This window comes from Tetrao urogallus (genome assembly GCF_951394365.1).
Source record: "Tetrao urogallus genome assembly, chromosome: 18".
Classification (NCBI taxonomy): Eukaryota; Metazoa; Chordata; class Aves; order Galliformes; family Phasianidae; genus Tetrao; species Tetrao urogallus.
The window spans coordinates 7,932,790-8,004,490 of NC_136831.1; positions in this window are offsets into that span (position 1 = coordinate 7,932,790).

Sequence of the window (71,701 nt, forward strand, 5' to 3'; positions counted from 1 at the left end):
AGTTGGGACTTTGGTAGTTTGAGGGAGATGTTGATAAATTGGAGAGAACTGAGAGAGGGGTTTTAGGGATTATTAAGTTACGGGAAAGCACATCTTCCTCTGGAGGCGGGAGGTTTGGGCTGTCTGGTGAGGGAAGGTGGCGGTGAGAGCTGAACGCTGCTGGAGGGAGGCATGGAAACAAAGTGAAGGCAGACTTCAGCTCAGCAGATGAACGTAATAGGATCCAACAGAGGGGTGCTGAAGGTGGGGACATTCAGACTAGAAATAAAACACGTTTTCAGCGGTGGGAGCAGCAGGGCCACTTAACAGCGCACCGAGAAACGTGAAGCTTCCCCTTTGCTGGAAATTTTTACGTGTTTTTCTTTTCCTAAAAATATCCACTCTCCTTTTAGGAAGAATTGTTTCTGGGAAGTCTTAAGGTTTGGGTTATCCTGGAGATCAGAAGTGGAAATCACAGCGATCTCTTCTGGTTTTTGTAATGGATTCATCCAACAAGCCCTGACACCAGGAGCTCAAACCAACACCAGAGGCTGTCCCACAAAACCAGGCTGATCCAGAAGTGCCTTAGGAGCTGCAATCACTTCTTACCAGTTTTGGTGAAGGCTTCTGAAAGCAACAAGGAAGCAGGGACTGAGTTTTCTGCAGGCCTTGTTATTTATTAAAGCGTTCTAGATCCAGATTAATTCACTTAGCTTCGTATTGATTCCTTCACCTGCTTGGAAATGAGAAGTGCAAACACAGCTGCATGCTGGTGGCTGCCTCTCCTGGGAGCCCTACAGAAGAGATCCCTGATGGTTTGGGAAGCCGCTTAACTCAGTTTGGGGACTTACGGAGGTAAACTGACACAAATCCCACCAGTGTGGACGTTTCCAAATGGAGTTACATGTTTTAAATCACTTGAGGCTTTATCCTTTTGCAGCCCGGCTGGTTGCAGCGGGCTGCAATCTGCCTGCACAGCTAAGCTGGATTATTTATTTATTATATGGGGAGTTTATATGTTTATTACACGTGGAGATTTTTCATTTATTATATAACTGGATTTGTCCCCTGTCCGCTCACAGTGCTGTCTGGAGATGGGGATGCTCTCCACCAACTAAGGGGACACCTGAACCCAGGTGCACTGCTCAGAAGGTGAAGCCAGGAGGGATGCAGCCCTGCTCAGATGTGTGCTGTGTGCCACCTCTGTGTGGCTGTTAATTTAGGTCTTGATTTGGATCTGCAAGTCCCAGTGTATTTCTAGGATCCTGAATGTGTTGAAGGACTCATGTAGACACTTAGAAACAGTAGGGAGAAAACCAGGAGTGTGTGAGTGAATGGGATTAACAGGTCGTGGCTGTTCACAGATCCTTCTCTTAAATATAATGAGTTCATTACAAAATACCCATGGTACAGAAGTTCTATAAACAAGCATTAAAGCCTGTCTACTCAGACTCCTTAAAGTCCAGATCTTGGAGAGGAAAAAAGATTTGGGACAGAAAAAAATAGCAATTAGAGCTAAATGGCAAAACGGGGAGTTCATTTGTAGCGAGAAAAAACTCGTTTTAGTTTTTTTTTTCTATTAACTTTTGTAAGAAAACACTTTTCCATACTTGTCAGGCTTGACAGTTAAAGTTAATGGTGTTAAAAAACAGAGTACCGAAAAATGTTCCCTTCAGCGTAAAAGATTTATTCCATGAGAATTTGCCTGAAAAATTATTTTGTCCAACAGGGCTGGCTGTGCCCAGTGCTTGGAACAAAGATCTTTGCTGTGTTATGGTCATGAGGACGGCCCCAAATTCATGATTTTCCAATTAAGATGCCATGACCTATTTTCTTCTATTGATGACCTGCTGTTGACCCCCTTTTAAAAGCAATGCCACCCTTCCAATGATTTTTTTTGTCAGCTTCAGGAAAAGCACGCTGACCTCCCTTCTGCCGGGAGTGAAGCTTGGTGTGCGTGGGGATGCTCAGAGACAGCATTTGTGAGCTAACCTGCACAGAGTGGCACAAGGTGGAAGGATGGGGCTTTTCACAAACACAGGGTGGTGAGGCACTGGAACAGGTTGCCCAAGGAGGCTGTGGATGCCCCATCCCTGCAGGCATTCTAGGCCAGGCTGGATGTGGCTCTGGGCAGCCTGGGCTGCTGGTTGGCGACCTGCACACAGCAGGGGGTTGGAGCTGAATGAGCATCGTGGTCCTTTTCAACCCAGGCCGTTCTATGATTCATGGCTGCCCGCCTAACCAAGAGGCACGAAGCTTCCTGAGCTGACAGCCTCCTTATTCACCTCAGGACTTAAATACTGAAGTAGATATCACCTCACTGCATGGCTTCCTGAAGTTAGGCTGCAGGGCCGTGCCTGTGGGTTTTGTCCTGGCTGTGGCCCATATCCAAAAGCTGAGGCCTGTGAAATGTCAGCCTGTTACCCCTTTATTCACCCTGCTGATTTAGTGCTGCTTTTTATAATCTGGAGAGATTTAGTGTGCATTAAACACTTTGACCTCTCCAAATCTCTAAATTCTACCCATTGAAAGTAGATGTAAATACTTGTAAATACAAAGTTAGTATAGATTGGCAGTGCTCCACTGGCCTCCAATCTGGTTGGCACCGTTTGGGAACCCAGCCTGGTGCTTCGAATAAATCCATCAGGACTTACTCTAGAGAGGCAGAGATTTAAAGCCAGCAGTGTTAAAGAGCTGGTTTGGAGCTCACCCATGTCAGAAATCGTATATGTCTCAGCTGAAACCAAGACACTGCTACCATGGAGTAAGCTTTCACTGTGTGTCTTTTTCAGAAGAATGGCAAAGGCATCCTGAAGCCTTCGTGCTCCCTGGGAACACACAAGCACAGCTGCTCTCTGTCACCATCAGTTCTGGGATTGCTGCTCCCTCCCGTTTTTCCCGTGGTGGATTCTGGTCTGACCAGGAACTGGAGATCTTGTTCTGGTTATTGGTTGCTAAGTGTTCTGAGGAGGGCTCCTTGCTGCAGGATGGTCCTCGCTGCCCAGTGTGCATGTAGGGGGTGCTGCCAAACACGTGCTACTCTTTTGCCCAGGTCTATTTGCTCTTTTCCCAGCTGTGCTCTGGCTCCTGTTGCATCCTTCTGTTGCCAGGGCAATGGCACTGATGTGGCTGCAGATTGCCCTTAGGAAAGGGGTGCAAACAGAGCAGATCATGCTGTTCCTGCAGAACATCTGGGAATGCAATGTGTGCTTGGCTTGAAAGCTTCCCAGTGATGTTTGGTAATCCTTCAGTAAATCAAGTCCTAGGATACCCCTATACCACTAGTCCCCAGTGCTATTGAGGGGAAGCAATATCTGGCAGCTTTGGGAGCTGTAGAGTTTAGGAATGGGCGTTTGCCTCTAAGTGGAGCAGAGCTGGGGCCTTCATCCTTCCTATGCCTCTTTGGAGATGCTGTAATGGTGCTGCTGGGATGGATTCTGGGATCTGCACCAGAGCCACAGCAGATTAGACCAAGGGAAGAATGGTGATTATGTCTGCCTTCTTCACCTCTGTCCAAAAGAGGCTTTGCTAATGTTACAGCTGAGTCACATTTCCCTGACCTGGGAGATGAGTTTGTTTTTCCTGGAGAAAATTCAGCATTCCTCACATTGTGAGTTCTGAGGAGCCACACTTACCAATGTGAGAGCCTGGGGAGAGTGAGGAGCAGTGAGATCTGTGTGGATAAAGCCATTCCATCGTCCCATTGACACGTGCTTCCTGGAGGGAGGCGGAAGATTAGCAGATGGACGGAGGATTTGAGCAAAACTGCTCTCGGTGTGGTTCCACAACGGTTCCTAAATCCACCTTTAGATCCTGTATGAAGGAAGCCCGATTTCTCTTGGCACTGAAAACTACATCTTTGGATTGCAAGTGCTTCTGATGCAGAGTGCTTGAGTGCCCAGAGATGGAGTTAGAGCCCAACTTTGTGCTGCTATAACTCAAAACCAGCCACCAGATGATCGTTTGCTGCAAGCTACTTTGCGCGTGGATGTTTTTGCTGGGATGAAGCCGTTCTAGCAAGATTGATTTCATGCTCCCCTCCTACTTCTCATCTGCGCCAGTAGCCCTTAGGACAAATAAAACAAACCCCAAAATGAACTAAATTCCTTGCCTGCACAGAGCTTTCAATTCAGTTCAATTTACAATTATGGATTTTGACTGATGGTTATTGTGCCTGACTGGGTACGGAGCCATCTGCCCTGGGCTGGGTTCCCACGTGCTGCCTTCAGATGGCCGTGCTGGCAAGGGGAGACCCGGCTCTTGGTCGCACAGGAATACCAAATAATGTTTTAAATGAGAGGAAGCAACGCTATGATGCCATTTGTGAAAAGGAAGAAGATGCCCAGTGTGTTTGTCTTCTTTTTATGACCTATTGTCTCATGCTGAAAGTAGAGGTGGTCTCAAAGGAGTCCAAACTGCAGGGAATTCAGCTTTTTTTTCTTCCCTCTCCTAGAAATATCTTTGCTTTTAATGACATATTCATCTATAAAAGTTAAAAATAACACGCCTCATTAAGTTCAAAGCACTCTGGGACACCGTTTGCACTTTTTGGCTGAAAAGTTGAAATTTCCCTCCAGAGAGGATCGTGTTGGGCTTTGGGCTTGGTGTTCTGTCTGTCCCAGTTGTACACGGCTGTGAAAGAGGCAGGGGAGCTTAGCAGCACTGTTCCCAAGTGCTGGGTCTTATGGAAGCTGAATTCATGTTTTTAGCTGTAGAGAAGTTGTTTGTGTCTGCTGTGCTTGCTAGGAGGGGAGTGAGCAATGCATGGCTGATAGGAAGCAATCAGCTGGTCTGTACCTGGACTTTGCCAGCTGTTCATTTCATGAGAAGATGCTTCTACCTCATTCACAGAATCCTAAAATCATTAAGCTTGAAAAAGGCCGCTAAGATCATCTCATATGCTATATACCTGCTGCCAGTATTGGCCAGTAGTACATGTCCCTAAGTCGCACATCTCCACGGTTCTTGAATACCTCCCCCTCATCTCCCTGGGCAGCCTGTGCCAAATGCATCACCGCTCTTTAGAAGAAGTTCTTCCTAATCCAGACAGAACCTCCCTGGTACATCATGAGGCCATTTCCTCTCATCCTGTCGCTGTTACCTGGGAGAAGTGACTGACTCCTGCCACACCACCACCTTGTCCTCGTTGTATTGCAGACATGAAGAGAAAACCCCCTCCTCTTGTTTTGCTTTGGGAAGGGAGGGAATGGTTCCAAATATGGCTTTATAGAAATAATAGCTTTATCAAATGTCTGTGGCACTTCACAGCATAATGCTGCCATTTTGGTCCTCAGAACAGGCAGAAAGTGCCATTTCCTCTCTATGTGATCTCATCCAGATTGTTGTTAGAACTGTATCTGAGTAGGAAAAGGGATACAGTGCAGCCCAGCGTGTTACAGCTTGTAAATGGTGAGGCTGAACAAACGGCGTTGGATGTGCATGGTGCAGAAGTGGGGATGCCAGCAGCAACATGTGAGGTGGGATGCCTGGGTGTCAGGCAGGGGGAAGATGATTAATGGAGCCAGTGTGGTTCCTACTGAGAGCAGCAAAGGCTGAGCTGCTGTGCTGCGGAAAAGGCTCGGGTTGCAGAGTGTGAGGTTGGAGATGGAAGGAGGTGAGGTTTTGTTTTCACAGTGGATGGCGAGGTCAGCAGCGAAGGAGAGGCATTGACCTGCTGCCACCTCCTGTCCAGGAAAGGCTGAAAATGTAGAGCAAGCAATGACATCTGAGAATGGGAAAGTCTGAATGATGCTGGTAACAAATTGTGCTATGGCATCACATGTAATGTATCCAAGCAGGAGGTGGGACCCGTTGTGTTTAGTGTATGTTCAGCTAGCAAGAGACATTGGGCCTGAAAAGCACGCTTTGTTCAGATTGCAAACACTCCTGAATGCTCAGGATTTAGATCAGCATTTAGATCCATTGCAGCCATCTTTACTCTTGGGATCCAGGCTCTGATGTCCTGCTACACCACACAGATCTTCCAGGTAAGAGCTGCTGCTTTTGTTGAGTTAGCATGGGGAAGACAGCACCTGGTCTGTTGAAACTGTGGGACATGGAGTCAGGACAAGACCCAAAGGTTGTCTTCATCCAGCTCCAGGTTGCTTTGTGCACAGCGTGTTGCTCCCAATAGTTCTTAGTTCATTGGCAGTTTCTGGGGAATATATTTTAAGGAGCTGCAACAGCCAACAGATTTGGTGTGTGCATGCCTTCTTTTGAATGCTCTTGTGTGGTTCGTTCCCATGGACTTTGAAAATGGAGCATAGAAAAATGGGAATAAAAAGAGCCTCGCTGGTTGACTGCTCCAAACTGATGATACTAGGGAATCATACCCGCAGTACTGGGGCCTGAGGATATTCTGTGTGTATGTCTTATTGCAGTGTGAAGCTGCAGTAAGGGTAGGACTTGTTGGAAAATGTCACATTCACTTACAAAGAAGGACAGTGCTGAGCTAACCACATCAATTTAAATCCGTCCTGTAGTTGCTGTCAGGAATCTTTGCTGTGTACAGCTGGGCTCAAACTGGTCCAGGTGCTCTCACACTTACTGGGATACAATTGCATCCGTTGTCCAGTCTCCTGGTGATTGCTTTAAGAGAACCTCAGATGCAGTTCAGTGCAGGTTACTTCATGTGCTGGACTGCAGGAAGAGGAACTGTGCGCAGTGCTGTGCCAGCAGAGGTTCAGGCTGGGCACTGGGGAAAAGTTTTTTACCTTCTGGGCGGTCAGTCACTGAAACAGGCATCCTAGGGAGGTGATCCATTCCCTAACCCTGGCTGTGTTCTCCTCCTCACCATTGGCTGCCCATGAACAAGACACTGAAGTCTGCGGGGATCCTCTGGTGAGTTCACTCTATGGCTGAGGAGGAAAACACGTGGAGCCATACAAAGCCCTGGCTGTTCCCCGTGCCATGGGGTCCTCCCCAACCTCTCTGCGTGGCATCAGATGACTTCCACAGCCTTTTGCCAGATGGCAGGAGCTGAGGAAGGAAACCCCCCTTCCAGGCTGCTTCCTTCCAACCCGCATGTGCATTCTCACCCCAGCACAACTCTTTAAATCAAAATACTTGTTGCATGTTCGACCCGTGGTTCGCTTTACCTTCTTGCTCAGCCAAACTCCAACGTGCTGCTGGTGAGCCATGCACAAGGGCTTGCAATCCTCTTGGTCTTGATGGGGCTGTTTTGGATGGGGATATGAAAAAGCTGAGATTGGAGACCCTGTGAGAGTGGGGAGCAGCGTGATACCCATCAGCATAAGGGAGAGGAGAAACACCACATGGGTGTTGGGCACCCAGCTTCGTGCTGTCCAGGAAGGCAGGTTAGATGAGTCAGGCTCCTTTTATGTGCCATGTCCATGCCTTCAGTGGTTCCAGGGGATTTTTACCCCATTCAGAGCGAGTGTTGCTCAGTCTGAAGGTAAGTGGACAAGAGTGTGTTTGGTTCTGGGTGTGGGTTTGATTGCTGAGCTGGACCTCATTCTTCATTTATCTCTCAGTGTAGGTAGTTTGAGCTTTTTCCAGTTCAAACTGTCTTTGCTGCTGGTGAGATGGTGTGTGATCTAATTCCATCCTGTTCAGCCCTTACAGAATTCAAGGTTGTTGAAGCTTCCTGCTGAAATGCAAGCTGCCTTTTTCCCTTCCATCTCCTTTATCCCATGAATTTGCCTTTCTCTCCATCTTTCATTCAAATCCAGACAAAAACTTCAGCCGTATGAACGTCACTCCAGATTTTCATTTCCACTTGCCTTTGCTCTTCTCCAGTCCAGCTGGGAGCTGAGATTTCATAGAACCTGAGGAAAGACTTTTCTTGTGGTTTTTCTACGTGCCAGAGAGAAAGAAGCATGGAATATTTTTTAAGGACCTGGCTTCTGGGGGCATTTTCAGTCTTGTTCTCCAGCGTTGGCCAAATTATCCAAATGTAGGTTCTAAAATTAGCCAACTTCTGGAAGCTTCCTTTCACAAATAGCACATTTGGGCATCAAGCTTGGGGCTGCTTGTTTTCTTCTTTTGAAGCTTATTTTTCTGTTACAGGTGCTTGTAGAACCACAGGCTGTGAGCCTGGTATTAGCAAGCATGTGGAACCTTTGTGTCATCTCCAGGGGAGAGCTGAGTCCCATTGAAGGCTGATGACAGATGTCATTCAGAGGTGAGGAGAAGTCAGTCCTGGGCACATTCAGAGCTCCTAACCACAGCTGGGGTTGAAACTTTTCTTCCAAAATGTTATTTTCATTTAAAACAACAACAATAATAATAGTAGATTTAATGCGATACAAATTTCTCTGGAATGTATCTGCTGTTTTCTAAAACCATCCATGCTCTATCAGTAACTCAAAGCCAGAACATCATGGCTGAACGAAACTATTTACATGTGAGAGCTTTTCAGTTGAAAAGATGTATGTCTTGGAATTGAAAATCCTTTTTTACAGCTTTCATTTTTTATGGGAACACTGGAAAATTTCTGACTGGTAAGCTTTTTATTCTCAAAAACCAAGCACTTTTCTTCTGAAACAGACGTTTCCACGTTTTTTTTCTCATATATTTTTTCCTCCCTTTTGCTGCTCAGAGCATTTCCCTCCGCTTGCTGAACTCCTGCTTAAAAACCAAATGTGAGATATGAGCGTTGTGTTGGGCCTGCTGAGCAGTCAGCCAGGCTGACTGATTGCAGCCACAAAAATGGAAGCTATTTAGAATCGTGGAATGATTAAGGTTGGAGAAGACCTCTAAGGTCATCTAATCCAACCATTCACCTATATGTAAGTGTATATATATATATACCACCAATACTGCCCACTGACCGTGTCCCTTGGAGGGGTTTGCCGTGGGGTTGGTTGGTGATGCTTCCTGGCTCAGTGCTCTTGACCGTAGTGGTGTTGCACTCAGTCTGATGCAAGTGGGAAGGTGTGGCTTGAAATGTGTTATTTTGATGTCTTCGACACAACAGAATGTGCTTACCTTGCACAGCACAGCAATTTAGACTAATTCCAGTGAAGAAAAGGTGCAAGCTGGTGCAAGCTGGCTGCCTGCAAGTGGAAAACGGGCTCTGGAATCATAGAATCATACAGTCATTAAGGTTGGAAAGACCACTAAGGTCCAACCATCAGTCTCTCATCACCATGCAGCTAAACCATGTCACTCAATGCAACATTTACTCTTTTCTTGTACACCTCCAGGGACGGTGACTCCACACCTCCCCAGGCAGCCTGTGCCAGTGCATCACCACTCTTCTTGAGAAGAAATTGTTCCTCATATCCAACCTGACCATCACCTGGTGCAGCTCGAGGCCATCACCTCTCATCCTATCACTGTTACCTGGAAGCAGAGGCCGACCCCCACCTCACCACCACCTCCTGTCAGGGAGCTGTAGAGGGCAGTGAGCTCTTTCCTGAGCCTCCTTCTCTCCAAACTGATCCATCCCATCCCTCGGCTTCTCCCCATAAGACTTGTGCTCCAGACCCTGCACAGCTCCATTGCCCTTTTGTTGCCTTCTGGGTCACAAAAGGTGTCAAACACAGCTGGAAAGTAGTGTGTGATGATGAGGTGGCACGGCTGGTTCCTTACATCTCAATGCTCGATGTTTGAAGCTTAATAATAGTATTCTAATGTACATTTTATGTGGAAAAAGTATGTCATTTGTTTATCTACCTCACAGCTTAAAGCTTAGTATGGGAAATGTATTTCTTCTCTCTACGTCTGGGTATTTAATAATAATAGTTCAATAATAATAGTTAGCATTAAAAGTTCATAACATTTTATCTTTAATAGCAAGCGTTTTACCTTTTACCTTGAATTTGTTGGTAAAATTGCACATTTCATACCTGAGTACAATGCTGATGATGTTAGAAAATGCTAGCTTGTCTTGAAGCAAATTATACGCTTCCCTCCAAACCTTTAATTCGTTTCCTCTGCATCAGAGATGGCAAAAAGTAATATAAATGCAGGAGAAAGAGAAGAAAGAACAGGCAGAGATGTTGGAAGCAGCATGCAGTATGTACATTTGTGAGAAGTGTAGTTCAGTTAGAGCAGATGAATGCATGTCAATTCTGTTGCTACGTTATCCTGGTAACTTGTTAGCATTATTCAAATCAGTCCTGTTTTGCTTATGGAAACGTGGGTACAAGAAGGTGTCCCTGTGGGGAAGAGGAGCTCCGTGGGTAGGGGTGATCTCCCTTGCATGGAGTCCTCAGTAGGGCAGTGCTGAGCAGACAATGCAAAGAAAGCTTGACAGATGTCATTTGTTAGAGCAGAAGCAGCAGAAAATCGAGGCCATGGAAAATATAAGCTTCATGCCAATTCTTTATGCTTGGCAGGGATTCCCTGATGGGGTATTTCAGGAGCCCTGCCACTGAGCCCTGGGGCTTGCGGTGGGATGGAAGGCTGAGGATGGGTTCGTTTAAAAGGTAAAATGTTTTGTCTAAATAGTGAAAAGTGGTGAAGGACAGCATAGAATCTGTGCTGTCCCTATTGAGTGTCCATCCATCCTGAGTTGCCTCCTTCATGACAGTGCTTGCACAGACAGCTGTGTGCGATGCTCCAGGATCCTCCCCAGTGGTCATGGAAGGTACATTACCACCATCTCTGTGAGAACCAGCAGCCACTGTCTCTACATGGCAGGAGAGAAGTGTGTTTTAAAGAGCAATATTAATAATAGCAACATTAAAGCGTGAGGAAGGATTACAAAGGTAATTCCGAGATCTCGCTCACTAATGTAGGCTATTAACAAAAGATAATCACCTTTAAGTTAGTCACCTTTAGCCTCGGAGTAAAATAGAGGTACAGTTACTCAATTCAGTGCAAAAGGCATTTAAATAGAGATGGATGGACCTCCGGCTCTCTGTTCTTGCTTGGGAAACCAGCCAGGGCCAGGTTGTAAGGGGAGGAAAATGCGATGTAAAAAGGGCTGCAATAAGTGAATAACTCCCAGTGTCCTTCTCCCCCTTTTCTCACCCCAGCCAAATGCATTCATTTGGAGCTGAGGAGAAAGGGGAAAAACAGGAGAAATGCGCTGCAAAGCAGTTCTTCATGTTGCTTTTATGAGTAGCACATGGAGGCTGTGATGCTCCAGGCTGCCATAAGTTGAGGTCTGTGCCCTACGTCACAGCACGTGTTTGTGCTATTGGAAAGCACACAGCCAAATGGTGTCAGCGCTGCTGTCGTGTCCCCATCACCTGGTGTTGGTGGCGGAGGAGCAGCCTCTAAGGGATGGAGTGTGGAAATGGTGATGCATCAACAGAGGGAGGAGGGCTCAGGAGTGAAGGAAATTTTTATCAGACGTGGCCTCGGGGCTTATTTTTGTGCCAAGGGAACCTTTTGCTGCTGGAAACAGAAGCCTCTTTCTTTGCAGCAGCTGCTTCGTAATCCCCTCCCTTGTGTTTGCAGCCTGCATTCTTCCCTCAAAGTGGCCTGTGGTTGCTGGGGTGCAAGGGCTTATTTCTGTACTGTTTCTTCTGTGCGCTACCTTGCTGCTTAAAAGAGTCATTGGAGTTTTACACCGAGAAGAAGGAGAGGATAGGGACTCTGGAAACTTGTGTGAGATGCCAGAAATGACTTTGAAAGGTTCTTAGAGCAGCACAGACGAGCGGTTGTTGCCCTTAGTAGTGCCACGCTGATTTACCAGCTCAGTACAGCATGTCTCTAAAATGCCTGTTGCTTTTTGTTCCCATAGGCAGAAGCCCTGCAGCCAAGACACCCAAGCCCTGCTCATTGCCTGGGCCTTGCTGCAGCAGGTAGCCAGGCAGCCAGCTGTGTGAGCCTACGGCACGTGGCTCAGCACAACCTGTGCTCCAGAGGACGTCCAGGAGAGATTAGCAGGTATGAGAAATTACAAACAGTATCAAGTTTTTGGAAATGAAATGGAGAGCTGTTGTGACAGGCATTGTTAGAGGCTGCTAATCCATGAGCAGAGAGCGGAGAAGCCCCAGTCCAGCCCAGTATAGGGTGGAATAAATTCCCTGTCTCTGTTTTATGTCCTGTCTGTGCAAGCGAGGGGCCTTGTGTGCTCATTCCTGCGCTGTTCCCATGTGGCTGTGCTTGGATTGCTGCCTGCTCTGCCTTTATAAACAACATGGTAGGAGCTCAGTGTGTGATTATTCTCAGAGATACTATCACAGTGTTAGCTCTGGTTACTCATTTTCCACTGCACAGCTCACGTGCAGGTTCCTGCACTGTGGCCTGTCTGGATCTAGCCCGCATGTTAGGGCAGCCCCAAAATCTTAGTCTGTAGTGTAGTTTCTGGGTACAAACCACTGTGACCCAGAGCACAGGCTTGTGTGAGAGCAGGACGGATGGGGGAGGGCTTCAGAAGAGCTTGAAGGACATGAGAGAGTCTGCAAATGCCCACCAAGGGACACCTTGTGTGGCAATGGGAGCTGCCACTGACAGATCTCACCTTGCAGTGGTGAATGGAGAGCAGGAGGAGGCAAGGAACAGCAACCGGGTTTTGCAGCTGGACACCTTGAGGGCAGTGCTGCCAGTTTGGGTTTCCTCTGTGTGTTTGAAGGCAGTGCCTCTGTGTGAGACACAACATTGCTGGAAGCCAAGGAGGTGTGATGGAGGGCAGGGAAGGGCAGTGGACAGAGGGCTGGGCTGTCTCTGCCCGCTGCCCAGCTCAGTAGGTCAGGGAGGGCTGTGCTATCTTGGGACTCCAGCACCATCTGGAAATTCTCTGTTTGTCCATCAGCACCTGCACTGTCACAGACACTGAACCTCGGGCTCTGAGCAGAGAGGTAAACATTTAGGACCCAAACCCAGGATGACAATAACCAGAGCAGAAACATTTCCATCCCATTGTAGCCTGCTTTAGGCATTTGAAGCCAGAATTTCTCTCTGGGGTTAACAAGAGAGAGCTGCCTGTTCATGGCACTTCACTTTGCCCCATTAAACCCTGCTGACACACTCTGCCCCTCTCCACCCCCTCCTTCAACTCATGCTCAAGACCCCAGTGGTGAATATCTTGAAAAGGCAGACAAATCGGCTTTGTAAAAAGCAGATTAAATTGACAGTGCATTTATTGCAGCACTCTGATGTTAACCCTTGTGCTGGTCTTGGGCAACCTTCCTGCCCCAGCAACACGTAACAGTGGTGGTGGGATAGATGGCATTGAGTTTTTATTGGGTGCTGTGCTGGAGAGCCTTTCTTGCCCAGGAGGCTAAATCAATACTGGAGTGGTTTTTGCCTTCCCTGGTGTGTGAAAACGAGGGGCTGGAGCCAGAGGTCTGTGCAGGGCCTTGTGGATGCCTGGGGACTGTCTGTGGAACGCATCCCACTTGAGAGCAGAATGGGTTCAGGGTAAGAAGAAAAACGAAGCAGCTGAAAATCAAGAACTTCTCATGCTTTCTTCATCTGAAGTCCTGAGTGACGAGTGAGCTCTCTTTCAGTAGCTGTCCATGAAAGAAGGCATATTCCCATAGAAGTTACTCACAGGTTCTTGATCAGCTCAAACGAGCACACCGCCTTCCTGCTGGATGAACCTACTTCGGCTGTAGGCTTGTTGCTGAGATGTGAGGTTCTGCCCTGCTGTCACCAGAAGAGTGAGTTGTGAGAGCTGTGTGGGTGCTGGGCAGCCTTCCCTGGCTCACCACAAAGGCAGCTTTGCCCTTCACATTCCCCTTTGGTTTGTGATGGGTGAGCCAAAGGAGCTGCAGACCAAGCAGGGACCTGGGAATTGTTGGCTCTTTGTATTCAGCTGAGCCAAATGAAATAACTTTCCATTTTGTGTTACTCATGTCGTGGTGGAGGAAGAAGTGTTTTCCCCTTTCAGAAGTCCTGGAAGATCAGAGTGATGCCTTCTCTATGCAAGGTGCAAACACATTGGTGTTAACAAGTCCCAGCCCTGGAGGGACTCTTCTTCTCTGGGAGCCAGAACCGTTTGTAAAACTGCTAAGGAATGGCTTGCAGCATTCGTTATTTACTGTGACAGATTGAGCACCACCAACTGCTGGTCACCAAAATACCGTGGATCAAGGCTGCAGCTCGAGAGACAGCTTGGAAGGAGAAAAAGTTAAAAAAATATTAATGCTGAACTTTTTGTTCTGCTTTTGATAGCCTTTACAATTTGTGTTCTTAAGCTTTCCTCTGCAGCCACAGAATTTAGAAAAGCATTTGAAAAAAAAAAATATCAGAGCTGAGATATTCTTAAAATCACATGTTTCCAGATGCTGCGGACTTGAGAGTAAAGCTCCAGATATAATCCTGAGATTTGGCAGCTCTGTTTGTATCGTATTAAGTGATGGTCTACAGCACTCGTTAATTACTGCAGGCTGAAAAACAGTTCTGCCTCCCGACAGAGGTCTTCTGCTCATTCTCAGCATAGAAGTTTTTCCAGTTCTTCTGGGTCAGAGGGAAATATCACTTTCTAAAGAGCGTAGGAACAAAAATATGCAGTGAGGTAACCTCCGAGTTGAGCTTTAACTGTGTTTTTATACTTCAACAATGTACAACAGTATAATTTTTATTCAGAGAGAGAGATTTGAGCGTAAAGAACAAAAGCAATCTCTCCATAAAGCTACTTCTAATTAATCATACAGGTAATTCTGTCTTTATGTGTTTCTGTGTCCAATCCAGAATCTGTTGGGTGTGGGCAGGTGCTCAGGTTGGTGATCCAGACTCTGTTGGATGTATCCAGCACCAACCTGCTGACCGATTTACTGACCTGGGCTTTGTGCAGGCACCAGGAGAGGCCATGTTACCTGGCAGGTATGGCACCGGTCTGAAAACATCTCCTGATGTTCTTCAGAACTGGTTTTCAAACCCTTGGTCAGTCACTCACCTGCAGTGCGGATCCTTGCTTGTGCCCTCTGAGTTGTTTGCATAGGTACAGAAGCCTTAGGGGCAGCACCCTCAGTCCCAGGACTGGCCATGGGGCAACACTGCAAGCCAAGCTGAGCTCCCTCAGCCTCTGCTGGGACAGGTTTATGGCAGCTTGAGCCGTGTCACTTGGCCACAAGTGGAGATGTCTGGAGTTCTGCTAGAGCTGCTGACCTATGGCTTAGAAACACAGAGTCAATAAGGTTGGAAAAGAGCTTGAGGTCATTGAATCCAACTGCCCACCTACCACCAGTATTGCCCACTGCCCATCAGTACTGCATCTGCCCGTTCCTTAAGCACCTCCAGGGACGGCGACTCCACCACTTCCCTGCACAGCCTGTGCCAATGCCCAGCTGCTCCTTCTGAGAAGAACTTCTTCCTAACATCCAACCTTGCTGCAGAGCTGATCAGGAGGGCAAGGTGGGGGGTGCTGAGTTCCAGCAAGCTGCCACGCAAACACAAACATCAAAGAGCTGGCACGTGTGCTTTGTGAAGCAGCTTTCTAGGTTTTACTGGGCCATAAAATACAGCGACGAGGATATAAAAACAAAGCTGTGATGGACTTAGCAGAGAGCCAAAGCAAGCGGGGCGAGAAATGATGGAAATGAGAAAAATAGCTATGAGCAAGGAATGATGTATCAGTGCCGTGTCAGGAGGAACAGATTTCAGAATAACTGTGAAGAGCATAAAACTGGTTTAGTCGTTAAGAAAAAGAAATATATAGGAAAAGAAAGGTTAAAAAAAAACAAAAGAGAGAAAGGGAGAAAAAAGCCTGATAAAAATGAATGCAGGAGGGAACTTCAAAGCACAGATTTCCCGACTGCGTGACACTGATGTTATGAAGAGTTGTGTGAGATGGCAGCGGTGATTTTAATGAACTTTAAAGAGCAGCATAAATAGGAACAAACAATGAGAGGCGATCGCATTAGCACGCAGCCAGCAGTGAGCTAATTGCCTGAACGGGATTGAAATGGCAGGTTATTATTATTATATATTTTTTTCTGCTTCTAAACCTATTTTTCTATTTGGGCTTAAGAAAGCAGAATGAAATAAACTCGAGCATCTCAATTTGGATTTTCAAGGCATGCTTTATTTCCATGAAGTGCTTGAGCTACTGAGCCAAAGGGCAGTGAAATGGGTGTAGCAGAGAAAGGGGGAATCTTTTGTTGGCCTATAAGGGGGGTGGGTGGGTAGATGAATTTATTTTAGCTTGATATACAGTCTCTCTCTGATGTTTCAAATGGATTTCACAGTGCGGATGCATGGGGGCTCGGGGGATCAGAAGCATCAGAAATGGGAAAGAACAGGTCACCTTGTAGTGGCAGTGGGTCACCTTATTCTCATCCTGGGCTACAGCAGTTTTTCTTACGCTTTGGATTTTCAGATTAGAGCTTCTGTCTGTACTCAGTCTTGCTTTTTGCTTTCATGCATGCTGCAGCTCAGGGCTGGATGCCTCTGCAGCTGTTGGCAGCAGTGCCTGCAAGAGCCAGCTTTGGTCTGTTTATCAACACCTATACTGAGTCAAAAAGTTCTGGGACACGTTGGCAGAGTCAGATAGTGAGCTCCAGATAGCAATTTCTGGTTCTTGGCCAGCTTCTTTTCTGACCTCTCCCAAAACTACTGCAATTAAGGGGATGATCTGCAAACTCAGCAAAGTCGTAGATAATGCTCATAGGAACCCTGTTGCAATAATGTAGTTGCAGGAGACAAGAGAGACAAATAATGTCATTCATGCCTCCTTCCCTGGCTTGATAATTCACCTGAAAGGACATTTAGCTGTAATCACGGGCCAGATTAACTTTTGAGTTGGACATTTCCAGCCAAGCCACTCTCATCTGTTAGTGGACAGAACCCCATCTGTTGCTTCTGGGTCTGGGTGAAGGGAGCCAGTCCTGCAGGGCTGCAGTGTGGAAAGCCACCTGACCTGTGTAATAAGTGGGCTGTCTTGTTAGAGAAATGTGTGGTCCTTCCAGAACTGCTAAGGAAGTTAATTAAAAACTCTAATCTCTAATTGATTACATGACTGGAAAACCAATGTCCTGGTACAGGAGGTGTAGCGTAATACAAATTCGGATTGCAAGCACTGCTCTCTCATTCCCAACCTGATACCCTGGAGGACATCAGTGTTTTGACCACCTCAAGCACTGATGAGCCCACTGCCTGTAAGGCAAGATTCTTCAGCCTGAGGAAGTTTACCCCGTGGCACTGCTCGCAGTTGCCCTGCAGTGCAGCAGCTTGCCCCTTGCCATGCTGGCTCTCCCTGGGCAAGGTGCTTGCCATCAGCTCTTAACGATCCTCAGATTGCTTGCCAAAGCCCAGCAGCTGAAGGAGGAATCATCTGGTTGATATGTAAACCACAGCTCTGGTCATGGGCAAATCACGCCCATGATCTGGAGAGGATCTGGAGAGAACCCAGGCCAACCCCAGCAGCTCTTCCAGCTGCCGTCCCATCACCGTTTTCTTTATCCCATTGAATGACAGTGTGCATTCAGAGCTCCCAGCCAAAACCAGCCTTCAGTAGAAAGATGATTAATACTCATTTGACTCCATATTTGTTTTAAATTAAAATTCTGGAATTGTGGTAGCCTATTCTATTTATTCTGCCTCACCATGAGCAGAACTGGCCCGAGATGGACATTTCTGAGCTGCTCAGATGGCTGCATAGCAGAGCAATTACAATTATCAGCATTGAGATTAAGGGCTTTGGGCTGAGAAAAGAGGGAATGGGGGAAGAAAGAAGCAGGAGGAGGGCAGAGGAAGAGAGAAAAAAGCTTCAGTACGTTCCCTTGCCAGCTAGAGGCAGCTTGCCTTTTGCAGCCCGTTAGCTCCTGCTGCCTGCCTTGTTTTTAGAGCCCACGGGCTCAGATGAGAAGTTGTTCAGGGCATGGCTTGGTGCAGAAGGGAGGCCCCGTGATTTTGCCAACTTGCAGAAGCCAGCCTGAGCTGAATGCTTCCTTCAGGTTGCTGAAGGTTCAGCGAATGTAAAGCCTGTAGCAGCACTGCTTGGGGAAGGTTTCATGGGTCAGTCTGTTCTTCTGACAGCACTGAATGGTGGTTTCCTGAGCCAGGTGCTCAGGCTGTGAGTGCCAAACTCCTGCTGTGATCAATAGCTGTGCTTGGGGCTGTGCCCTGAGTCTTCCCCCTCATGCCAGCAATGAGGATTAAGTTTGGTGTGGATTTACTGGTAAGGACCAGCACCTTTCCTGCAGGTCTGAGCAGCGGTGCTGAGCCTTGGCTCTGCTCCTACCTATCTCAGTGCCATTTGCACTTGTAACACTTGTTCACAAAAAGCTCTGCAGCATTTCCCCACCTCGATGGGAGCGAAGCACAAAGGCCTTCCCATGGCGAGAGCTGAGCAGGAGGGATGGCACCAGGAGCTGGGTGCAGCCTCACCTCAGTGTGTGCCCCAGACAGATGGGTCTTTCTGCACACGGAGGTATTTCTGAGCTTGTGCAAACTTGACCTTACAAAAGCTTGTAAAATTGGCCCCGTTTTCTCAAGAATGACTGCAGGGACACCCCCAATAAAATGCCTGCTCCAAAGTGTAAAAGGCAGTGAGGAATTTTTAAGGGAAAAGTTGCTGGAGCTGTTGAACTTAGCTGGAGAGTGTTATTTCTGCTGTCCTCAGCCCAGAACGGGGCAGGTCATTGTAGATATAAATTAAAGAAAAAATGTTCCTGGAGGCCAATTTTTCACCTGTAAAATCTCATCTCAAATCATTAAAGTTAGGCAAAGCTGTGTAAGCAAGTGAGGGCAATAAGCATTCAGCGGCTTTAAAACTCGATAGCGTGCTGCAGGTATTCACAGGCACTTACATCAAAATAACAACTTTCTGAGATATTAAGAGGACTGATGATGGGGATAGGCCAGAACTGAAGTTATTGCCTGGTGTGCATTGGATTGCCTTTCATTTCATGGTCACCCGCTATTTTTTTGAGACATCCGATCAGTGCTGTCAAGCATTCCATGGGTGGAGGGGACAAACCAGGGTAAGGATGTGCTATCAGATTTTTGGGCTGCTCCTGAAGAACACTCCAGAGTTCGCTGGCATTAGCATCTGGGGACTCTTCACCAGCGATGGAATAAGCCAGATAGATGGCAAAATTCCAAAGGTATTTGGTTTGGACCTTTGAGATCCATTTGATTTGATCCATTTGGTTTGGACCTGGAGCTCTGCTATGGAGTGCCAAAGCAAAGCTGTCCCAGAATTGACCTGAAGCAACATCTTGTAAGTTCTGCTGTAGTTCTGCAAGCTCAGACCAGAGGAGTTTTCATTTGCTACACAGCCTGTGTTTGGTTTGGTTGGTTTTTTTTTTCCCTCCAAAAAGCAAACTGTGAAATTAATATTGAACCTCGTGAGTTCTGAAATTCTTTATTGTTTCCTATTTTGCAGTCATGAGGATCCTTTTTGCCCCGTGAAAACAGGGTCTGTTATCTGGTCCAAACAAAGCAGTCCTGAATTATTCTGTCGGCAAAAACACAATCATGAAGTGAGCTGAAATCAGATTTTCTTCAGCGGATTACTGAGAGGCAAATTTAAAATGATATTGCAAATAATACCTCATAATTACAGTGTGAGTGATGAGCTCCCTTAATCATGCCTCGCAGCTATGTTTGTTAATAAGAAAACAATGCCGAGTGGTGTTGTGACGTTTTTCTCATTATTTTTAACGTAGCCCTCAGTTTTCAGGCCACATTTTCAGCTGGAGCAAATAGCCTTCATCACCTCCAATACAAATAGGCTGCTTGACACCAGCCAAGTCTCTGACCTGGTTTCGCTTTAAAAAAAGGCTCTTTACCCCCAAAAGTGGGGAAGGAGAACAGACCTGTGGAATTCTGGTTCATTTCAATTAAAACGCTTTGCATTAATCATGTATTTGACGTGCTAAATGTTCCTAATTAACATCCAGCTTTAAACCACATGTGCTTCAGCCTGTGTTCAAATGGCAGAGCTGCACAGGTAATGTCAGGAAAACCATGAGCAGATGGCAGAGCACAGCTGTACTGAAATTTGGGTGAGGTGTTTGTCCCTGTTAAGCAAAGCTGAAGCCTGAGCAGCAGTAGTGATAAGGGACAGGGCTGTGTCCAACACAGTGGGGATGTGAGCATGTCCTACCATTCGGGTGCCAGCACTGGAGTCCTGGGCTGGAGGAAGGATCGTAGAATCATAGAATGGCCTGGGTTGCAAAGGAGCACAGTGCTCATCCAGTTCCAACCCCCTGCTGTGTGCAGGTCGCCAGCCATCAGACCAGACTGGCCTTGAATGCCTGCAGGGATGGGGCATCCACAGCCTCCTTGGGCAACCTGCTCCAGTGCCTCACCACCCTGTGTGAAAAACTTCCTTTTAATATCCAACCTAAACCTCCCCTGTCTCAGTTTAAGACCATTCTCCTTGTCCTGTCACCATCCACCCATGTAAACAGATGCTCATGGCCAGCATTGACTGTAATGGCTGCCAGTGCTGCGTGTTCTGAGTAGCCAGGATTGGGAGCAGTGACATCAGCAAGGGTGGATTGGTGATTATTTTATTGGGAGCTGCTGAATTTGCCCCCTCCCAGCTCACCATCATGCCGTTTGCCTCAATCAGGTGCGTGGCTTCATCGGGCATCCGGAGGCGAGGTCTGCCGTGCTTCCTTTTAGTGCTTTTAGTGCCATTCCTGGAACTGCGGCGTCTGGGGAAAAGCGTTCGAAATTGCTCATCATTAGCATGCTGAAGAGGAGGTAATGTATGTAAAGCATTTGACCTCCCTCTGGCTCCTGTGGCCAGGACAAATTCTGATCTCATTTGCAGCAGTGCAGATTCTGAATATCTACATTAAGCACGTTAAGTTCAGTGGAGTTACTCTGAATTTATACTGCCGCATCTGGTAAATGGGAGATGTCACTAACAGCCTTTTTGTGACCCAAGGGAAGGAAGTAATGAAGGCAACCTGCAAATGAAGGGATGAAAACTGTTCCCGACAACAGGACTTCTGCTAGGGTGTGAAATTTATTGGGAGCTGCTCCGTGCTCAGCGTTTTTTAAAGCCAGCTCACGCTTTGGGTGCTGAGGTATGGAATTAGGAGCCTTAGAGTAGGCATTGAGATTTGAAAACACGTCAAAGGTTACCTGGGACCCACCTGAAGAAAAGGAGAGTGGTTTGAGAGAAGTTACAGGATGGGGAAGGGAAAATCTTTCATTTCTTGTTTTCATTCCTTTTTCCAAGAAAGAAGAGAAGAAGGTGGGGAAGAGTTTAAAAACAAAACCAGAAGAAGAGGAGGGAGTGGAACCTAAAGCCTGTTTCACGCAAAATTAGTTGAAGGGATTAAATATCCCACAAAATAACGATTGCCACATTTTTTATTCTCTCCCTGGATGAGTAAAACACCCGTGAAACATCCACCATGCATTTCCGTTCAGCTAATCCCCGCCTGCACACTCCAAATTCAATATCGCCAGCTATTCTCGGTGCTAAAGAATCATTTTACTTTTTCCAAGTACACAGAAAATTCGAAACAGCTGGAGACGAAGGATTCCTTTGTGTGCAACCTCTCCATCCTGCATCTCAGCAAGGAGGAAAACCTGCACTGTGCTGGTGGTGCATGCGATGGAGATGCAGGAGCCCGACTTGGTGCTCGGTGCTCCTTGGAGCCACGTGTCCCTTCCTTGCTTTTTCTGAGGGAAATAGCCAGATTTTGACATGCCAGCTTCCTCAGAAGAAGAACAGCTGGTCTGTTGCCTGCACGTGTTGGATGTTAATGATTGGTCTTGAAAATATTTCAGGTTTCAGTGTGGGCTCTCATTCATCCATGCAAGAGGAGACCTGTGGCTCCAGGGTAAGATTGATCCATCTCTCTGGATCCCAGTGTCCCATGGGGTGGAAGGGGGAGGAACTGTTGTGCAGAGGAGGCAGCTCCTCTCCATGGGAGTCCATTGGGTTTGGGTCCCAATGGCTGGACATGCTCAGTCCCTGCACCGTGTCCCTGCCGTGTGCATCTGTGTTCCCTGCACACTGCTTGGGTCTCATTCCAGATGTACATAAATGACATTTAACATTATTAGTGACAGGATGAGGGGAAGTGGCTTGAAACTGGAAGAGAGTCAATTTAGACTAGATATTAGGAAGAAATTCTTTACTGTGAGGGTAGTGAGACACTGGAACAGGTTGCCCAGAGAAGTTTTGGATGCCACCATGCTGGAAGCATTCAAGGCCAGGCTGGATGGGGCTGTGAGCAACCTGGTCTAGAGGGAGGTGTCCCTGCCTACAGCAGGGTGTTGGAACTAGATGATCTTAAAGGTCCCTTCCAACCCAAACCATCCTATGATTCCATGATTATTAGATTAATTTGGACAAACCCCCCACATATTAGTGGGGGTCCTTACAGGATCCAGTTGTGTAATAGCTTTCACTCACAAACCGGCCACTCTGCATCAGATTCTTAGAAAATCCTTACAGGAAGTTGGGATTATGCACTGGGGTTTTTGTGTGTACTTTTGCTTTCCACAGAGGAGGAAATCTGTAGCTAATGGGAGTTTCCATGTATGAGAAGATTCTACAGCTCTTCCACCATTCCTTTGCACTGGTCCCAGGTAAGAGGGGTCTGGCTGAAACTGGTGCAGGTGTTTGGGGAGAAAAGAGGATTGATGAAAAGTAATTCCTGAGTGCAAATGTAGAAAAGGTTCTGGCTGAGCAGCATGATTCCCATATGTCCCATGGGTTGCCTTGCCTTGTGCTGGTGGAGCACAGCAATGGGAGACGCTCACCTGGTAATTGAGAGAAATAGGATTAATTTTCAATAATGAAGTGCATGAAAATCAGTTGATGCTTACCATATAAGCGTTGTTTGGTTGGATTTCCACTAAAAGTGGACTTGACAAGCCTAAAATATGGTATTAACAGAAGTGATTCTGTTTGCTCCCTGTGCAGCTTCTGGTGGCTGCTGCCAAAGACCTGCCAGGCTCGGGGCATGGCTGCGTTTCTTCCATGTGCTGATTTGTTGGGTCTCATACTGATGGACGTGTCATAAACCAGCAGCTGCCAATGGGGGAAGGGCTTTGGTGGCTCCTGGGGGCCATCAGTGAGCGTTTCACGTAGTGCTCTCAGAGGTGAGGTGGACCAGTCCTTTGGATCTTATTCCTAAGCTGATGTCATGCACCTCCCTCTCCCTAATTTATTGAAACAGTCGTGTTTCCTTACAAAGGAACAAAAAAACAAGAGTTATCAGTGTGGAGTAAATGACCACTTACCAACAGCTTTCCAGCATTGAGTTGTTGCGTCCCAGGGATCTGGAGCAGCCCTACAGCGCTGAGCCCATGGGCTCCTCCAAGAGGAGGAAGGTTCACATCAGAAAGCAGGGCTGCATGCTGCCTTGAAGGCATTATTACTTCCTTAGGCTGGAGATGCTAACAGTCCAGGCTCTATCACAGGCCCTGTATTTTTAGGAACTGAATTTATGACAAGATGTTTCAAAGCAATCTGTATAAGAGGAAGCAAGTCTGAGATCCTGCTGTGCCCATGCCAGGAGGTCCCAGGTTCCTTCTGAGCTTATGGCCAGGATTTGGTTTCAGCAGTAATCTGAGGGAACTGGTTGGCTCTTTCCTGCCTGTGCCTGGCCCACGTCCAGCAGCACAAAGGAGAATGAAGAGGTGAGTGGTTGTGACCACTTACATTCTTTCCTTTTTAGTCCTCCTTGTCAATTACCTTGGGTTAGATGAGGTGGCACGAGAGACTGAGTCTCTCCACGTGTGCCAAAGGCATTGTTAGAAGAGCTCTGATGCTGATGGAAGAGACCGAGCTTCTGCTGATCCCAATTAGCTGATTATCCCAAAGGGAATTGGAAATGAAGGTTATCTTTCAACTTGTGATGAGCTTCCAAATAAATATTCAACATGCATTTAAATAAGACAGTTTTATGCATTATTTAAGTATCAATTGATGGGTAGGAGACAAAACACTACTACAGTGATGCTGAGGTCTGAAAGGCAAGGGTGGAAATCTGGTGAATGAGTCATTAAAGGAGATTGGTATCACTCGTTTCACTGGATTATTGTTTATACAGTAATCACAAAAAGAATGTTAGCAAGAATTCATCTCTACATTTTGGATTGTTTTGGGTCATTTTGTTTCTTTTGTTGTTTTAAAGCATGAGGTGAGCATGGATACACAATGAGTGAGAGGGTTGGGGAAAAGAGGGCGTCCATGGCAGAAGAGGGTGGTCCAGCCTCCAGCCCAGGGAAAGGTGAGCTCTCTTTAGGGCACTGAAGTCTATAGTTCCTGTGTGACACTGTCCTTTGGTGGAGTTTAGTGCCTGCTTCAGAGAGAATAACCATTTTGTGTTATTCAAGGACAGAGAGCTAAATCTCTGCTACATGAGAGCTACATGAGTTTGATTTTCCTCTTGCTCTCGATTCTGGCCCGTTTCAGGATGGACTTTGCTGGAAAGAACCTGTCCAAGGTGTGGATCTGCTGCATGTGCTCATCTGGAATTTTTAGCGCCGTGAGGCTCGAGGGACATCTAGACTGTTCCTCATTCCAGCTCTTGCTGGATTACTTGTCCAAGGTACAGAGCAGTGATGTGCTCCATTCACTTTGAGGAACTGGGGCTTTGCTGTGTGCTGCCTCACGGTCTGGTCCTTGTGTTAGGAAGGATCAGCAGTGAGTTGGATGAAGTCCTCGGACATATTCACAACAGCTCTTCATTTTCTCATGGCCAGGAAAGATGTGATTAGAGTTGCACAGAGATTCCCTACGGGGCCCCTCCATGGTTCTGGTCCCCCAGGAATTGACTGCTGGGAGGCTGTTGTGCTGCTGCTGCTTGCCTGCTTGCAGCCTCCCCTAGGATGTGGGCTGGAAGCTGCTCTGCTCTCAGTGTACTTGTTCTTGTATGGGTGGAGGTGGAGGTACAAAAACCTCTGAAACAACCTGATCCCTGTACACCAACCTGTGCAATTACAAAACCCCCAGTACCCTGGGCAATTGAGAATCCAGCCCCAAATCTGACAGCAGTGCCCAGTTTTGAGCTTTTTTTTCTCCTCCCTTATATTTTCACTCCCCCAGGTTACGTGTAACTTCGGTGAGATGCTTTAGCACCATCACATCCCTTCCAGGAACACAGGGCTTGTACCAGCGGCTTAACTGCACGCTGTGTTAGATGAGAGCAGGACCCATCCTGGGAGATGCCACTTAGTTAATTAAATAAACCAGCAGCCTCTGAGCCAGGAGTGGAAATGAGAGCTAAAGGAGGAGGACGGGCTCTCTCCCTGCTCTGCTTCTGCTCCCTGTGCTTTGGTTCTGCAGCTGCCCAGCGGGGCTGAGCTCCTCCCAGCAGCTCAGTGTAAGTCTCTGTTTTCCCTAACACCCACTGGTATTCCAAATATTATGGTATGCCTTTCTTTTCTTTAAAGAAAAGGTGCTAAAATAAAAACAGGGCTGAAAGAAAAACAGAGGGCCTGTCCTGATTTGTGGTCCTTCCTTTCTCAGCTCTCTCCGTGAACAAATTTATTAAGCTTTTTGGGGTTGTTTGTCTTTCCTCTTATAAAACGTCTTGCCCTCAAAAGGAAAAACTGCCAATGTATTATTAAAGCAAGGTCAGATCCCAGTGCCCTTTTCCCTGTTGATTCAGTGTTTGCAAAGAAAACTTAACGGGTAGTTTCTTTAAAAGGACACTGTTGAGAAGTAAGAACTTGAGTTCAGTTTGCCTTTAGCCTTTAATTTTTCACTTTTCCATCCCTCTTTCATTCAGTGGAACACGACCTGTTTCTGTATATATGTGGTTTCCCAGCCTAATTTCTCTAGCACTGAGTATTTCCACTTGCATTACTTGTAAGAAAGATTGCATCTCCATTATAATTGACGAAACCACCTGCTTTATTAGAAGTACAAACAATTGTCAAATGTTGTCACTGATTTTTATGGAGATTGGTTTTAAACACAGCCTTTGCTTTCCACCTAGTGCTGATCCCTTTAATTTGGTGCACATGGTTGTGCTAAGTAATATCTTTTAATGATCTCAGGCATATTGGAAAGGTAGATTTTTCAAAAGAGCTCAGCACCAGAGCTCTGAATAATTGATTTTTTACTTTGGGTTGTTAAACTGAGAAAAAAAAAAAGAAGTTTCTTAATTTCTTTCTGATCCTGCTAAGAGGAGGATTATTTAGCAAAATAAATGGAATGCCTTAAATGTTTCGTTTGATTCATTTTTGCTTCAGCTGCAAGCTCCAGAACCATTTAAATCCCTCTTTAAAAATTAAATGCTGATAATTTTTTGGAACTGATGTACTTGGGAAAGGGAACAAAACATTTCAGGACATCTTCAGAGTGGGAATAGCATTATTTATTTTCCCCAATAAACCCATTATTTCTCCCTTAAAGAAGCCGTGGCCTCAGTCCTACCATGTAGCAGTGACCACGGGAAGGTTCTTTCCCTCCTTCCTAAAAAATCAGCAGAGGAAAAGGGATTCATCTAGCAGGTGATTCAATCCTTCTGCCTTTCTTTAACAGTGATGTGGGGAGCACTCCTAAATTGGTTCTGTCCTGTAAACACAGGAGGACAAGCTGTGGTTCTGTGGATGCACTGTGTTAGGCACTGCATGTATTGAGAAATGCTTAAGCGAGCTTCCTTGGCTCTTTAGGGAGTACAGATGACAGACTGTTGGAAAGCGATGTGGTTTGTAAACGAAAGGTGTTAACATCCTGAACAGTATGTAATTAGTCTGTATGAGCAACCGGGTTCATGCAGCTGAGCTCCATGAGGGTCCTACTGCTAAGGGTGCTCTGTGCTTGTAAGGCAGTGCAGGTGGATGTTAAACCAGTGCTTCATTGCAGTCTGAGCGGAGTTCTTCCATCCCCTTCACCTCAATCTGATCTGCTGTTTCTGCTGGGTACCCTAAAATAGCGTTCTGTTTGGTGCAGGCAGTTCAGCAGTGGGTGAGCAGATTCTTTTAGGGAATATTTAGGCATGAGGTACTCCGAGGCATGACAGAAAGTCTTGAAACACAAGGTGTCATATTTTTATCGTGGGATCTTTCTGTAAGTGTCTGTAAAATGAGAGCTGGCTGCTTATTTTGGAAGGAGGACTAACAGTGTTTTTATTATCTCCAAGCACGCTAAGCTGAGTCAGTGTAGTGTAATTAACGAGGCCATCTCCCATTAGGGGACAGCAGTAAGAGCTGTTGCTAATTACTTTGCAGGCGTCAGAGAGGTGTTGCTGCAGCAGGAGCTGGCGGTGCCCAGAAGATGGTGCAGGGAGATGTTGGCTCTTTGCAAGGCTACATCACCACCTTCTTGTGTTACCTCTGCAGAACTGCACTGCACGTTCCAGAGGGCTCTGGTGGCTCAGGTAGCAGGTCGGTGCTCACACCAGCAGAACCCCCTCCAGTGCTGATGTTTCCTTGCAGGGCCAGCTAGGCCTGGGAGAAGCAGTATTCTGCATGCACAGAACCTGGGTGTCAGATTTATCTCCAGAGCAAAGAAATGTTTGATGGACAGTTTTGTTCTTGGGGAGGAATGTGTGAGACTGGCAGGTCACTGCTGATAACCTTACCCAGAGAGCACTGAAACGTGATACATAGCATTAAATAGAGATCAGTCCTGGCCTCCTGCCATGCCAAACACAAGAGAAAATGCTACTGTTTTATAGACTTAACCCAACATTCCCATGATTGAACTTGGGAGTAGAGCAGCCCAGAGGAGCCTCTTTGTTATTCCCTCATCCATTTGTTCGGAGATGTGGGTGTAGAGCTGGAAACATCGAAGGCTTTATCTGCCTGACCTTCTGAGCATCAGGCTGTGAAATGTTGTCCATTAACCTCACAGCTGAGCCCACGAACTCACTTCTGGCTGAAACATCTTTGCCACTCTGTCTGGGCAGAGCAGGCAGCGGATAACCCACCGTTTCTCTTAATAGTTTCTCTTAATGGTTAGACTGTCTCTGTTTAAAGCAGTAATTAGCTCTGCTGCTCCTCTTGTGTCCCTGTTTCATGGTTCGCTGTTGTTTGGAAGTTGCACGCAGGAAGGTTGCTGCAGGTTGGGAGAGAGGTGACGTGGTGGGTTTGGATAGAGGGCACAATGTATGTAGAGGGAGAGGTGTAAGATTGGGCTCTCAGGAATAAGGCTGTGTTCTGGTATCTGTAGGTGCTGGGGTTTAGTGGGGGCTCAGTTTGGGTGTTGGCAGAACTGGGTGAAATCTTCGAGGAATTGCTGGAGGACCAGAGAGGATGGCAGCTCACTGCTTTGGCTCCAGGGCTGATCCAGCAGCTCCCTGCTCCTGCCTTGGTCAAACTGCTGGAAAACTCCAGCGTTCCCCCATGCCCTTCCTGGATACATTACTTTTGCACTTTTGTTGTCACAAGCCCTAAATTCACTCATGAAATCATTCAATTCTTGTTTTGTTTATATGCTTCTTTAGGGTCCATAATTGCAGCTGCTGCTGAGATAACAAAATCTGCTTTGAGACCACCAGCATAGCCCCTGGGAAGCACTGAGCTCCCTCCGTGTCAGGATGTGCTTTCTGCAGGGCAGCTGAGTCAAGGGCTAGATTTGCCTTGCTCTGAACTGAACAAATACAGCAAGGCACAGCCTGCTCCAAGCTTCTTTAGTACTGCTTTCACCATCAAGCAGCAGCTTGCTGGGTCCAGCAAGGTGAGCAGTATTTTACTGGAGAAAAACTGTGTGAGTGTTGTGACAGGCAGCCTGGCAGCTGGGGGTTGCCTCCTGAGCAGCTTTGGATCGACTGTCTCTGTTTGCAGAGCACATTTTTTCAGGGCTTGTCATACTTAAGGGCGTTGATTCTAATGTATTTTCTTTGGACAACAACTTGACAGTAGAGGAATGGGCTCCAAGAAGGAATGGCATTGACTGGGATGTCTTCACTCTGGATGTCAGTGGTATCCAGAGAAGGATTATGTTCACAAAACCTTTCCTTGGATCTCTCCCAAAGCAAGTGCCTAAAGAATTGTGGAGAATTGTTGGCTTCCCCAGGGATGGGTGCCGTTTTGAGTGAAACCATTTCCAATAGCTCATGCAACTCAGGGAAGTGGCACAACGGCACGGTAAAGAACGGAACTGTGGGCTGATGGACCCCTAGCATCAGTAAATGCCTGCTTTGAGGAGCTCTGGAGCCTGCCCTTCCCTTCTGACACATCACATTTGGGGCAGGAAGGTGGGGTTTGCAGCTGGAACGGTTTCAGTGAGTGATTCTGGTTGGCAAAACATGAAGTTTATGACTCTACACATGGGGTGGTGACTTTTGTTCTCATCTTGGATATATGTTGGAGGATACCTCAGCTGTAGTGGGATGAGCCAGGGTCTGGAGCTCACGAAGGCTTAAAGAGCTCAGTGCCTGCGTCTTATTGAAGAGAAAGTTCAGAAACAATGTGATTCCCTGCACCAGGAGAGGATTTCTGATGTGTAACGGATATAAGAAGATCCAGTGGATGGAAATTGAACTCAGGTTGGAAATGAGACAACTGTGGAGCGGCATGGTAATTACCCAGTGGAGCAGCTGCTCAACGAGGGGAGGGGGAAATTCATTCCTGCTTGGATGCCTCACCTTGAACCTGGATATCTTCCTAGAAGAGATGCTTTAGTTCAGCTATGTGTGAGCTGGATAGTATTATGCACTGATGGGAGAAACAAGCTCAAAAATGGTGTCCTGGATCTTTTCATATACTGGGCAGCTTTCCCTTGTGTTGTTGAGCTCACTACAAAAGTAGTTATTTCACCATTGAAAGGCAGTAGCTGCTCTGGGTTCTACAGCCTTTTAAAGTCACTCTAATTGCTATGGGGAGAACTTGATACTGACTGGTTACCTGTCACAGTTCAGAACACTTGAGTTTGATGCTGTAAGTAGATGCAATCAGCCTCCCTCCGACATGCTATGGGGTAGGTGTGGGAAATGCAGATATCTGCTGTATCACGAAGGGAAATGTGTTCACACTAAATGGAAAACTTGCTGCTTTTAGTTTGCTTGGTTTTTTTTTTGTTTTTTTTTTTTGTTTTTTGTCATGGAAAACCAAATAACAATGGGACAACCGAAATGTTTCACTTTACCCCCAGAATGTTGTGCTTCATTGCACAGTGCTTTCTGCCATGCATTCATCCTCTTTCCTTTACAATCTCAATTTTTAGACAAGCAAACAAAAATGTCACTTGGAGACAAAACAGCGGAAAGTCTGGTTCTGAATACTGGCAGGGTGCTCTGGCTGTCATCTCCTTGCCAGGGATCTCCTCTTTCCCCAGCTGTCCGTGCAGGGAAGGCTGCTTGTGGCTGTGGATGAAGACGTCAGCACAGCTGAGGCAGCGATGCTCACAAGGGCAATGGATGCTGTGTTTTGCACTGGGCACATCTCAAAGCGTAACGCAGGGAGCATGGGCTGCGTTGTGGCCGTGCAGGTGCCACCAGTGCATCCAACAGCTGCATGTGTGCCTTGTGGGTGTCAGCAAGCGCTGCTCTCGTGCAGCAGGACCGCCATTTGAGGAAGCAGAACGGCACAGCGAGGAACGAAGTGCCATTTCTGTGCAGCACGTGTAGCGTTCTGAGAGGCTTAGCTAAGATAAGGTGGAATGGGACATAAATCACGATCAAATAGCTGTGGCATGATGCTGTGTTTTCCCCGTTTCTCTTTGCTGTATTCCTCTCAGTTCATCAGTTTTACGGCAGAGGCTTGGAACAGCTCTGTGCCTGATTCTTGTTAAAAGTTGTTCACATCTGTTAATGTGGGACAGCTGCTGTGGCTGTCGCAGCGTTTCTGGATTGCAGGTCAGTGTAAAGGGATTTGGATAGCACAGTTCCACCTGAAGGGCTGTCTTGCTCATTCTGGTATGCTGGATGACTCCTGCAGGCAGTTCTCCTGAGCTATCACAAGGGGTTGTAATAAATCTTAACGAGGCACTCCTGCTATGATAAATCACTTGTTTCTCTGGTAGGATCTTGGATTATGGTCTCTGTGGAAAACGGGAGGAACCTCAAACCCTGCTTTGAGATGGTTACCTGGCTGTTTACCATCCAGCCAGAAAACATTACAGCAGTTATCCAAAAGCCTCAGGATGCTGTCTGCTATCTGTAAAAGTCAATGCATGCTTCCTAAGGCAAGCAACTGCTCTTGAAATTAGGTGCTTTGTTTTACCCAAGTCCACGAGGTAAAAGGATTCTTCCCTTTCCCTACTTCTTGTGTTAAAAAGGATCCAGAAGGGATTTACAACCAAATCAAGAGAAGAGGTGACCAAGCCAGAAGTAAATCCCACCTGTGCAAGCATTTTGTTTGGTGCTGCTGAGGTGAGATTGGAAAACACATAGAAGTCAGTGGCTGTTCTTCTGAGGAGCTCAGAAGCTGAAATAAAAACCAAAACAAACTGAAGATCAGAGGTGACCAAATGTACATGATAGATTAGGCCAGTCGTGCACTTTCACCACAGCTCCTTTTCCCTTCCTTTCCATGCTACCCTTTCCATGTTACCTATTCTTTGGGGTATTCCCTTATATGATTTTTGCTGTCAGCAGTAAGCAGGCACTTGGAAACGTCCTAATCTGGGAAGATTTCCAGATGAAATGGGCATGCAGTGGGCATGTTCTGAGGGTGTGGGGCATCCACAGGAGCTGTGACAGGTGTGAATTAACATCATTGCTAATTTGCCTTTCTCTCAACAGACAGCAAAATTCACTGGTTTCAGTCTGTGGCGTGATGGAAGGCAGATCCTATCAGAAACATCTCTATGTCATCTGGTTGGCCACGACACCTACAGGTTAGTTTCTAATTCAGTAATGCATTGACCTCTTGATTAAAACATCTGCATAGTTTGTAACTAAAGAAGAATCCTATGGGATCAAAACTTGCTGAGATATATCTGTGTCTTTAGTTGGTTGCAATAGACTTGATGTCTTGAACAACTATTAACATGGAACCCTCTAAAGTGATGATGTAAGTGCTGTGCTTGTGAAAGACAGGTTGGACAAAGGTGTTGGGGTGATTAATACTGAGGAGAAGTTAGGTTACATTGATGTACATTCTTTAGTTAAGTGGACTCAAGCCAGCAAAATTATCTTAATTCAGGCAACTGCTGTTGTGTAATCCTGTAAGCAGGTTTAATCTGTAGCCTGAGACACTCTGCCAGGGGTTCATCCCATTAAACTTGGGGACTTAACTGTGGTATCTAAGGTAGAATGTCATCAACCTCAATGGTGGAGAGATATTAGCATGGCCAAGGGGTGATCTAGATCTTGCTCCATGGCAGGGGATTGGGACAAGGTGATCTTTAAGGTCCCCTTCAGCCTAATCAGTTCTGTGATTCTGTGATTCCATGGTCTTGGCTGTCTTACTGCCTGGGTAGGTGCTTTTTCTCTTTGGATGAAGAGAGCTGAGGGAAGGGGCTGCTGTCTGGCGGGGACAGTCTGGATCTACAACGTGGAGGGATGGAAACCTGAGAAGGTTCCATCTTGGATCTACAACTTAGAGGGAACAGAACCTGAGAAGTATTGCAGACATCCTTGTTGGCAGGAATTCTCAGGGAATTGCTGTGACTGGAAGGGTCAAGCTGCCTTTGGATGGGCTTGGGGAGTTGTTTTAAGATGCAATCTGATAGATTTATGGAAGGGATTATGTAACAAAACAGCAATGCCTAGGACCTGAAAAAGCTTTTTTTGAGTCCTTGCATATCCAATCTGTTGATATCCCCAACATTTTTGAAAAGAGATTGGATCAATTTTTAAACCCTATTTATACAAAAAAGCATAATTTATTATTGTTTTTTTTTTCTGCTTGGCTAGGGAAGCTCTTGCTGGGGCCTCCAGCACAGCAGGAGGTGAGCAGCTCCCTTCAGACCTGTTGGCATCACGTCCTTGTAAATGCCCAAGCACTGCGCTCAGTCCCCACATATGGGCTCAAGAGGGAATTTTCCATCCGGATTCATTTGGTTAGGACTGTCGGAGATTGTTTGGTGGTGGTAGGCAGAACTTTTTTTTTCTTTTTTTTGGTTGTGTTTCTTTTGCCCTTCTGCATAACAGGGTCTGCTTCCCATGTTCTCCTAGGAGATGCATTTAACAAATTCCCTGCTAATGTCCTCCTTGTGTTTCCTCAGGATGAGGAGCCCACAGGGGAGAGGGCTCTGCCATGCCATTTCTACCAGACTTGTGAAAGATAGGAAAAGAGACCGGGGGGAAGGGGAGGAGTGATGATAAATCAGGCCTATTTTGAGTGGGGAATGGAGTGCAGGCCTGGGGAAAGACAGACAGAACTCATACTGATGAAATGCAATTGCTGATGGACTGGTTACATTCAAAAGGCAATGGCCCGGGCCCAGATGTTTAAGAACTTCATCACGACTTGAAAGTGGCATAACAATAAAAGGGCTCTTGTTTGGAAATACTTTGTTAGAGATTAGGAAAAAAAAAAAAAAAAAAAAGGCTCTTTTACAGTGAGCTGTTCCATCTGGCATTGAAATCCTTGTGTCCTGGGCATGGAGAAGCAGTGATGTAACGGTGGAGTTCCACTATCATTGAATGGATTTGCTGCCACAGCTCAGCTCTAAGAGGGATGCATCTTCTCCATGGATGGATGAGTGTAGCCACACTGCTGTGGCTGTAGGGCAGGATTCTTGGTGGTGCAGGGGGTGAGCAAAGGGGAGGGAGTCCCTGAAGTTAATGGAGAGGAGTGAAAGCTGCTGCGTGTCAAAAGATTTGGCACCCCCTGATTCCAGGACACAGACAGCCTGTAGCCTCCCATTTATGCCCCTTGCCCAATGTTAGGTCCAAGCCAAACCTCAAAGTGGTCCTTGAGGTGCCAGGGGAGCAGCTTCTTGGGTGATAGTGCAGTAAAACTGTAAGATCAAGCTCAGGAATTTGGCTGTGGATAAATGAAACTGCAGCGTTAGAAGCAGAGCAGGGCAGACCCACCTGCTTAGCACTCAGCACTGCAGATCTGCTTCAGCTGCCAGCAAACTCCAGTTAGCAATCACAAGCCTGACGACATGAGCAGCAGTATTCCCATGGTCTTCTGGGGACAGCACTCTGCCCTCACGCTTTCAAATGTGTAGCTGGATCTTTCCCAGTGATCCCATTAAGACTCTTAGGGGAAATGCAAGGAAATTATGTTAAGAAGATAATTACAGGGTAGCCCGGATAAAAAGGCAGGTCAAGAACGATTTGAAGAGTTGGGGAATGAGTTCAGCCAGCTGAAGAGGTGTCATAAGGTGTCCTCTCTCTCTAAGGCTGCCTCAGATGAAACTTCAGCTTTTTACGTGCTCCTCTGGTTTCCAGTATTTCTCTGGCACAGAAAACTCTCCTTGCTGTATGTATACCAGGTACTGCCAGAGCTGGAGTTAGCTGAGAACAGTTGGATTATAGGATTTAGAGACAGATGGGACCTTTTTCATTATGTTTTTTTATGATTAGCTCGCAACATAACATGTGAGGCAGTCACGTATTTCATATTCACACAACAAATTATGCATCTACTATGAAATAGCTCTCGTTTCCTTCTCTGGAATAAAGTATGAATTTCCATCTGGAATATATAATGTGGTTTCCATATGTAGAAATGGAGACATGTTACAAGTATCAAAGCGGTATGAACATTTTGGATGGTAATATGCTGTAGAAGTGTCTGTCCAGAGAATGGAGGAGAGCTGTCAGTTGATATATGCATTCGAAGACGTAACTTGAGAGTGGGTTTTAAGCTCAGTGGGATCCTCGAACCTGGTCTTCTGGTTAAGGATACTGAGTGCAGGACATCGATACTGGAGGGGGCTGTAGTGCTTGTGATTCTGCCTGAAGTCTGGTCTGCTCTGGCCATATGAAGAAGAGGTCAAATCAGCTTTGAAGTCTGGAAAATACTTGGTTACTCACTTTCCAGAGCTCAGCTTGGGTGGTGTGTCCTGGAGGATGGGCTGAGCATCGTGCTTCCATACTGGTCCTCCCTGATGTGCCAGTCTCATTCTGGGGTTAGTCCAACCAGGGGTGTCTGGGAGAAGCTGCTACAAACTGTTGCTACAGACCTGTTTTGGCCAGGATTTGTGATGCTGTGCAGATAGCCCTTAGTCTTGGTGTGTGTCTGCAGATAATGTGGAGGCTATTGAGGATTTCTGCTGTGCTTTCTCCATGTCAGATAGGCAGTCTGGCTGCAAACAGCAGAAGGTGCCCTGCTACCAATTGAACATCTTTGTTTCTGGATAGTTTCTGTTACACATAGGGCATGTCACAGTTTTCACTTCTTTCTTTTTTTTTTTAAAAAAAAAGCCTTATGATATCCTCCAAGCCTGTTTCCAATGGGTGAATGGATGATTTATTGCACTGGGCAGTTTTGTGAACATCTATAGAAATGGCATCTGGTCTCCAAATGGAGACCTTCTCCCCCCTCCAGGTCCTTAAGAGAACATGACAGTAATGGAGCAATAATGAAATGTTTCAAGAGGAGTGTCGGAAAGTTCAGAGTGGTATGGGGGAGTTATAAATCTGGGCTGCATTTGGCTTGAGGAAGAAACCCCTTTATAAACTTATTAGCTGCTGACACTGTGCTTCTCTCACCTTGCCCAAGATGTAAAGCTCACCTCAACGCCGTCGCACTGCCTTTCACTTGCACCTGCCTCAAGGTGCTGCCATCTCAGCACCGCTTTTTGCTTCCCAGGAGATCAGTAGCAGGGACATCAAGCACACACTGATGCATTTGGTATTTTCTGTCTAGCGTCTCCATGCTGCCCTGCAGGCCTTCACCTGCCTTTACCCACTCAAAATGAGAGCAGACAGCACCTGGCATCCCCTGGGCTGCCCAGGAGGTCTTCAGGTTCTTGGTACTGTGAGAAACCTTCCTTCCATGCAGTCAGGGTTGCTTATTCCTTCAATAACAGTATGGACCAAATACGGGCACTTCAGAGGTGTGATCAGAACATCTCCCTTTTGAAGCAGCATGTCTCAACAAAATACCGAAGCCTTGACTTCAGTGTTGTTCAGACTAGCTTTTGGGTGCCTAGATGACAACTTCTTTCAACGCTGTAATCATCTGTTAATTATTCATGTTGTTTCCAATTTGTGTGTTTGACAAGATTGTGCTCTTCCTTTCCTCCTCAGGAAGACAGCTTCAAGTTCCAACTTTGGAATCTTTTAGCACTGAAAATCTATTTGTGACCTGTCAGACTGAACTAATAGCTTGGGAATCTAGCAGTCAGCAACCCTGACACAGGGAGGTAGGAAATAGGTGATTTGAGGTGCCTTCCAACCCAAGCCATTCTATGATTTTATGAGTACACTGCACCCAGCTTTCAATCTAAAGTGTGGTGACTTACCTAAGGAAATTGCAGAGGCTGCAGCTACAAACAGAGGTGGTACTTACCATGGCTGAATCATAGAATGGCCTGGGTTGAAAAGGAGCACAATGCTTATCTGGTTCCAACCCCCTGCTGTGTGCAGGTCGCCAACCAGCAGCCCAGGCTGCCCAGAGCCACATCCAGCCTGGCCTTGAATGCCTGCAGGGATGGGGCATCCACAGCCTCCTTGGGCAACCTGTGCCACTGCCTCACCACTCTCTGTGTGAAAAAATTCCTCCTCATATCCAACCTAAACCTCCCCTGTCTCACTTTAAAACCATTCCCCTTGTCCTGTCACCATCCACCCTCGTAAACAGCCGTTCCTCCTCCTGTTTATAAGCTCCTTCAGAATCATGTAAGGAAGGGGCTGAAGATATGGGACTGACTGAGAAATATGTTCCTGATCTGGCTTTGTGAGTCGTGCAAACTCTTATTTCTGCAGTCAGTGGTTACAAAATACTGCTAAGTGTCTTTTGGAGAGAGTTGCGGAGGGACCGCTTGTTTAATTAATAGTGGTTGCATATGTCTAAATAAATCCCTGCAAAAAGCGACATTTTTAAGGATATCTTATGATAAAACTGCTCTGGAGGCAAAGTTAGGCTTTCCCAGTTTCACATTTAATTAACTTAGTCTGACTTTTATAGGGCTTTGTGTTATGCGTTTCGTTCTTCAGTAAACAAATGGCAGAAAATTAAAGCAGAGCAACTGCCAATGAACAGTAAATTTAATTGAAAAATAATGAGTTGCCATGGGGTGCCGTAGGGTTCTGCAAAGATAAGGTTATTTGTCTTGGAAAACTTCCACTCGCATTTGTCACAATGTGATGTGTAAGAGGAACAAAAGGAAGAAATACGGCGTTAGATGGGAGAGGGCTGAAGCCTGGTTCGTCGTACTGGGTCCGGGACTGGAGTTAGGTGGAGTGAAAGCCTGATTTCCTGCTCACAGGGACAGGTCAGTACGGTTTCCATCTGATGCAGTGCTAAGTGAAATGTTGTGTCGGGAGGAGAAGGCAAGTAGCTGGAATTGGCAAAGTCCAGATGAGCAGGAAGGAAGATGAGCATCAGTGTCACAGGAGGGGAGAAACACGTGAAGCGATCTCACTTCTCTCGTGATGAAACAAAAGGCTCTGAGTCTTTCTCTGGTTTCAGGGGAAATTGAGTGTCAGGAAACCAGAGGAGAGAGCCCTTGAACAAAGGTGCTGAATTAGGACAGCCACGGGATGTCTTCATTTTGGGTTAAAGTGATGCAAACGTATCACCAGGCTTGGTCCTCTCTGCGAAATACTTGGAATTCAGTCGGATTGAATAACTCTCTGGACGGTGAGTTGCAAGAGCAAATTGCAGACATTGACTGACAGTGAACTGTTAATCCACTTGACAGAACAAGCAGAGTTACTCTGTTTTCAGCCGTGTGACAGATCTGAAGCCCAGGGTATCTCCCTGTGGGTGAAGGTGATGTCCTGGGCATTCCAAACCCTTCCTGCTAAGCTGTGATCTGCAGATGAGACCCTTTCCACCCTGCACATGTTCCTTTGATTGCCAGCATATGAAATGCGATGTGCAGCAGTTCATTTTTGCAACATCTGTTTCCCAAGCTCATCATTTCCCAGCAGTTCCCACTATGCAGCAAAACCCACCTTATTTACAGCCTTCACATTTGGAGGGCTCAACAGAGCCCAGATTTGGCTGACATTTGCAAGGTTCCTGCTTTTCATTTCGACCCATTCTTGCTTTATTTTTAGCTGTTTTAAAGTGACACATGTTTCCGTCTTTTAGGTAATGAGATGCTTTCCACTTAATTCAATCACTAGTTAATTTGATCCTCTATTTAATTTGTTCCAAACGTCTGGAAGCAAAATTCTGTATCGTAAGTATATGTATATATTACATATATAGCTTCTACCCTTTGCTCTGATCATTCCTCCTGCTCTAAACAAGCCCTATAATTCAATCTCGAGCTATTGAAACTTGCCTTTTTAATTAATAGGAAAAGCCAAAATTGAAGAAGGACAGAAGACAAAGAAAATGTTGAAGGAATGAGTCCTAGTAATAAAAAATGACCATGACTGAATGTTGCATCACGTTGTACCTGTTGGCTAATAACTCAGTTAGGGGCTATCAGATCTGCGGGGGTTGAGTGGGTGGGGGTGACAGCAAAGTCTTTTAGGAGGATGTTAGAGTAAATGTGAGCAGCCCTTTGCACGGAACGAGGCTCGTGGCTCATTGTGATAAAGTGGAGTCTAAAGCCAAGAATGTTGCACAGCAGAGTTTCATCAGTCACCCAGTGCCTTTGGAGCCTGGAAGTCAGATGGCAGGGGAAGAACCATGCCAAATCCTTGTCGTTTCCAGCGCTGTCAGGAGCACCCACCAGCACTCCATAAAGCTTTCACTTCCATCTCCAACAGATCCCTCCAAACCCCTCACCAACCTCATTTAATCAAACACTCACCTCAGTGCTCAACCTCTCTGCTGACCTTCGTGGCTTTAGCATCAACAGATCAGCCCATGTGAGCGTTGCACCCAGCTGGTATCTGGGTGCGGATCTGTCAGAGCCTGCTTTGGGACCAGGGTGGCTGTGAGATGAATGGTTTTGCATGGCTCTCCTCCTGGCACCTCGCTCCTGTGGTCATCTCATGAGGTTTGCAAAGGCAGTGGGGAGCAAGTGTGGTGGGAAGCTGGGGCTTTGGACCATAGGTATTGTTGGCACGAGGGGCATTTTTCTGTGTCCCAGTGTGAGCAGTGTAGTTGTGGTGAAGCCCTTTGTGATCTCTGTGCTCCAAACTCTAATCTGACATCCCTGGATCTTCATGCAATGGTTTCTTCTTGATGTCAGTGGGTGGATGTCATGGATCCTGGAGTGCAATCCTGAGCCCACACACTCTCCCTGCCTCTGCCTCTGCTTCCCTGAGGGGCCTTGGTCACATCACTTCATGCTTTGCCCCACAGACCCAGGGTACTTCTTTCTGCTTTGTAATGCAGCTGGCAGGAGGCTGGATTTTGCAGGGTGCTTTGCATTGCATGAGTGCAACTAGGAACTGGGAAAATAATTGGGCATAGGAGGCACAGAATCAGTGCCAGAGTTTGCCTGCAGCAAAGGGGAATGTGCTGGGAAGTGCACACAAATGCAACACTTTGGGCCTTTGTCCATGGCAGTGAGCAGTCACAGTGAGAGGCCAGCTTGGTCTTAGCAGGCCTGTTTTTTTAATCTCAATTTCACTTTTTTTTTTTTGCAAAAAAATGAAAGGAAATGGGAAAGAGGAAGGGGAAAGGAAAGGGAAAGGGAAGGGGCAGGGGAAGGGAAGAAAAAAGTGCTGATCCTGAATAGCATAGCAGTGCTCCCAGGAACTCATCCTGCCTCACTCATAGCAGTGGTGCTCACTCCTGTAGATGCAGTGGGTGCAGGAAGAGATCCCTTCTAAATTCAGAGCCTCCTGTTCACCTCTCCAGTCTGCCAGACCTCTCTCATCTGCTTGTACCTAGTCTCCATCTCCCTTCTCTTCCCACCCTGATGGAAAGCAAGCCTAACAGAAAAAGCAGTGCTAATGATCACGACCCCACTACTATTTTATTTCCAATTGGCAGCCCATGCAAGCAGCCCTATTTTCTTTTCTAATAGGAAACTTTATGATGTACCAAATTACCCTGTAATAGTCTGTGCTGAGCTGCCTCCTGAAAGGTAAACGAGTTTGATTTTTTATGATCGGTTATTATTACGTTTTTTTGCCTATTCCATAAAAAGTGGGGAATTGCAGTAAAGAGACTCTTGGGTTGCAAAGCAGAGCCGCTGGCAGCCAGCTGGTGCCCAAGGAGTGCTGCAGGTGCTGCAGTGGTGACAAATGGGTGGGTGGCTCTGGGCGTCCTGTACAGCCCTGCAGCTCGTGTAGGTGCTGATGGTGCAAGAAACTTCGCCAGGCACAGAAGGGAGGTGCTGGGGGCTGCAGAGCCCAGCGCTGCTCTGCACGATGTGGAGTGCCATCTCCTGGCTCGATAGGAATTAACTGGGGCTCTGTTAGTGCTGCTCCATCCGCTGGGGCAGCTGCTTCTGCTCCCTTTGGTCTGGAGTCTTGGTGGGGAAATTATCCAGAAAAAGAACAGCTGCGGGAGGTGGGAGTGCTCGATGCAGAGCTGCTCTCCTGAGTGCGGCAGGGAGAGCTCATTTCCTGATAACGGCCTCATGTTAATTAGAGGAGCTGAGCCATCATGCTGCCCAAGTAGGAATTGAAGTTGACGCCACTCTGGAAGTCCCGTTGGCGTTTTCTGCTGCGTTTTGCAGGGAGATGTGGGATGAGATCCAAGGTGTGATTAGATAGAAACTTCCCATGGGCATCACTTTTATTTTAGCTGAAATGAGGTGTCTGAATATCGTTCTGCTCTGCATAAAGATGACTGCAAAGACCACACTGGAATTATTGTAATGTCTGCTTCTATTGGTAAAAATAGAATCATAGAATCAATTGAGTTGGAAGGGACTCTTTAAGGCCTTCTAGTCCAACTGCCCTGTGATGGATGGGGTCACCTACAGCTCAATGGGGGGCTCAAATGTGTGGCGGGGGGCTTTTATAGCTGGAGATTTAGAGGAAGTGGAGCAGGAGAGGTGAAGTCCCACCTGGTTGCAGTTTGTGCTGTCCCTTGTTACAGTGATGTTCCTCGCTGAGGAAGTCCTCTCAAATATGGGTCTTTGTTGGGTGCTTCTAATCACTGCTTGTATCCATCACGTTTCCATCATTTGAGCTTAATTCGGATAAATCTGACTGCAAAATAAGGAACCATTTATGTGAAAAAGATTTAAACTCGGTCCAGTGGACATGGTTTTCGTTTTTTCAATATGTGTATTTTTCCAGGAACTGTAAAAGTTGTTTCAAAAATCAGCCGTATCTATTAACAGTAACTTCAATAGAAAGAGGAAATCTGTAGTGGTGGAAAAGCAGCAGTGATTTTGTGAACAAATAATCATACACTTTCCGCTGAAGTGCTTCTTGAAACCTGTGATTAAAAGTACTGCATTCAATTTTGCAGTACCATCCTTGGTTGAAAATTGGCATTTAAATACGCCTAGCTTTAATAATTAAAACCATTTTTAGGAGTTTGACCGAGGTTGCCAGTTGCAATAACTGTATGGGCAACAAAGGGATTGTGATGCTGTTTGTTCTGCCTGGGAGCAGCCCCAGCCCCAGGAGTGGGTGCCTGCTGCTCGGCTCATGCCTCTCCTGTGTGCATCCTGAAAGCAAGCAGCTCAATGAGAGCTCTCCAGTCGTGTGAATGAAGGGGGACTTAATAGAGCTGCGTTGGTATTTATAGCAACTTCTGCAGCTTGCCTGTCACCGTGATCTAACCGTGAATCAGCCTGCAGGTGCGCTTTGGCACTGATGGATCTACTGGGTTGGGTTGCCCACTTGTTTTCTGGGCACAGCCGCTGGTGGCTTTGGATGCTGGGACCGTGCTCAGGGTGTGCTGTGCATGGGTAGCAGCAGCTGGTGCCTGGCTGTGGGGTGGGTTGGAAATGGGACCCGAGAGGTGGCTGAGGACAGCTGGAACATCCCAGCAGTGGTTTCCAGGGATCCCACCTCCAGTCATAAAGCCTTTGGGGTGGCCAGTTGGAAATACTTCCAAAGTTGTATGTTGTTTGGTTGGCCTTAACACCTCTCAAGAAAACATCCCTTTCCCATATTGTATGTACATGGACCTTTGGGTTTGCCCATCTCAGAACAGCGTGCAGAAGGTGGCAGGCTCCTTCTGCCTGTCTGTGTGATGAACCCCAAGGAGACCTATGGAAACCAGTTCCCTTGGAGAAAGTGAGCACCATTTTGAGCCTGTGCCTGCCTGTCTCATCTCAGTGGTTTTGGGGAGGCTGCTGCCTGCAGGGCATCCTCCTTCCCTCCGTCAGGCAAGGTGCTCTCCTGCCCCAGGGAGACCAAAGGGACCTCATGACAGAAAGAAATAGAAGCAGGTCTTTGCACTTGTATGGTTTAGCACTGTGTGTAATAAAGGGCAGTAATTTCTTTGGATTTCATCTACTGTCCGACTTTCTGATACAAGGCTGCACATTATTTCACCGTAGAGAGCAGAGATGAGCATTACTTTAGGGAATTACCCCTCTTGGTGTGGCTGTGTAACAGCAGTGAACATCTCTTTGCAGCTGTGGTTGAGCAGATCTAGGACATGTCCTCTTAGCAGAGACAGAGGGGCAGCCCAGGCTGGGAACCGAGCCCTCTGCATTCAGCAATAACTTCGCCCGCTTTTAACTCATCCCTTTCCTTAGTTCTTTACACCTACCAACACCCTGCTTTGGTTTCTTTGAAAGCCCTCTGTTTATTATATGTGGGTGAAATCTGGTCATGCTGTACTGTTTATTAGTCCAAAACTGAGGTCAGGCAGGTTGGATTTCTTTCCCGAGTGCTTTTATAATATTTGTGTTAGCTGGGCAGCTAAGTGCTGTCAGATGTAGCAGCAATGGAGCTTGCTGCTGTTGAAATTTTTATGGTTTCATGCATTTTACAGCATCACCTGTCAGACTCCAGCAATCATGATGTCACCTGTAGTGGAATATATAAATTTGAACAGTGTAGACTGGAGCTAGGGGAGTTCTTTGGTAATCTCTGCTCTGTTCTCCCCTCCTCCTCTGCAGGGGAGGCAGGGAGGTCTGAGGCATGGCGAAAGAAAAGGAGCAGACTTCCCTTCTCCCCTGGGCTTTTCCTCAACCGTTCTGCATGATCTGGGCAAAATCCTTGCTTTCGCTGTGGTTTCCATCCTGTCTCTTTGTTTGGCTCACTGTGTCCTTTGGAGCTGATCTCATGTATTCATCCCAAGGCATGGGGAAGGCTCAGCTGGTGCAGGGATGTCCCTAGTAGCTGTGCTGTAGGGATGCCCTTTGTGTATGGGATGGAGATGGCAGAGTGGGTTGCAGGTGCTGTGGGGCTGGAGGTGAGGGATGGCGGGTGGAGATCTGCCTGTTCTGGGAAATACTCAGGAAGCAGGAAGTAGAATCACAGAATGGTTTGAGTTGAAGGGACTCTTAAAAATCATCTACTCCAACTCCCCTGCGATGAACAGGGGGCAGCTACAGCTCCATCAGGTGCTCAGAGCCCCGTCCAGCCTGACCTTGAGTATCTCCGCCACCTTTCTGGGCAAGTAGCTCCAAAGCTGAATGTTCTGCAGCACCGGCTGACATGTGTCTTCCCTCACCCTGGCAATGGCAGAGCCACACTCCAGCTGTTGTAGATCAGTGCAGTGTCACTGATCAAGTGGCCCTTCCTCCAGGTGCCCCAGATGATGTATCCCAAGGTCTTTAGGAACTGTGCTGGTTGGGCACGATGCTCACTGATGGTGGAAGGCTTTGCTGTCTGCGTGCTTTCAGATCATGTCACTGGTGGCTGTTTTCCTTTTCAGGTCACTCCAGTTTCAGTCCCCTCTGCTGCTTAGCTCCCTCCTTCTGGGCAGCGTTCAACCTCTGTTTTATTTCAACATCAGTGCAGTTTTAGTGACAGTCCGTTTTCAGTGGCGGTGCCAAAATAGAGGGACCCAGTGAAGTTCCTTGGGGAGAACAGAGGTTTATTGAGTGCAGGTTGATCAGTACCTGATGGAGGCTTGAGCTCAGGGCTGGTTATAAGGCTCCTGCTCTGCTCAGCACCAGGCACTGGGGTGGAAGCGTTGCACAGCCGTATCCTCAGCTCACCCATGGTCCATTTGCTGCAGCCAATCTGGAGCTCAGCGATTAGCAAAAGATTTGACAACAGGTCAAATAGTCGCCCAGATCTGTGTTTTTGGCAGCAGGAAAGCGATTGCTTTTTTTCCTCATTCCCATTGGTTGATGTAGCCTTTTCCTTGTAAATGTGACCTAATCAAGTATCAAATGAGCATTAAGATGATATTCCGTGTGGCTTAGCAACCCTAAATGAAGACATGTAGCTCTGCTGCTGCTATAAACCCTCAGTAAATACGGCTTAAGAACGCACTGATCAGGTTTTAAGAGCTCTGTAACTGATACACATCTTATGGTATCGTTAGGCCTCAATAAATGTGTTTCTAATAATCACTATTTACTGAGGTTTCGCAACTATGCCAGAGGTACGTATCTGTTACCTTGTGGTCCAGCCTCAATAAATGTGTTTTTAATAATCAATTGGTACTTCAATAATAAACAATAATTGCTTTATTAAATATGAATTTGAACATGTTCTGCATTTCAGTCGCACTGAATTCACCATCTCTATATTTCTTTTCACTCTGAAGGAGCTTTTACTGACTGGCTCTTGGTACAAGCATGCATCAAACGTTACTGCTCCTGTAGAGCATCGCTGATTTCTGATTTATAGCTCATGACAAGTATTTCACTGCTTTGTTTCTACTCCAGCCCAAGCAGCCTATCTGTAGCTTCCAAGCAGTCTTCCTGTGAGAAATGTTGCAGTCTCTCTTATGGATCATTAACTGGAAATGAACTTGGGACCGTCAGATGTAAACACACAGCCTGCTGCCGTGTGACCTAGCAGACCAACATTTGTTCTTGCAGCACAGGTAATAGTACTGCGGGACTCTAATCTTTTACACAGTAACTGAAGAGGAAAGTTAGTTTCTTACAGTGCTGTTGAGAAGCTTTATTGTTTTTCAGGGCCTGAGTCTCAACATGGGTCTTCAGCGCCAGGTGCTCCTGTAGCACAGAACCACCTGCCGCCAGCTGCCCTCCTGTGCCTGCTTCCCATCCATTCCTAAGGCGAGGTTTCTTCTCAGGGTTGGTCCAGCTGTTCTGGAGCATGTCAAGCATTGCGATGTATCCCCTGATGCAGAGGCCAGACCTGGAACAGGAGGTGAGGGACACAGTGCCTATGATGCACATCACTGCGTGCAGATACCCAGTAGGTTCATCTTGTATCCTGAACTTTGGAATCATAGAATTGTTTGATTTGGAATGGACCCTTAAAGCCATGTGGTCCAACTCCTCTGCACTGAACAGGGACACCTACAGCTTGATCAGGTGCTCAGAACCCTGTCCAGCCTCACCTTGAATGTCTCCAGGGACAGGGTTTCCACCACCTCTGTGGGCAACTTTTTCCTTATGTCCAGTCTAAATCTCCCCTCTTTTAGTCTGAAACCATTTCCCCTTATCCTGTCACGACAGACCCTGCCCAAGAGTCTGTCCCCTTCTCTCTAAATGTGGATATGGAAAGGCCATTCACAGGTCCCCCTGGAGCCTTCCCTTCTCCAGGCTGCACAGTCCCAGCTCTCAGCCTGTCCTTGTAGGAAAGGTGTTCCATCCCTGGGAGCGTTTTTGTGGTTCTCCTCTGAATGTGCTCCATCAGATCCTGATATGAGATCTTTGCAGTCTTCTGTACTTTCATGCTTGGAACTATCCTGCGCTCTAAAGGCACAGCAACACGTTATTCCTGTCCCTACACAGGAGAGAGACAGCCAGAGCCTCCCACTTGCAATTCACATGAGAAAATCTCTGAATCCCAGCCCTGAATGACCTTTCATTGCTGGGTCGGACCAGAGTCCTCTCCCTGTGTGGGACCTCGTGCATCAAGTCTAGAATTGAGAGAGCTGGATTGGGCTGGATGCACAGATATCCCCCCTTTGCCACCCCACAGCAGGACAAGGCAGGGAAGCGTGCTGCAGCTGGGACACTGTGGATGCCAACTCCTTCAAGCAATGAGAACCGTATGTGTGTGTCAGCGTTCCTCGCGTATGCCGAATGTCAGATCGCATTAAGGCACATCAAGCCATAGCGGGTGCAGAGTTCGATGCCTTTAATTAGGCCAGTCAAAGGCAGGAATTCCCTTCTGCCTGGTGAGTCTGCTCCCGTGACAAGAAGATTAGCTTGTGATCGTCAACCTCGGAGGTTTCCATCCCACTTTAAGTCATTTACAATTTTCTCTTCCCCTTTCTGGTAGTTTGGAGGGGCTGTTTTCATTCCAGGAGGGCAGAGGTCAAAGCATTTTGCTGAATGTCCCTGGTATGTGTTTGGGCAAATCTGCTCCCTCCTGCATGACATCTGGGCCAGACGTTCATGTGTCTGCCTGGACCCAACAGAAGGGCTGTCAGAGCAGCAGGGCTTGCTTACACTGGCTGTGAATATATGGTGGACATCAGCTGGTTCATGGGTTTGAGAGTAGGGAAAACACTGGAGAATGGAAATCCTGTCTGGTGCCTCATGCCAACCACGAGCTACGTGGGAGAAAGAGGCATCCCCATCCCTTTTGTGGTATGCAGGAGAGCTGCTTGCTAGCACATCGAGTTGTAGGTGCTTGCAGTTGAGCACCCCTGTGTTGCCATTTGTCCCTGCTCCTGATCGATCCTGATCAACCATCTCTCTGTTCTCAGGGTTAAAACACCCAAGGGCAGCTCTGGGGGCAAGGCACAGTGAGAGCTGAGCTCCTGCTGTCTGCTGCTGGTGCCCGACGGTACTGGCAGTGCAGAATATGGATAAAGCCTCGGGGACTTGTGGTGCTAAGTGGTCTAAAATGTCCATTTGTAGGATATTACTGAAAATCCCTGACCCGCGTGTCTTTCTATTTTATTTTTTCTTATGAGCTTTAATAATTTTTATGGTATTGCATGTCACCTCATTACTGTACTTAATATCAATAGACTGGGCATCTTAATTCTGCATTTCATTTTTTTCTTTTTCTATCCCTTTGGCTTAAGCTAAGCTCTACAAGAGCTTAAGTTTATTGTTTCTTTGTCAGAGCCATAGAAAGGCTTTTGTGTCTGACTGCTCGTTCATATTCTCAGCTGAGTACAATATTCCTCCCTTGACTCTTTGATATCCCCTATTGGCACAACAAAGCTATTAGACGTTGCATTTAAATGGATCTTTCCTTTGGTAACTTAAAGCTGCCCTCTGAAAAATGAGTCCTGCGCTCACGAGCTACTTTAAAATATCTCAGTGGTCTGCGTGGAAGAGGGTCAAAGGTCTGATTAGCAAATCTTATTGCTGACATAAAAAAGAAGTTATTTGGGCACATACTGAACACTCTGGGAAAGTTTGAGAATGGGAGATGCGCGGGTTCTTTTCGGAACTGTAGCAAGCAGTTGTCTGGGTAGAATTCTCTATCAGTGGACAGAGCTGTGGACTTAAAATCTGAGATGTTCTTGGAGCATTGGGACTGGGATCTGAAGTCTGAATCTCTGAGACCAACACAATCTTCTCAAAGCCATGCAAGTGAGAAAAGCGTGGGCTGCAGCTTATAGTGAAGTCGCAGAGAACAAAAGGTGTAAAGGAGGCTCTACAAGACGTGTTGGGTTGGTGTTTGTGGAGACCTCGTTTTGGTTAATATGGAGTTGTTTGTAACCCACAGGTTCTCGGGGGGAGGTTCTCGTGTGGCCCCAGGGCTCTGTCACCACGGCTGGGAAATGAGCGCGCAGTGATTGACGCTTCCTGCCTGCAAACATGGCTGCAATAGTCAGAACCCAAGATTTAAGGTCAGGCAGGATGAATCATTTTCGGAGCCTGGCAGGCCTCCAAGTCCCCCCCATCCTGGATATTACCCTTCATAAAGAGCACTGCGGTATGTTGGGTCCTTCGGTTGGAACAGTATTTTCCTAGCAAATGACTCCGCAGTGCACCTGGGATGCAATGATTTATGAGACAGATTTGCATGAAGGATATATGCTGCATATAGAAGGGGAAATCATACACGGGCCGTTTCCCTGCTCGCTGTGAGCTCGATGGGGCTGAGCTGGCTGTGGGGAGAGGAGCACGAGGCGGTGAAATCCTGCCGGAGCCATCCGGCCATCGCCCGTGGCTGAGTGTTTAGTCAGGTGCAGCCCTCGTGCGTAGCCCTCGTCTTATCTTACCTTAAATAAAGCTTTACTGGGACGTGTCGGAAAGAAAGGCCTTGGCTCAGGCACCATGAAAGGGAAGTTTATTTAAGTAATTACCAATGAGGCGGTGGGTGCTTCCTGAGAATTAATGACCGGTTGGCTTGCTGGTCTCGGCGTGATCCTCAGGAAACATCCCAGGCAAAAGTCCAGCAGTGTGTGCAGAAGCACAGGCGCACGTAGGGCTGTGATGTGGGTGACAGCAGTTCTGGTGGCTCTCAGGAGGCTCGGAGAGCAGACAGGGATCCTTGCAGCCTCCGGGCAATTCCTTGGCTCATTTAATTGCAGTGAGTTTGGGCTTACTTCCCAAAACGTCTTTGGAAAGCTCTGCTTTAATATCCTCTGCCCTGGTCAGTGGGATGTAGCATTGGTTCTCTCCAGCCTGAACTCTGTAGGACCCACACTAGCTCACTCAGGTGGAGGGTTTGGCTTGGTTGTTCATCTTGTTTGGTTTCCGCAGCTCCACGCTGCTCATAGACGATGCTTAGTTTTGTTCCTTTTCCTTTCTCAGCCTTGTATGAAAAAGCACTGAGCTTCCTAGCACTGCGATGGCCATCATTAATAATAACATCTTTCAATTACCCTGTTCAGTCTTTGGAAAACGTTTTCCTGGCTGTCGTTTTCTTTGCCAATTGCTTTCCTTTAGTGTCCCGAGGAAACTTGTGTTTTCTGGAAGCTGTGCCAGGGAAGGACAGAGCAGTTGGCTCTTACATATATCTTGATATTTTCCTAAGCAGCCTTTACCAGCCAGTGGAGGTGAGATACTATTTTCATGGACCTTCTTGAGCCCAGAATGGGCAGAGAAAGGCCCCAAAGCAACAGTATCCTACCAAGGCAGGAAATACCCCTCCTAGAATGGGAGATGGGAGCTGGATCTTGAAAAGGGGGCTGCAACTGAGACCCTGCCCCACATCTCCTCATAGGGAAAAGAGTCCCTGTGGGGGAGGGTAGAAGATAATGGAGGAACCCTCATATAGTTGCACTACGCTCTGCATTTGAAATGACAAGGTCAAGATGTTGTGCAGGCAAGAGACCTGTTGTGGAGTGGGACAGGGTGACCCTGCAGGTTTTGGGGGGAGAAATGCTGGCAGCTACAGAGCAGAGCAGTGGGACCATGGGAACAGCGAAGGCTCTATAGGCTTTGTCTTGGCAAAGATGGAGCAGGAGAGTTCGGAGAAACTCTTCCCTGTAGCATCCACATCTGCAGATCCATGGTGGTGGAGTCACTGTCCCTGGAGGTATTTAAGGAAAGGGTCAGTGTTCTGTTAGGGACATGGTTAGAGGGCAGTACTGGTGGTAGGCGGGTGGTTGGACTAGGTGGTCTCAGAGGCCTTCTACCTTTGTGATTCTGTGTCCTCAGCAGCGATGCTCAGGGACCTCAGCACTATTCAGAAGTCCACTCCACTGTCTGGCAAAAAAACCTCCTGATTTCTGGAATGCCCAGGGGGGTAGGCTTGGCTGCTTGAATCCCCATGAGCCTACAGGGAGGTGGCACAGCAAGGCAGGTGGGACATGTTCTGGGCTGACAGAGCTGGGAAAGTGCTGCTGGTGGATCCCAGCTTATGGTTCACTGGGTGGTAATTGGAACCAAGGCATTTCTGTGACACTTGGAGCTTTTGATCGTCTTCTACAGAATTCTTCCAATGAAATCTTCCAGTCAGTTTTAAACCCAGGCTTTACTTTCACCTGGACCTTTTCTTCCCAGCCTGTGGCTGCCCTTGGCTTTGCCCAGCCAGCAGCCTGCAGGATGCCGTGCAATAGAGCTGAGGAATTGCTAGCGATCACAGTGCCCTACATGCCAACAGCAGATGCAATAAAGGGTTGTTCCTTTCCACTTGAAATGCCTGTTGCGTTTGCCAGGCAGCCAACACTGTAAATTCATTCTGAGTATTTAAAAAGACCTCTTAAAGCTTTTGAATGGTTCCTGGCACATTCTGTAGCAATAAAACCGTAGTGCCTGAGAGCCAGACGTTCAGGACCTTAGAAAGTAACTAAGTACAAGATACTTGGAAGCATTATCAAATGCTTAGGAACAAGATAATTATGCTGGCTCTTACACCATTGTTTGCAAGCTCATAATCTCTGTCCTGGTCTCAGTTTAGTGACATTTTGGGTTACTGTGAAAGGAAGAAATAAGGTGGGGATTTGCAAAATGGGAATCCTGCCTGCTGTGGGGTGCTGGAACTGCTGTGCAAAGAGAACAAAGGCAGCAAACGGAGAGAGGAGTTTTCCTTCTGATCCTGCTGCACAGAGATAGGAGATCAAACAGTGGTTGTCCTGCCTGATGAGGATAGATTTCATCTTCTCCCTTCATATGACTTTTCTTAAGGAGACTACACAGCTACCTGTTTTCTCTTCTGCTGTGCTTAAGGTGGAACCAGGGCAGCAGTTGATCAGGTGTGCAGCTGTCAAGCCCCTCTGTTAGTGGATTGCAAGTTTCAGGAGGGAAGGTAGTGTGTGTGCACACCATGTGTGCTGCACTGAGCTGTTCTTTGTGCATCTCCCTTGGGCACTAGAAACCTGTAGGCTTCCATCCTGCAGTGTGGCTCTGCCTCTGGCAGCCATCACAATGGGAGCTCTGGGGCAGGCTTGTGGCTGCAGAAGTCATCAGAGTCCCTCAATAAAGCGGATTTTCCTCCCAGTGACTGTGAGCTCACACAATGTGTGCCATGGTGCCTACTTTACCAGATAGTTCCCTGGCATCTGATCAGGGCTTTTCCACTCAACAGAAGGGAGTTTAGTGGAGAAGTCTGGTACGTGGCCTGTGGAGATTTGTCTGGTTCCAGTTTGGTCTTATGGGAATGAGGACCTCATTGCAGATCAAACGGCTGATGTTTTGCGGGCTTACTGTAATGGAGCTGTGCTGATTTACACCAGCTGAATTTACTATCAAAAATCATTCCTTTGCTCTGTCTCTTCTCCGTTTTTTCCCTCTCCTTGGATTAGAAACGAAGTCTATAAAGCTAGTATGGTCCCTGCAGCAGCATAACTTGCACAGAGTGTTTGCTTGAAGAGGTTAAAAGCCCTGTAAACTGCTTTACATTCTCTAATAATAGAATGCAGATGCAAAAGGGAAGGATTTGATGGTCAATTAATGCAAAAACTAGCCAGTACTTTGCATAGATCCTACTCCCTGGCTTTGAAATATAATGCCCAATTAAATCCTTACCCAGAACTATACCAAGATTTAAAAAGTAATAATAATCTGCAGCACTCTAGGTAGTATGCTGAAGTTTTCAGGGTGTCTGTGAGCTGTTCCTCATAAACTTTTGGGTAAGATCTGTCTGGGTGTTTGCAGTTACAGTTGCTTCTGGAGAAAAGCTATGGAGTAGCATGGAGAGAATGTTGTTTTGCAGAGGAAAAGAGGAGGGGGCAAGAAAGTGTCGATGATCCCTTGTGCATTCTTCTGCAAGGAAGAGAAAATGATAGTTACTGTAAATGTTCTGCCCTTTGGCTGGGTTATCCTGTGGCCTCACTGCTGTGCTGAGCCAGGCAGTGCCCACAGAGTGCTGTGGGAATGGATGGGCAGACACAGCTTCAGCATATTCCATTAAGTTATTCTGCAGTTGGGTTCAGCATTGCTCTCTCCTGCTCTTACAGGCAGATGGATGGTATTGATGACTTGTCAGGATGTCTCTGTGTGTGCTGGTTGGCAGTTTATAAGCAGACCGTATTTGTTGGAATGAGAAAAGTTTGAGCTGCAGTTGTGTGGCTGGTATCTGGATTTAATAGTCCAGGAGGTGGAATGAAAGCCCTTCTTTTTCAGCAGTCCAGACAACAAGTAGGAGCTGAGAGGGGAGAAGCAGTGGGCAATGAGGAGCACCAACAGCAGTTAATCAGGCTAACAGCCAGCCCCTTCCTGGCTCTAGAGCCTACTCACTGGCAGAAACACCACTCTGAAAATATATTGCTTTATTTTAGAGACCCTAACAGGGCTCTGCTTGCCCTACAGAGCAAGGGGAAGGTGGAAAAGCAGGGCTCTGTGCATCACTAAAGCTCCGCGAGGACACTTAGTTCAGTAGTGAGCCTAAGACCATGGGCTGCCCCCAGACTTCTAGGTGTCGGGACCAAGTCTGCTCCTTGGATAGCTCTTGCTGGCACACGGGTCTCCTCTGCATGAGGGGATTTGTGTCCCATCACTTACCAGCTCACAGCCATGTGCTTGGCTGCCTGTGTGGTCAGTGCTCAGACACTCTCACTTCAAGAAAGGTTAAAACATGTGACAGTAGAGATTTGAGGAAGGCCAGTTCTTTTCTCGTCAGGGCCTCCTTTGAAGTGAGTAGAGCGAGCTGGTGAAGGAGCAAAGCAAGTGTTGTGGGCAGGAATACATGGTGGTGGCTTCTCCTGGCAGAGCAGGAGGATGGCAAGTCCATCTGTGAGGCAGGAGAACCCTCTGGAAGCCCAGAATGTCTCCTTATTCCTTCTTTCTCCTTTTCATAGTTTCAAAAGAAGACTGGAATATACAAAGCTTTTTAAAGCCGTGTTCAAAACAACTGATAGAAAGAAATTGTCACAGATAAATTAGAGGCCATTGGGAATATGCTGGCCTTCAAATCCAGGTCAGTTTGAAGGTTTCTGTCTGAGCTCACGTGCCTTCTCCTGCCCCTGGATTTAGTCCCAGCTGTGTAAAATCTCAGCACAGATTGCCAAGGTCAAGGGGAATTGCCTGAGTTTGGGAAACCAAAGCTAAATGAGTGGAGCACGATATGAAAGCATAATGGGGCCGATTTTTTTATTGCAGGAAAGCACCATTCTGATGGCATAAAGGGTCATTTACATCTATTTTAAGCAACGTGAAAGCTCGATCCTCATTTACACATGCTGAAAAGAAAATATAATATGTACCAAGACTTCCTACTGCCAAAGTGATGGAAAGAGGCCGTAGTGTAAATAAAGTTTGGGCCTGTTTTCAGTCCCAGCACCACAAACGTGCCGGTGCGGATGCAGGAAAGATGCCAAATGTATTTATTTTGGCCCGGTTGGGTGTTTCTTCAGTTTTTTTGCCTGCAGAAGGGAGTGAACGCGCGCGTTTTGGCTCTGCTTTCTGCGAGAGCCATGGAAGTGTCACTTCCCCTCAGGTGGGGATGCAGGCTCTGCCCTGAAGGCACCGCGCTGGGCCTGGTGCTGCTCAATGGCAGCTTTGTGGTGAAGGCTGCGCGCTCACAGCTTCCAGCTGCTCCTGAGGACCTTCAAACCGAGCAGAACCCGAGGATGCACAAGCTGACAAAGTCGGTTTGCGTCACGGCGAGGAAAGCGGCTCGCTGCCGGCTGCCGGAAATGGGCCCCAGCCCCTCTGCCGAGGTGGAGGAGACATGGGGTAACTGCTCAAAGATGTGGCTCGTTTCCTAAACAGGATGATGATGACAATTACAGGCTGAGAGGGGCTCGGCATTTACATCTCCTTAACTAGGCAGGCTTTCAACCCAATCATAGCCCCGGGAGCGCGTTGCTCTTCCCCACAAACATGGAAGGGGACTGGGATTTATCACGGGGCACAGGGCAAGTGGCTGATACTCCACAGCGATTCGATAATCCGGACCATCTGCACGCCTCTTCCCATCCTTTTTTCTCTCCGCACAAAACAGGGGCAGCCCGGATCTGAAGGGAGGTGCAATTTTTAAGCGGGGCTGACGTGCCTCTGTGCCAGTGTGGGATGGATTAGAATTAGTTTCTGCTAATTTGCACCACATGGAGCTTTCAGTTTGAATTCTGTCTCCTGAATTAACAGGCAGACCACCCTCTCGGTATCCTGCCTGCTGTATTTCCCGTTGTGAGGGGAGCATTTCTCATCTGTCCTGCTGTTCCTGTGGTTCAGTTGGTGCGTACCCACTGCTCGATGGGAATGGGCATCTGTGGCTGTGTGCGTGCAGCTGCTTGGGGCCACAAGCTGATCCTCACCTGGAAAACCTGGTGAGCCTGGAAGTTTGGGAGAAGGAAGGATGAACACGTCAATGATTATTGCCTGCCGATTGTTTTTATGCTTGTCTGAATGACAGATTGTTTCTGTTTAGGAGGCATTTCTAAGGAGTCTTGTTGCTGTTACAAGCAAAGAGGCCAATGAGATCTAGGGTCTCAGATTTCTTGCAAGTAGTGTTGAAATCAACTGTTCTGGTGAAGCAGAATAAAAAAAAAAGTGCAGGTCATAGACTCATAGAATTATTGAGGTTGGAAAAGATCTCTAAGGTCATCTAGTCCAGGTGTCCCCCTGCCACCAATAGTGCCCACTAAACCACGTCCAAGTACCACATCCCCACTGTTCTTGAACACCTCCAGGGACAGTGACTCCACTACTTCCCTGAGTCTGACCACTCTTTTCTAGAAGTTTTCCTTAATATCCAACCTGAGGTAATTTGAAAATATTTTTACTAGTGATGACCACAGCTTCTCCTGCTGGACCAGACCACGGTACAGCATAGACTTGTAGCTAATCTGGTTGTGGGTGTTAAGAGTTACACTGCAGGAACACCAGAACACCGGAGTGAGATGTGGGCAATACCTGCTCAGCCCATGGGGCCCATCTGCCATCCATGCAAAGTGCATTTTGTAGGGTTTCGCTTACTCTATTTGTAGGGTTCACTGAGTCCAAGACAAATGCCCTGAGATGGTTTCAGGCATCTGTTCAACCAGGATTGCAGGCAGGAGATTCTCCCTTAAGCTCAGCCTTTATGTTCTACTTCTCAGGCTCTGATTATTCTCAGTTTCCAGTGACCTTAACAAGGAAGGGCAAGCTGCTGGGTTGGGTATGGCCAGATCCTGGTTTGATTTTCCTCTCACATATTGACCTCCTCTTTGCCTTTACATGGCTTGTTTCAGTTTCTCTGTGGTTAGGTCCTGACCTGAAAAAATATATTAATGTAAGAACAATCCCTCATACATGATTTATATCCAGAACTGCCTGGATATCTCTAGCTGGGGAAACATTTATGCTTTAGCTGTGTAATTTCTTAGCAAAAGTCTGCACATTTCTGGTGGCTTCTGAATCATAAAGTCTACTTGCAGCCGTAACTTTCAGATGACTTGTGCTGAGATGATTCTAGGAGCTCTGTAGAAGTTGAGGAGCCCCAAACAAACCTCAGGTAAAGCGGCTCTTGATCTGGAGACCTGCTCACTGTAATAGAAGGCAGAATAAGGCTGAATGTCAAGCAGCGCTGGCTACTTTGAGGGCCTGCAGCTGGCCACACGGTGTTGGTGTGAACCCAAAGTATTGCCAGTATGGGCTGAATTTTGCTCTGAGCCACTCTGCCGTGAATAAATCTGGAGCACCTTTTCTGGATGTGGCTGAATAAACTCAAATGAATAAAGAAAAAAGTACTTTTATTCGCTTTTCACATTTGCCTGAGGAAAAGTAACGTTTCTTTCTGTTGGAGCTTTCAGAAGGCTCAGTATTTCATCCTTGCTTTTTAAGAGTTTTGTTACATTTCAATCCCAACCTGGGTGTAAGAGCTAACTGTGTGCTCCCATGTTCTGACTGTAGTGAATGGTGTTTTGTGTGTTAACTGTAGTGATGTGTTTGCAGGCAAGGACTGGGGAAAGGAGGAGGAACAGAGTTTCTCTGTGTGGGCTGTTCCAGGCTGGTGTGATGCAAAGGCCTTCCTGGTTATGGTCTACGTGCAATCCTACCGATGCAGTTGCAGGGGTTTTATAAAAACTATCTGCAAATTTATTACATCTTTTCAGCCAAGAAGGACTATCTCTAACAGCTTTAAGTCAAAAGGTTTCATTTTGCTATTTCCAAGCTGGCATACTTCTCTTGGTTATTTCAAAACAGGTGTCTTAGAAATGTACCTACATTTAATTTCTCAAACCCCTTTTTCACGGCCTCAGAATGAAACTGGATGAACTTGGTGAAATACTTCACTTGATATCTCAGCAGCTTTAAATCTTGTTTTTATTTCAAGTGGGCTGAATTGATCTCTATGGCTTTTTGTGAGGGCAACCTGAAATTACTCACCAGAGAAGCAAAGGAATCATTTATTCACCCAGTTCTGGGGCTTAACTCTTTCTCAGAGCCCAACAGAGAGTCAGCTCAGAGCCTTCAGCTCTTTTACCTCCCTTTGCCCTTCCTGCTAATTTTTATTACGTGCCCTTAAAGTCAGCAAAAATAGACTTTCTCAATGAGAGAGTATCTGAGCCTTGGGTGTTTATTGCTCTCGCATGATGGCTGGCAGCAGGCGTTCCCCCACAGTGGGTCCAGCACAGAGGTGTCTTGGCAGATGACCATTTCCCCTGTGTTTTTTTCTTTCCTGCCTGCTGGAAAGGTGATAAAAATACAGATCTCACATGTACTTTGTCTTACGTAGTATGCAAGATTTGGGAATGCTCCTTGGAAAGAGAGGGAAAGAGAGATTCTCACTTTACACCCTTTCTTCCTTTCTAACCAGGCAGCATGGTATTTCTTTTGTTTGTTTTTTAGAGCCCAGATGATTCATGCAAGCTGGAAAGCTTTTACCAATAGTTTCCAAATACGGAAAGATGTGCCTGCAGTGTGGCATATTTTAGAACAGCATCCACTCTGGATTTAAGGGTTTCAGATGGTGGACAATCCATCACAGTCTGCGGTGAGTAATTCCAATGGCTCATTACTCTTTTGATTACAAACTGGCACCTTCCTTGCAGTTTGAATTTGTCTAATTTTGGCTTCCAGCAGTTTGATCTTGATAGGCTTTTGTCTGTTAGATAAAAGAGAGTTCTGCAGTTAGAGATCTCCTCTTTAGTAGGTGCTCTTTACCTTTAATAAGTTACTTCTTTTTGGTAAGCTAAACTATAAACCACCATAAATATCTTGATGCAAGTGGTTCCCTTCTACCCCACAGCCCTCAAAACTGTAATTACAGTTCCCTTTTTCATTCCTAGTCCCCAGTAAGCACACTGTGCAGTTTGAGACATCTGTGCAGATCTGCTGCTATGTCTGCAGTGGCACTAGGTGCAGGTACCTATATGTAGGCCCCTGGCTCTGGCCCTAGGACTCCAGAAGTAGGGCGCAACATCCATCTCTCCTAACCTGAACCACCTATAGATTTAGCAGTAGGTCAGACATTATCACCTGGTCTCCTGGGCGCATCTTGCTTAGGCTAAATGCTTATGTGGTTTCCTGGTAAATGTTCACTGGGCTGTCGTAGCCCAGAGATTGCTGCTGGAAGGAGTACTCCTGTTCTGCAGCCTACCACAGCTGTGCAGCCCCTGGCATGGTGAGCTGCTGCTGGAGGACAACTGGCAAACTCACATCTTTTGGTTTCCCATCCAGTCTGCTATCAATTTATCTTCTGCAAGTTTGGGAGAAGGTGCCATGCTTCATAACTCATGTGCTGTTTGTCCAGTGGGGATAGCTTGTTGATTATAGGCTCATGGACAGAGTGTGATGTCATCTTCTGCTCTTTGGTCCTGGCCATCTTGGAAATTGCCCTGGCCTTTGTGTTGATGCGGTTGCTGGCAGGGAATTCTCAAGAATAGCCATTGTCCTCAGTCCCTTTGCCCACGCGTCTGCCGGAGGGGAAGCTGGAGAACATCGCCGGCGTACTCATAGCTCTTCAGAGCCATGCCTGGGGTTGGCCTCTGTTTTACTGATGTTTTAGAGCTGTTTGACAGTATCCTGGCTTTTCCTGGAGTAATTTAGGTTTATATGCAGCGACTGATCATGTGCCAGGAGTTTTATTACAGACAACAAATCTCATTCAATCAACAGCAGAGACCAAACAGCCATTGTTTGAACTCAGAGCTTAGGACAGCACTGGATGACTCCAGGCACACCAGATGGGCCCTACCGCCCTCATTTTGCTCTCCATGAGCAATCAACAAGTGGATGGGCTGCAGGCTTCCCAGGGAGCTGTGCTGGGGAGGATCACAGCCCAGACACGGGATGCTTGTATGGGAGGTCTCATTGCTGCCTCCGATGAGTTGGTCAAAGTGGGACTTTCTGTCAAGTCTTTGCCACCATGCAGCCAATAGAGTGCAGTAGCTGAGCAGAGCAACTTGCTGTTTCATCAGACAGTATTTTTTGCTGTGCCAAAGGTGTTTTCGATTGATCCAGCCATAAACATGCAGTTAGTTCTTTGGGGCCTGTGAGTCAGAGGCTCCAGAAGATCTCTCTCTTGTGCACTCTTGATAAACTAGTCTGTCTTCTCTACCATCGCCTGAGGATCAGAAGGATGCTTTGGAGATACTCAGCTTACTGACTCTCATTTCATGAGCAGCCAAGCTCTGTGGAGCTATTTAGTGGATGTTCAGCTGAGGTGCTGGCAGGCTTATTGCAGCAGGGCAAAACTCAGAGATTCATTGCTCAGGTAAGAGGGAAGCACGGCAGTCTGAAGGAACAAGCATGAGTGTGTGTAAGCCACGGTGTGAAACCAGCACTATAAATAACAGACTGATGGAAACCAGATCTGCTCTGCGTATGCTTCCCATTTCTACTCCAAAGCAAGAAAGTTGTTTGCGGTGAAACACTCATACGTGGCCATGCTTTGGCCTCTGTTCCTTCCCCCAAGGCATGTGCTGGTCCTTCTGAGACCTTTAATGGGAAGTTCTGGGCGTGACTGAGGAAAGGAATGTGCAGATCTCATGAAAGATTTCCTACTGATCACTACATGTGAGGGTAGGCTAGCATCATTCATTGCATAACGTAAATTGTCCTTCTCACTTGTTTCTCCCTACGTTGTTTTTACAAAAGAGAAATACTGGGAGCCAAAGTAACTGGTCTGAGTGCAGAAGATGCTGTAAACAAGCACTTCTGATATCAGCATGCAGAGCTCCCCTTGTAGTATTTAGAGTGTTGGCCTCTTCAAGCTGCCAGTCAGACAAAGTGGAGGAGGCAGGAACTGCCATATCTAAACATCCTTGGTGCAAAATCCTCCCGTGAGCCACCAGAGCCAATAAGTTTGTTTCCCTCTTACCTTGTACTCAAATAAATCACCAAGGTCAGGGTGATTAAGTTTGCATAGGTCAGTGTGAGTGGGAAGCAGCAGTACTGCTGGCTTTGGGGAATGTAAGGAGAGCAGAAATTTGGCTACCATTTTTCAGGGAGTTAAAGAGAAGGAAGCATATTCCCCAAGGCAAACAGCAGAGACCCATTTGGAATAAATCTACTTGTTGGCTGCACTCCTCAATCTGGCAATCAGCTCATTTACAATTCAGGCCAAGTTTTGCACTCTGGTCAGCTTTAACTAATAAAGATCTAGCATGGTACCTTGCTAATCTCATTAGATGGAGATGATAGTATGTTTTGGTAGCGGTTTCTGGGGAAGGACAGAGAAAGAAATACATTTAGCAATTCATGCTCGAGCTCCTTCTGCCAGATTTTTTAAAAGCATGGATGTATGGGTGTGTGTATACACAGTATGCATGCTCTTGAGTGCATGTTCCTACCATCCACTTCTACTTAAATATCCCACTGAATGTAGTGGTACCAAAGGCCCTATCCCCTGGGATAAATGCATTCAAGGCTATGGGGGCTTGGGAACTCCACCAGTCTTATTGCATGGGTCTGAATACTGATCAGCAGGGGTCTTGGGAAGGTTTTCTTGTACCTTCCTGCTGTTAGACATGCTGAACTCTGCTGTGCATGCAGCATACAGGCAGCATTCTCCCAAACATCAAAGTCCAGGAGAAGCTGTGATGTTAAAACCTGCTGATTTCAATGGCATGCCCAGTGCCTCATTGTCAGGTTTATTTTCAGCAGCCAATGGATTTTCTTCGCCAGCTCTGTACTTAGAAAAAAAATATCAGGAACTGGGCCAGCGTTAATAAATGGCAGTTCTTCCACTTGGAGTACAAGGCATTGCCCCACCCTACTAAGCCAACTGCTTGCAGGAAAACAGCAAAAACACAGTTCTCTCTCCTTTTTCTGTTCCCAGACCGCCGTGGCTGAGTGCTCTGTGTTTGCTTTGAAGTGCCCCCATGCATCTGCAGTCTCTGCTCCTCATTTCTTCCTGACGCCCTCCACGGTGACGTCTGTCAGGGTGAGCACCTTCCATCGCTGTGCTCCATGTAGGGAGGCTGTAAGAAATGCAAAGAGGGGAGCGTGGCGACACTGTGGGACACACTTGATTAATCCATTGGTCAAGGCAGTAGCGCGGAGGCTTTGTTGCACTGCGCGCCGTTTGTTCCTTCCTTTCCTCGTGTCACAACAAGGACGTTGTTGTGTTTTGTTGAATCCTTCCTTGCTTGAGGCCAGTCATTTATCAAAAGAGATTTCCATCTTGGACTAATAATTCATCTCTTATTGCAGCCCTCACTGCTCTGAGGGCCCATTTGTTTCCTCTTATCACAGCCTAATTATTTGGCCAAGGAAAATTTCTGCCTATCTTGGGAACAGCGGCTGAGAGATTGGGAGAACCTGGCCTCCAGGTAGGGACGAGCTTGTGGGTGTGGGAAGGGACCCTGGGGTCAGGCTTCCTGCTTTGGCAACTCTCTCTCTGTGCTTTTTTCTCAAACAAATGCTCACACCCACACATCTCCAACCCCCCACTCTCTCATAATTGTCATAGAATCACTTAAAGTTGGAAAAGACCTCTAAGATATTAAAGCCCAACCATCTATGGACAGATGCCCCGTCCCTGGAGGTGTTCACTGGCAGGTTGGATGGGGCCCTTGGCAGCCTGGTCCAGTATTAAATGTGGAGGTTGGTGGCCCATGCATGTGGCAGGGGGGTTGGAGTTTGAGGATCCCTTCCAACCCAAGCCATTCTGTGATTCTATGATTCTGTGATCTATCCATCCCCACCGTGACCACACAGGGCATCATTAAGGCTGGAAAAGACTTTGTCTTTCCACCTCACCCTGGCAAACTGGCAGTGAAAAGAGAGTAAGAATTTGTGTCATCCGGACCTGGCCAGTGATGGGATTAAAGAAGGAGGATGAGTGGATGGATGAACAGATAGTAATCACAGAAGCATAATTAATAATAATGACAGAAGGGCATCCTGCTCCTATTAATAGTGCATGCACAGCTTTAATCAGCTCTGTCCCCCATCCGATGGGAGATTTCAACTGAATCAATTGCTAGTTTCTATCAGAAAGCTGTTCTGTTCAGATTGATGGCCCCTTGATACTTTATTTCAGAAGAGGAGAAATTCTTATTCAGTTATTTATTTCTGTATCGTAATCTGCTTAAGGGACCCAGGACAAATTCTGTCTTGCAGCCATTCCCCTGCTCTCAGCACACAGCAGCAGATTCAGCTGGGGCCATCATGACCACTCATACCACTTCAGAAGTTTTATTTAAGGAGAAGTTCCAAAACCTCATTGGTTTGTTAAGCACATCATAGGTATCAATTGCCCATCGCTGTACGGCTCGCTAAAAACGCAGCAAATGCAATAATAACCTCTTCCTGCATTTCATCTGGAAGACCCATTTACCTGAACCGAGCTGCTTCCAATGAATATTTCACAGTGTGTTTCACCACAAGTGCACTTGCAACTTATGAAGCAAAAACACAAATGTTTTAATTCTGACAAAATGAGCATTTTTCATGCACCAGCCTCTATTCGGCACATAGTTCTGTGGCTAAATGGCTTTCTGATTATCATGTCCCAGGATATTACTTCAACTGAAGTGATATGAAATGTCATTAAAATGTAATGTTCCTCTGCTTTGACAATCATATTAGTAAACATTGGAGGCTCTGCAGGTTATATGTCAGGCGGGCCGACACTAATGGCTTTATTAACATATGCAGTAGCACTTTGTCATACCTTCTTGTTAATCTAAATTTGCAGGTGACAGTAAGAAAGGGAGGGGGAGCAAGGTGATGATATTTAAATACTGGTTAGGTTTGACCACAAGGAGCTGGGAAATCCCCAGCAAGATCAGAAGATCAGAGCTCCCCTGCGCCCATCCCAGCCCATGCCTGTGTTGGAGCAATGGGGCCATTGGGATCCTCCCAGCAGGATGACGTGAGGTGGGGCTTCATGTGGCTCAGTTGCCAGCCATAGTTGTAAGGATGCTCTAATGGAGCAGTCTCCCATCCCTAGAATACCCTGACTTGGTAAGGCTGCCTTTGTAGGGACTGCTGACCCCAGGGTTCCCAGTGCTGTGTTAGAATCACAGAATGGCTTGGGTTGGAAGGGACCTCAAAGACCATCCAGTTCCAACCCCTGCTGTGGGTAGGATTGCCAACCACTACATTAGGCTCTACATTAGGGCCCATCCAGCCTGACCTTGAGCACACACACACCTCAGGGATGAGGGTTCCTCTTTTGATTCTGCCTTAGGGGAAGGCAACAGCTGAGATGCTCCTGAGAGCAGCTCTGTGTTCTCCATGAGCTAAGCAAAGCCAGTGACTCGCTGTGGTTTTATTTTGGGAGCTGGGAAGCGTAAGTACAGTGGGACCTATTCTTGTCCGAATGACTAAGCCTCTGCCAGCCCAGAGCTCTTCATCTTGGCAAACAGATGGTGCGTGGAGTAAAAGAGATGCTGTTCGCTGCTATGAAAGGCCTTTTCTTTCTGGAGCAGCGCCTTAAAGGTACAATGGTTTGTTTTGTGGTGCTGGGCGTTGGGTTGCCTTTCAGGGAGCAACACGAGCAGGGATCACAGAGCAGGGGTCACAGAGCAGCAGCAGCCTGGGGTGATGTTCCCAAAGGGGATGGAAGGCCCCCATCCTCTGTTGGTGCAAGTTGGCCTGGCTGCAGGCAGCTCGGCTCTGAGGCATGCTAAGGTGCAAACAGCATTTCTTGAACCAGGACCATTTCTTGGGCCCTTCAACCTTTCACAGCCCCACGTGCTCAGTGAGATGCAGAGCTCATGGTGAGCAGCTACATGGGCAAAGCCACCCATTCCTTACCCATCTGTTGAGCTTTGCCTGGTGGCAGCAGTTGTGGATCTGCCACCTACACCTGATACTGCTGCAGCCTGTTACCTTGTTACCTGCAACTTTTGCAGATCTGGTACAGAATGGGTTTTGTGAAGGGTGTTTGGAACAGCAGATGCTGAAGCTGATAAAGGCTGTGCTTATGTGGGAGCTCAGCCCGGGCTCTGTGATACCCAAAGTCTGCGTTTTGCTGGGCACTGCCTGGCTGGCAACTGGGGGCTGGCATTTGTGGTATCTGTGCTAATGGGCTGGGTGAAGGCAGAGGGTTAGGGATAGCATGAGGGGATGTGTGGCTGAGCAGGAGCAGCTCCTGAGCATTTAAGTTTCTGTGGACGTCAGAGACTCAATACGCAGCGCTCCGAGAATGGAGAGGTACCTGCAATTACAGTGCTGCGCTTTCACTCCTGCCTGTGCCGTTCTGTGGCATCCTGTGGCACCCAGGTGTGACGTGGCTATGGGGTGTGGGTGCTGACCTGCCCCTTCCCAGCCCAGAGCTGCCCCATCACTGCTCACATGGTGCTCTCAGAGCCGCTGCCTGCACACACTGTGGTTATCTGATGCTCTGGGTTTTGTGGTGCAGCACAAGGGCAGTTGGAACTGAAGAGCTGCTGAATGAGTGCTTAAGGGAGGGAAGGATTTCCTCTCCTCTACGCTTTTTTTATACTCTTTCCTTCTTCATTGGTGGCAATGGGGAAAAAAAAAAGTGAAGTGTGGAAGGGCCTTGGGGGCAACAGGTTGGAAAACAAACACCAGAAGAATGTGAAATAGTTATCAGAAGAGAATTATTTGCTTTAAGATCCAACTTCTTTTATTTCTTTGATCTTTTTAAGAAAATGGAAAAGAGAAAAATCCTTTTCACTGAAAAACTCCTGACAAGTTTTTTGTGTTGCTGCTCCCCAGGATGGAGTTTGCAATGTAATAACCTCGTTCTGCTGCAAATCCTGAAGCTTCACGACTCATCTGTCTGCCAGGCAAAGCGTTTCCTGACCTTTTTAAGAAAGCTGGAGACAGCGAAGCAGCCGGACTGGAGGGTGCCCCATCTGCCTGGAACCAAAACAGCGTCGCTGAGAGTCCTGGAGGGGAGGAAACTTGCAGCTCAGAGCCAGCAGTGCGGGCTGAGAGCTTGCATGACCTCCCCTTCCCCCAGAGAGGGAAGATTGGACTGGGTGCTATTGTATTTGAGCGTGTAAGTGATGATTTTCTCTTTCAAAATCTCATCAGCTGATAAAGGCAAATCCCAAAGAAGCTGATGCTTGCAGGGGTGGGCTGGATATCCAGGGCTGCTTTCTCTGATAGTGTTGGATATGAGCAGTGTGTACCCCATGTTTTGCACAAAGGATGTTGGAGGTGTGATGGCAGAAGGCATTGCTTCCATCAGTGTTTTCTGTGGCAAGTTTGAGAATGGAAACCTAAAACCTGCAGCTTAGCTGGTGCTGTCCCAGGTGTCTTAGGTCACAAACGTCCCATTGGAGCATGGCTGTCCCCTGGTAGTGAAGGCTGTCCTTGTTTCAGCTGGAATAGAGTGGATTGTCACCTAATAGCTGGGATGGTGCTCTGTTTTGGATTTAGGATGATGCTCCTGGTCCAACTTGAGGTATTCTGTGATTCATAATGTGGGTAACACACCCACATTATGGGTGGTTAGTTTGTTGGTTTTGTTGGTGCAGAGCAGTGCTGCATGGAGCCAAGGACATCTGAGCTTCTCCTGTTGCTCTGCCAGTGAGGGGATAAAGAGCTGAGAGGGGACAGCACCGGGATGGCAGACCAAAAGGACATCCCATACCTTATGGCATCATGCTGAGCCTGGTGAGCATTGCATTGTGCGTCACTTGTTCAGTATATTCTTTTATCATTATCACTTGTTCAGTATATTTTATTTATTATATTTTATCATTATCATCTTCCCTTCCTTTTCTGTTCTATTAAACTATCTTTGTCTCAACCTATGAGTTTTACCCTTTTCCCAGTTCTCTCCCATCCCTGTAGGAATGAGCAAACTGCTGTATGGTGCTGAGCAGCCCCCCAAGTACAAGCCACAGAGGTGGTACGGGACACATAGACACACACCCGAGCTGACAGGGCCTTTGCTTCCACAATCTCCTTTCCATTGCATGCCATTCACTGTGTGGCTACAGCAGGAAGCACGTGGTACATTTTGAGTTGCCCAAAGAGATGTCAGTGCCCTACCCCTGCAGACAGCCAAAGTCAGGGGATGGGCTGTGAGCACTGATGGAGCTGTGGGTTGTCCCTGCTCAATGCAGAGCAGTGGGACCGGATGACCTTTCAGGTCCCTTCCAACTCCAACAATTCTATGATTTTATGATTCCAAACCCAAAGGTGAAGCAGAAGGGTTGGCTAACCCGCCCCAGTCCTCGCCTGTCTGGTGCCATGGAGAAAGGCATGATTGTTTAAAGCTTCACCAAGGAGATGTGTGCTCTTCCTATGCTGTGAAACCAGAGCCAGAGCCTTGGTCTGTAATTCTTTTAAGGAGAAATGACGTATTTGGTCTTGATTAAAGCATTCGTTTAACGTTGATTAAACCATGGTTCAATTATTCATGTGTCTGGCTATTCATAGGCTACATAAGGAATTTATTGGGCTGAGATGGGTTGCTGTGCTCGGTATAAAAACTTGCTGCTGTGCTCACTAGTAACTAGCGTGGCAAAAGTAAACAAAGATGGCAGGAGAGGGATTTTCTGCATTAACACTGTAATATAAATGGAGCAGTATTTAAAGCTGAAATAGCATTAACATCTTGGTGATTTTTTTCCTTCAACACTGAAAAGCTTGAGGTGTATAAGATGTACCCCACGCTGATGAGGGCCTGTTTGTACCGATCAGAAGGGCTTTTTGTTGCTGTCAGAGAATAAATCATTGGGAATGGCTGCACCTGGCACTGCCCCACTTAGGTCACAGTCTCGTGGATGAGAGCCCTGCAGAGGAGCATGGGTGGGAGGAATCCAATCCAGAGCCTTGCTGAGGTGGAACCCTCCCCAAGGTCAGCTTTTTGGCCAATCTTGCTATTCCCAAGAGCGTTTCCCCTCCTGTGCCAGGGCTGTGTTTTCTTGCTTGCATCCCAGTAGGATAAAACTCCGCACCCCAGATCTCAAGTGCAGGCCAACAGTGATAACACAGCCCCACGTGTCCCTGGATGAGAGGATCTCAGCTCAGCTCAGCATGATGGGAAGGGTGCCTGAGGGGGCATTTGGTCCTCATTAGCAGAAGCTCGGTAGCTGTTTTGTCATTTTTCTTGTTTGTCATAAAAAATAAATACGGTTTAATAGATGATCTTACAGAGCAGGTTTTGGCAACAAAATAGTCCGTGTCCCATTATAAACTTGATGTGTATAATTTAAAGCGAGATGGAATATAAAACCATTTCCAGCTCAGATGAGGGAGGGAGACACAGATTTAGGCCCTGATTGTGCTGAAATGAAAAACAGCACATTGTCAGATTGTGCATTCAATCATGCATTCCGTTTCATGAAGTCCAGGCTATAAACAGCCCTTTTCGGAATAATTAATCACAGTTTATTTTTTGGAGGGAGGATCTCTTTCGTTTCTTTGTTTATTTTTAGGGCTGCCCTGCGTAGAAGAGCCACCTCTCTTACACAGAGTGATGTGATGGGTTGGTGAGGGCTCAGGGGTGATGGAGATGTCCCATATCAGGGCTCTCCCTTCTCAGACCCACACACTGTGAGCAGAAGTCCTGGTGCCCAATGGCAGGAAATCAGTGCAGTTCTGCTCAAGCTCCAGTGCTGCTGTGTGCCAAAGAGAGATGGGGACCCAGTGCTCTTCCTAGACCCCTGTGGTGCATCCTGGTTTCAGCAGAGCCAGTGTAAATCCAAAACAGCTCTGAAGAAGTCAGTCGAATTGCTCTAGACTTAAATAGGCTGGAGGAGATAGGAAACTATTCACAGCTTGTGTGTAGCTGTTGACATCACTTATAACAAGCTCGCTGAACGCAGCAGCAGTGTGGTGTAGGCAGGGTGCTCATCCCTGCTGTTGTTAAGTTTCCCATTCTCACAGCTTCGTTACAGGTGTTTTAGGACTGCAGATCATTTAGGTTAGAGCGCGTCACCTGTGTGCCATCTGTGATGGGATGCTGCTGGGTGAAGCTTTGCCTCTTCTTGGGTTTGTTATAAAGCTGGGATATTGCAAAAATCCCAGAGGGGCTAAAAATAGTGATGGATAAAGCTGCCAACTCCTGCACCCTGGAGGATATCAAGCCAGCATTCCTCTGCCTTTGCAGCCTTTGCTTGTGCCATGTTCTGTGCCAGTGCCTGACCACTCTACAATCTAAAGTTTGAGTGGGTTTCTCCATCCACTCAAACCTCGTGATAAAGAACCCACCAGGTCCTATAGAAAAACTCTCCTTCTGCTGCAGCAAGAGGCTGTACACCAATGTGCGTGTCCCAGGAGGTAAACCAGCCTTTCTCTGAGCTGGAAGTGGTGTGTTTTACTGGAAAACCCAACCAGTTTGCTTTGGCTGTGTTGCCACACATCCTCAGGGCAGCTGTTCCCAGGTTGGGTGCTCTGTGCTGGAGGTGTTGTGGCAGATGTTGGAACTGCAATGGATGAGACTCGTGCCAAAATAATTCACTTTGGGTTGCTTAACTTTTTTTTTTTTTTTTCCGTGATGAAAAATTAAAATTTCCTCTGCAAGATGAGACGTGATTCCAGTGGGGTGGGGGAGGATGGAGCGCTGGTAGTGCAGGGAGAGGAAATACTTTCTCTTAAAAAAAAAAGAAGAAATGCTAAAAATGACTTTTCCTTTGCAAAATAAATGCTATGACACATTTTTTCTACCAGCTCTAATTTTGAACAGTATTAGTAGCTTGGTGCCAGCCTGTTGAGTGCTGGAGCAGCTCAAATTCCTGGCACCAAATTTCCCAATCTGTGTCTTTCTCAGTGGGACCTGTGGATAGGAGCACCCCAGTGTGGGAGCCATGGCAGTGGGGTCGATGCTCAGTGCTATGGTCACAGACAGAGGAGAATTACAAATCCTGGCATGAACTGTTCAGTCATAGAAACGTGTTTGGAGCATTGGATGGATGGTAAAACAGTTGTGTGAATAGAGAGCTGGGGTCCTGATGAGGTTACAGAACAACCTCATTTGGAGAGAAACTGTTCCTGAAAGGTCTTGTTTGAGCTTCCTCCATATTGTGTTGCAAAGTCCCACTGCTGATGTGGTATTGTTTGTGCCCTTCTGTCATCAAAGGGTTGTGGGACAGTGGCTTTTGGGGAAGGATGACTTTGCGTTTGGGATACTTCCAAGACTTGAATTCAGTTCCAAGCTCAGCACCACTGCTTCTCTTGCCCACGTTTGCCTCTCTGAGCCCAGGTTGTGTTTTATCAATGAGCCAAAAGAGGATGTAAGGCTGTAGATGCCACCGCAGTGCACAGATGGGGTTGGGCTCCACGTGCACTCTGTGAGTGCTGCTATCTGTCATCCCCAAACCCAAAAAGGAAAACATGATTTTCAGGCCACCAAGAGCAGAAAAAAATACTAATTCACCACTGGTTAGTTTGCTTGAAGCAAATGCATCAGTAACACTTGATACATACCTACATAAAACCAAGCCAGATGGCTTGCAGGATCTCCAGGGATAGATTTTGTGTCTTTTCTCCTTGGAAATGGCACATGGCTGTTCACCATGTCTTGTGGACAGTAAGGGAAATAGATGAGGACTTTTCCCTTCTTTTTGGCTCAATCTCATTTTTGTTGAGGACACCCCAAATGGTTCTCAGCACCCAAGCTCTGGCCCCTTTGCAAAGTTTGTGCAGTTGCACTGTAGCTGCTGTTCCAGGAGCAGATTTGATCCCAGAGGTGATGGTGGGTGGAGGATTTACTATTGTGCCTAGCAGAAAGAACAGCTGCTGCTTCACTGCATTCCCAGGTGGAATCTATGGCAGAAGGGAGGTACTGAGGTGTCTTCTGCAGTGCAACGTCTTGAAAAACTGAGAAAAACTAAGTTTTCCCAGAATTTTTGTGGAACATTGCTATTTCTTGAAGCATTTCATGGAGTTTTGGGCCACTTTCCAACCCTTCTCTACCACTGTAAGACTACTTCTCTTGATAAAAAAAATCTGATTTTCCTTTGGGTTGCTCTTTCTGAAAGCACTTCCCAGAGCTTTAATTCCTCCTCACGCTGGTGGAAAACAATGTCACCGAGTCATAGAATATCCCAAGTTGGAAGGCACCCAATGAGGGTTCCATCAGCAACAAAAAGGAATTGGGTTTCCTGTACACCTGCTCCCATCTGTGTGGATGAAGAGACCTTCCCACCGTGCTCATCCAACCTTCCCTGCAAACAGAGCTGTGCTGTGTCCACCACATCCCCAGCCGAGCAGCTGTGCCGGAGCAGCAGCAATAGAGCTCTGAGGAGCTTGTGCTGTGTGCTCTGCCACCAGAATGAGTAAATAAAAGACTCCTCATTTATTTATGATGCAAACAGCAACTGTGCATTCAGCTCTAGGACTTGTTGATTATTTATTTAGAGCCTCCCGTCTCGGAGGCACTGGTTGTTTGCGTGGGGGAGGCATCTGTCTGGGATTATTACCCACAAACAGACATTTTGCTTCTTGGGTTATAATGGCTGTTGATATTTTTGAAATATCAGAAATATTGACATTCCTCTCTTTCCGAGGAGACATGGAGCTCCTGTTTCAGAGCCGCTTGCCGCTCGCGATGCTGCTCCATCAGACCTGTGAACATTGCGTTTGTGCCACATCCCACATTGGAGCACCAAGCTCCAGCACACGTAGGATTCCACCGTGTTGCTGGTGAAGTGTTGTGGCTGAAATCTGGCTGCTGAAGGCCCTCGGCCTCAAAAAGCTGAAGGGAAGATGGGGAGGAGATGGATGCTGGCTGGTAGGCAGTATTCGGCCCTATAGTCCAGCGTTGGCTGCCTGGGGAGCTCCTTGCTTTCCCCATTATCTGATTATCCACCAAGCTGTGCCTTACTGAAACGCCTGTCTTTAATTATCGCATGCAGGAATCCTTTCTTTGTAAAATGATGCCACGGTCAGAGTTTTAGAGGCAAGAGTTGATTTTTTTCTGAGATTGCTCTTTTGAAAAGCTCTGTGTACCTTTTTATTTGGTTGCCTGCCTTGCTGTCTGGGTGAACACGTGTAGGAATTATTTTCTCACTACGCCCATGGCGCGTTTTGTAAAGTAGATTTGTTTAGGTCCATTATGTCTCAGAGCTGCAAGGTGGAAAATTAAGGATTTCTTCATACTCTGTAATACAACTGGCCAGTGTGCATCAGAGGACAGTGAAACCCAGACCCGGATGCTCAAAGTTAAGCAGCTCAGTGAGTGACTAAACGCTGTGCCCCACGCTCAGATCCTGTATGTCTTCTCTTACAGACCAAGGAAAGATTGCTGTTAATCCAGTAATTTTGCTTGGCTCCTGCACCTATAGGAGCATTTCCAGGGCTTTCAGCCATTCTCATGGGTCTTCACTGAATGTCCGTCCAGTGTTTCGGCCTACATATCAAGGTGTGGAGCTGCCAAGGTCATTGCAGATGGGATCCAACTGACATTTTTGGGTGTTTGTGCAGCCAGCCATCCCAGCTGGGGACTTCCATGCAAAGCCAAGGGAAGAGGGATCACGCCTTTGAGTGCTTGCAAAAAAAATTCAGTTGTGTGTTTGGAAAGACAAAAGGGGCTCTGTGTGTGTCACCAGATGAATGCACATCTGGAGTGACGTTGTGGGGTACTTCAAATACTGAAGACACCTATGGAGATGCATGAGCAGTCTCCTCTGGGTCCTTGGAGGCTGAACCTTCCAGCCTGAACCTCCCATAAGGCTGCTGATGGCACAGCAGGGCTTCAGAAGTTACCTGCACTTGGTTGTTTCGAATTGAGTTGGTACAGATAATGTGGACTAAGAATTCTGCACCTAACCTAAGCACAGAGATGCCACGTGCACGAATCTTCAACAAGACCTTATGTGTAGACCTTCTGCCAAAAGGTAGCAGAAAATTTCATGTAAAAACAGAAATATGCTTTGGTTGCCTTGGAACATTATATCCTCCTGAGCTTGCTTGCGTATCACTTTACAAAGATCAGCTGTCCACCAAACTACCAATACCTCCCAAACTTGGCTGCATTTCAGTGCTTGTGGGAAGCAGTATAAAAAGAAGAGGAGAATGATTGAATGTCTCTGTTTCCAATTGCCCATGGTGAAAAGTGCCTAAATCTAAGCCTGAAGATGGAGCTATGTCTTCTGCATATGGGTGGTTGGGTTGTGCTTCTGGCTGGGGATGGATGTGGTTGTGCTGGAGAGAAAGGAGATGGAGCAGAAAGAAGGGCGCAGAGGGCTGGTGGCCCATCTCCAGCAGCCAACCCAACAGGAGCAGCTGCTGCAGTGCAGTCACTCGATGGCTCCCACCTGCAGCTCCTCAAACCTCCCCTTTCATCCCTTTATTCCATTTCACTAATAAAAACCCTTCCTTCCTTCTCTCAGCAGATACTGGAGTGCAGCCCATGGGCTGGGAGGGGAAGGCTGCAGCTTGGCTTTTGCTCCCTGACCACCAGCCAGCTCCTATCTCGGGATGGATCCAGAAGCAGCGCGGGAGCTCGCATCCAAGAGCCCCATTGCTCTGCCAGGGCCACACAGGTAGCAGCGAGCCTGATGTGAAGTCAAGTGCAACATCTGGGAGTCTTTTCTCCCTGTGTTTTTCCCTTTTATTTTGGAGCAGCAGCTCTCAGAGGTACATGCAGGGCTTGCCAAAGTGCTCCTCGCCCACACGAGCACCCCTACATCTGCAAAAACGCTGCCCAAATCTATCTAGGAAACCTGGAGCAGAGCTCTGTTCTGGAGCAACATGTTTGCTGGGGGAGGTGTGGCACAGAGTGCCCGATTTTGTTGTCTTTTGGGGTATTCAGGAAGAAAAGAGCAGAATCCCTTCTTTTTGCGATCAGAGGGTGAGGGTTTGATGCTGTGGATTTGATGCTATGGGCTCACACAAGCGTTGGCTTCAGCTCTGGTTGCATTCTGCTCCAGATCCGATGGGTTTAGGAGGGGCCAC